The sequence below is a fragment of the Lolium rigidum genome, chromosome 5 (assembly GCF_022539505.1).
Source record: "Lolium rigidum isolate FL_2022 chromosome 5, APGP_CSIRO_Lrig_0.1, whole genome shotgun sequence".
NCBI lineage: Eukaryota > Viridiplantae > Streptophyta > Magnoliopsida > Poales > Poaceae > Lolium > Lolium rigidum.
The window spans coordinates 55641159-55709943 of NC_061512.1; the positions used below are offsets into that span (position 1 = coordinate 55641159).

At 45.6% G+C, this 68785-nt stretch overlaps 1 protein-coding gene across 2 annotated transcripts; it reads left to right on the forward strand.

The window, feature by feature from the left end:
- Positions 1-24418: 24418 nt before the first annotated feature.
- Positions 24419-42766, forward strand: LOC124652909 (vacuolar protein-sorting-associated protein 33 homolog). Of its 2 annotated transcripts, XM_047191954.1 has the most exons (22): positions 24420-24466; positions 25409-25481; positions 25569-25776; positions 25953-26147; positions 27631-27741; positions 27817-27882; positions 28177-28284; positions 28369-28413; positions 28704-28760; positions 30239-30333; positions 33724-33775; positions 33912-33971; positions 34501-34563; positions 34633-34739; positions 38408-38536; positions 39037-39118; positions 39261-39331; positions 39887-39970; positions 41490-41547; positions 41635-41702; positions 42284-42371; positions 42480-42764. In XM_047191954.1, exons 2-22 carry the CDS (start codon positions 25429-25431, stop codon positions 42579-42581), a joined length of 1902 nt encoding a protein of 633 aa, XP_047047910.1. In that variant the 5' UTR covers positions 24420-24466; positions 25409-25428; the 3' UTR covers positions 42582-42764. The 2 variants fall into 2 exon arrangements, with proteins under 2 accessions (XP_047047911.1, XP_047047910.1); XM_047191955.1 differs by lacking the exons at positions 41490-41547; positions 41635-41702 and having other exon boundaries at positions 24419-24466; positions 42480-42766.
- Positions 42767-68785: the final 26019 nt, after the last annotated feature.

The following is a 68785-nucleotide window of genomic DNA, read 5'->3' on the forward strand; positions in this document are numbered from 1 at the left end:
TCTACCTACAAATTCCTTCTCTCTATTGGAATCAAAATGCAAAAAAAAGGTTATTTTGACATTTAGGGGCGGGTTTGGGACCGCAATTGGGCAGCGACGCGTCCCAACCGCGACACAAAGCAGAGGCGTCCCCCAAATGTTCGAATCCGGTGCCGTCTGGGGTCGCTTTGGGGGACAACATTTTGAACACAAAAACATACCGTTTTGGTTCATACGCGGTGGCCGCCTCGATCCATTTGCGCGGCAGTGAGTGGCCCCAACAGCAGACGAAATAAAAACATAATTTACGTAATTGGGCGTCCAAATGGGCACATTTTTATAGCTAAAAATAAGAAAACTGTGCAGATAATGCCGCTGGGAGCTTCTAGTCCTCCTCACCGGCGGTTTCTAGTCCTTCTTGCCGAGGTCGATGAAGACCTGTGGCAGCCACACATTGTCCCCCGAAGGAGGAGGTGACACCTGCTTATCTGTCGGCGATGGCGGCACCTATGCGGCCTCCTGCTGCGAGCTGGATGGTCACGTGGTACCTCGATATCCCTCACCATCCTGGCCTGGTAGTACACCTCTGGCGCCAACGACGATGCGCACGTGAGCGGCTCGGCGTAATTCGTGACGGTCCCGGCCCCCGGGGTACTACGACCAGTCGGGGATGCCAGGCGCTAGTGGGGAAGGTGTATTTGGGCCACTCCTCTAGCTACGCCTCGTAGTCCACGTCCTCGTCGTTGAGGGTTTTGAGGTGCGCCTCGATGCCCGCCCGCCGCTCCTCGCGTTTGGCCTCGAACCAACAAGCCCATAATGGGGAGTCCACGGCGTATGATGGGTCTTGCCTCAGATCTGGCAACATGTACGCGCACTGTCGCGGGATCTCCCATCGGCGAGCAGGCCCACACGCGGGAATGGAGGGCACCGGTACCCGTGCCTGGTTGAGGTGCCACCCATGTGTAGGTGGACGTGGGGCCAGAGCAGATGCGCGCCGGCCTCTGCGAAATGGCAAGCGGTCTTAACCTCCTGATAACCCACAAGTATAGGGGATCGCAACAGTCTTCGAGGGAAGTAAAACCCAAATTTATTGATTCGACACAAGGGGAGGTAAAGAATACTTATAAGCCTTAACAACTGAGTTGTCAATTCAGCTGCACCTGGAAAAGCACTAGTAACGGGGGTGATGTGAAAGCAACGATAATATGAGAGCAGTAGTAACGAGTAACACGGCAGCGATAGCGAGTAATATGAGAGCAATGGCACCGGAAAATAGTTGATACTACTTCCAATGACATGTAGAACGAGTATATGATGATGAGAGATGGACCGGGGTTCCCAGCTATCTACACTAGTGGTAACTCTCCAATAACAAGTGTTGGGTGAACAAATTACAGTTGGGCAATTGATAGGATTGAAATAGCATTAAGACGGAACATCAAGATCATTAATCATGTAGGCATGTTTTCCATATATAGTCATACGTGCTCGCAATGAGAAACTTGTACAACATCTTTTGTCCTACTAGCCGGTGGCAGCCAGGGCCTCTAGGGAATCTACTGGAAATTAAGGCACTCCTTTTAATAGAGCACCGGAGCAAAGCATTAACACTCCGTGAAAACATGTGATCCTCATATCTAAGCCTTCCCCTCCAGTTGTCCCAATTTCCGTCACTTTGGGGCCTTTGGTTCCGGACATAGACATGTGCATACAACTTGTAGATACAATCTAAGCAATAAGTATAGAGCTTAAATCTAAGATCATGCCACTCGGGTCCTAGTGACAAGCATTAAACAGAACAAGATTGCAGCAACAATAACTTCATAAACTTTGTAGATAGACAATCATAATGTAACAATCCATCAGATCCCGACAAACACAACACCGATTACATCAGATGAATCTCAATCATGTAAGGCAGCTCATGAGATCATTGTATTGAAGTACATGGGGGAGAGAGTACCAACTAGCTACATCTAGAACCCGTAGTCCATGGGGAAACTACTCACGGAGCATGATGGAGGCGGTGGCGTTGATGGAGATGGATTCCGGGGGCACTTCCCCGTCCCGGCAGGGTGCCGGAACAGAGACTTCTGTCCCCCGAAACGGAGTTTCGCGATGGTGGCGGCGCCCCTGGAGTCTTTCTGGAGTTTCGTCAATTGGTCTCGATGTTTTAGGTCATCAGGGCTTAAATAGGCGAAGAGTCGGAGTCGGAGGGGCCACAGGGCCTCCTCACACTAGGGCGGCGCGCCCCCTCCTGGGCCGCGCCGACCACACGTGTGTGGTCCTCAGGGCTCCCCTCTGGTCCCCCTCTGACTTTCTGGAAGGTTCCAGGAAAAATAAGATGTTGGGTCTTCGTTTCGTCGAATTCCGAGAATATTGCCCGAACAGCCTTTCTGGAACCAAAAACAACAGAAAACAGCAACTGCCCCTTCGGCATCTCGTTAATAGGTTAGTTCCGAAAAATGCATAAAAACATTATAAAGTGCAAGCAAAACATGTAAGTATTGTCATAAAACAAGCATGGAACATCAGAAATTATAGGTACGTTGGAGACGTATCACCTCCACATACACGTGGCGCTTCGAGCGCGGCAGGGAGGCGGACAAGGTGTCCTATGCGCGGCCTCACGAAAGAGGCCGCAACAGCCTAGGCGAGACCTGCCGGCCTCGTGATCATTGCGGTCAGGCCAGAAGCATCCACCGCTCCCCTCGTGATGGCCTCGAGCTACGGTTTGGGGAGTGGGAGCAACCTAGGGTTCGGGGAGTGAATGCTTTGGGAGTGGGATCTGCGAGTGGCTCCCTCGAGAAAGTCGGGTCTTCATTTAAGAATACAACGTGTGTGCGGCTCCCCGGTCACTGACGAGCGGACCCAACGCAATCTAGCGCAGACACGCGAGGACGTGCATGTTGTCTGCGACCACCGCAACCAAACCCAAATTTCGGTATTCGATGGCCATGCCTAAGAGGAGACAACTTAGATATGATCTGAGCTTAGATGGGATCTATAAGATCATTTTTTCTGAAAACAAAAAACATATTTAAATATTCTAAAAAAATAGAACATACACAACACCAGAAAATTGCTGCGTCAAATTTGGCTTACATTTAGAGAGTCAAAAATAAATAAATTTAGGAGTTAATAGTGTGAAATATTACTCACCAAACCGACACTATTCACGAGAATTTATCTTCTATGTTCCTCTAAATATAGCCCATAGTTGAGCTGACATGCGGGACCCAATCCACATCAGCAAATTGATTGGACTATGTTGCCACCTCAGCCCTGACTAGTGGCTTCCACTTATCATATTCCATGTCAACTGGGCTTCAATTCATGTTTAGTGTTTTTTCTCTTCTAAAAGCTTGATAAATGGGGTGGGTTTTTTGATCCTCAAATGGTGTTTGGTAAATTTAAACTGTAAAATAGTGGTTTTATGCTATTAAATATAATTAAATTAAGAACCAACATGAGATTGGGTGGTTAGGAGGGTGGTTGTACCCCCAGCCCACCAGAGTTCAAACCCCAGGTTTGACATCTGTGTGTCTTATAAAGGCGGAATATTCATTCAGTGGGAGGCGACGTTCCCGTCGACAGCGAGGCGCATGTGGTGACTTCATCAATTTCAAGATCCAATCCGCCGGCTCAGTCTTCCAGAGGTGCTCATAGAAGTAGGGGTGTGCGTGTGTGCGTTCATAGGGATGAGTGTATGCGCGTGTATGTGAGCGTCTGCGTTTGTACTGTGTTTCTCAAAAAAAAAAAAAATTAGATGATTATTTATTTTTTGAACTGAATGAATCAGCTGATCCATGCTGCTACTTGAGCTGAATGAATCTAGACTCTGGAAACTTTCTGCTGTAGCATGCACTGGCGTTCAGAACGCACGCACGGGTCAATTCAGGCAATCTTTTTTTAGTAGAACGGAGAGCTTGAGCTTTGTTGATCAACTAGAAATTCTCAACCAACCTGTGGTTGAATGGTTAGGAGGGTAATGATACCCCTAACCTATCAGAGTTTAAATTTTAGATTTGACACTTTATTGTCTCATAAATGCGGAATATTTTTCAGTGTGGGGCGACGTTCCCATCGATAGCGATGCGTCATTGGTGACTTCGTTAATCTCAAGATCCACCGAATTAGTTTTTTGACGCAGTCTCTTGGAGGTGTTCATAGGGGGAGGGTGTGCGTGCGTGCGTTTATGAGACGTATGTATGAACGTGGCAAAAAAAAAAATCTCCTATCCTCGTCGCGATCTCCTTCTTTTTTTTAGAGCACGTCCCTATATCCTTCGTGAATGCAGTGCTCCTTGCGGCGCTTGCCTCTGTAATTCTTGGACAGCTCCGTATCGCTCACAAAGTATTTTTTTTTCCTCTGTATCTGGTTCAAGTCAGGTAATCAGGCCGTGTTGGATTGGAACTGAATATTCCGAAATGAGTAAAGTCCGAAATAAACCTCGGACTTGTAGAGGGTGTTGAGATCAAACCTTGAACTCTAAATCCCGGAAATCAGCACCTTGAACTCCTCTTTCCCGGCCTAAAGTGGCATTTTGAGGGAACGGTGGGATCTCTCCTTGGTCTCATCTCTCTCCATGACATCTTTGGCCCACATGTCATATCTATCTTCTTCATCTCCTTTCTTTCCGAATCATCTTTCTTTTCCTCTCTGCTTTTCTCTTTAATCCCAAGCAGCATTCGTGCACCCTTCTGCCACCATGTCTCCATCCCCTCCCTCTCTCCATGACAGCTCACCCACGAGGGCACGCGCACCGATTCTGAGTAGCAGCATGGCAGCCCGTGTAGAACAGCGGCGAGGCTTCCGATCTGAGCAATAGTTTAGGCAGCCGTCCATACCGCGCAACGGCAACGGCGCCAGCGTCGAAACCAGCGGCTGCGGTGGCTGTGTCTCCCATCCAGAGTAGAGATGCACACATACTGAAATACTGAATCAAGCACTAGAGATCTCGCTGGCTTGCTTCAGGCGAGTCCTTTTTTTACTTGTTCTTGATGCGAGTCGTTATGTGCAATCTGCTCACTAAGAATGAATTGGTTAAATACTGGATGTGAATCAACTACGGAGTAGTTAGCTTCTTGTCCTTCCAGCAGTTTGCTGCGCGTACGTGTTTCTCGGCCTGGGTTCGCACAACACGTCCGAGCACAGATGCAGGGCCCTCCGCCTCCGCTGGCGTCGTAGTGCACCTCGTCAGCAGCTCCAGGATTCGAAGTTTCTGAGTAGGCACGAGTACCACTGGCAGACTTTGCTTCCAACGCCGGCGGCGTTGAACTGCGAGGAGAACGCGGTGACATCGGCCGCGAGCTCCCCCGACTGTTGGCCTGGATGTGGAGGCAGCGCCCATTTGAGCAGCGAGCTGCGCACGCGGTAGCTGTCCTCCTGTCAGTCACCGAGCTCGCCGAGCACGTCGTCGTTGCCAGGCTCACCAAGCATATCGTCGTCGCCGAGCTCGCCGAACACGTCGTCGTCGCCGAGCTCGCCGAGCAGCCTCCTGCCGCCCTTGATGGAGCTCCTACCGTTGAACTGGAAAGCAGCGAGCTAGTACAACACCTCCTAGTGACCACCAACCGCCATCGTTGAGCCTGTGTTGTGTTTGCTAAAATGCTCGGCCGATGGAGAGAACGGCCGGAGAGTTTCCTCTCAGATTTGTCAAGTCATTAATACTCAGTACCAGCGTTTACCTTGCCACGTCAGCAAATCCCGATGGATACAGCGGTCTCACAAATAATGACCGGGAAAGACAAGTTCGGGGTGTTGATTTCCGAGATTTGAAGTTCAGGGTTTAATTTGCACACCCCCTACAAGTTTAAGGTTTATTACAAACTTTACTCTTCCGAAATTAAGGACACAACCGACTATTGAAAAAGAGAAAAACACAACCGACTCCATATATCAGGCGGTCAGGCCGGAGTACAACGTCAAACCAACTCATCTCAGATCTCCGGCCGCCGTGCCCGTCGATAGGTTATCATGGAGGCTCAGCAGTCCGGCATGGCCGATCTCGCCGCCCGCCTCACGAAGCAACTCGGAGACGCGAACGCCAACCGCAACCTGGTCTTCTCGCCGCTCTCCATCTACGCCGTCCTCGCGCTCCTGGCCGCCGGCGCCGGCGGGGACACCCTGGACGAAATTCTCCGCGTCCTAGGCGCGCGGTCGCGCAAGGAGGTAGAGGACACCGTGGCGCGTCTCCTGGATGGCCCCCTCCGGGACACGTCCAAGTCCGGCGGGCCGAGCGTGGCGTTCGCGTACGGCGTGTGGAGCGACCTGACGATGCCGATGAAGAGGGCCTACCGCGAGGCCGTCGTCGGCACATACAAGGCCGAGGCCAGCGTCGTGAACTTCCTCCATGACCCACACCATGCAGCCGGACAGATCAACGCGTGGGCTGCTGAGGCCACCAGGAACCTCATCACGTCCGTCGTTCCACCGGGATCTCTGCACCCGGACACCAGGCTCGTGCTGGCCAACGCCGTCTACTTCAGCGGCAAGTGGGACCTGCCCTTCTGCGCGAGCGACACCGAGAACAGGCCCTTCTACCGGCTCGATGGCACCGCCGTCGACGTCCCTTTCATGACCAACTCCGACAGGCACTACATCGGCCAGCACGACGGCTTCAAGGTGCTCCAGCTGCTTTACAAGAGTTCGCCGAACACCAGTTCCCATCACTCCATGTGCATCTTCCTCCCGGACGAGCGTGACGGCCTAGGGAACCTGATGAACAAGATCACGTCGTCTCCAGGCTTCCTGCGCCAGCACCTACCACAGTCGACGACGGTGGGGGTCGGCCAGTTCAGGGTGCCCAAGTTCGAGCTCAACTCCTGCAGCAGCGTCACCACCGTGCTAAAAAATCTAGGGCTCCGGTTGCCTTTCGGTCCAGAGGCCAACCTGTCCCAGATGCTGGAGGACGATGGCTCCAACTTGCCGTTGCACCTGCAGGAGGTATTTCAGAAGGCTGTCATCCAGGTCAACGAGGAAGGAACCAGAGCTGCCGCTGTCACCATGGCGTTTTTTCCTAGAACGAAGTGCGGGCAGAGAGTGAATTTCGTCGCCGACCACCCGTTTGCCTACTTCATCATCGAGGAGGGGTCAGATGCAGTCATATTCGCCGGACATGTTGTCGACCCTAGCAACGGTTCCGGGGTAGTGATCCCGTCGTCCCCTGCTCCGGTCCAGGAGTATGCCACAACAGAAACAAAATTTGACGAGTTCACTGATGATTTTAACCGCAGATTCAACAATGCATATAGTCCAGTGTCGCCGGTATACACGCCGACATCTCCTACATCCAGTCCAGTATCACCAGTATACAAGCCGACGTCGTCCCCCGCGTACGCTCCAGAATTTCCAGCATATTGTCCAATGCCGCCGGCGTACAAAAAATTCGGTCCATATAAACTGCAAGAGGTTGAAGAAATGAGCAGCGCTGTCCTGCCCAAGGGGCCTCGAAAGAAGCGGCAGGCTAACCAAGGCATCTAAGACACGTATAAAGCAATATCTTATTTTATTTAAATATTTTGGTATGATTTCAGTAACCGTAAAATAGGATTCAATCAGACAACTCACTTCGAAAAGTACTTTTAAGTCGTTCATTATTTTCTACTAGGTAGGAAAGCGTGGCTTGCTGCGCACTACGGCGAGCAAGCAGCTATAAAAAACGGAATTCTAAGTTTCAGTCACGTGCTCCAGCGTTGGATTTTGTTTTTTACTTGAAGATTTGTATTTACTGTTGTTTGTACTTTGTTTAGACCCGCATTGAAACAAACTGATGTAATTCGACTGAGGCATAAGTTAAGTCTCAGTCGACTGAGCTTTAGAGACACCCTATGAAAAATGGTGAAAATATACAACTGAATTTACCATTAGGTTGGCAAGAGAAATTCAAGTGTTAAGTCCATGAACGTGTAGTATGTACTCCGTATTTAGGAAACGCTATTGTGTTTAAGCTGCTTTTACTTTAGTTTGTCTGTAAAACGGTTGCCAACAAACTATAAATAAATGTTTCGAAAGAAGGATGGTGCAATACAAGCAGTGTTAATTATACGTCGAATGTAGTAGAATAAGGTGTGTGTCCAGATGTTCTAAACAAAATCTGCATAAATAAATAGGTAGAATATATACAGTATGATAGTAGAACAAAAGTGAAAATAAGGTAGCATTATCGCTCTCTGGATGATTTGCAGAACCATTTCCTGGCTAAAAGTTGAATACCAAGAGATGAATGATCTTTAGGTACAGAACCACTACATAACTATATTTATCCAGTGTACTGAGACTTCATGTAGGGCGATGAAGCCATGCTTCTGTTCGGTTGTAACCGCAACTTGCAGGTTACAAAGAGAGTTTCAGTAGTGCTTATATACCATATAAATGTTGTGCGCATGAGGAGTCATAGATTCTAGGTCTATGAGAGGATGAACGTTCTCATTACCTTAAGAGTCTGCAGGAATAATATTATTTTTGAAGAATAGCGGCTTACGGACAGGGTGTTCTGGCTGTGTTTTCCCTGCATGTTCTGTGAGGTGCCGCAGGAGAAACAGTTGATAGGCAAGAAAATAGGGTACAAGAGCGGTGGTCTTTCTAAATAGGAATGAGGATCACATGGTAGGTGTTGATTCACCATCTGGTGTATGAAGTAAACCAACTGATATGAGACACCACAAATTTTATATCGATAATTATATATGTGAAATGATAGTTTTAGATAAATTTCATCGAATTTAATAAACTTTAGACCAAAATGGATAGTTCACCTTTGGCATCCGAGGAATTAGTTATTGTAATAAAATTATATGGTAATGCAAGATTAGATGGGGTGCATGCAGTGGGTGTGTTCCAATTGGGTTGCATCACGCGGCAGTACTCAATTTGATAACATAAGATATAGAAGGCGATCTGAGGCACCTCTAAAATCCACCTAGGGTTTCGTCCCTCTCACCGACGACGATTTTGGTATGCGCCGCCTCCGGTAGCCTTGGAGGCGTGGCAGACCGCGGCCTTTCGCCGATGGGAAGGTTTCAGTTTTTCGTTTAGTTTCTTTTCAGTGTCTTCTTCTTCTGGATGGTGAGGAGGCGGCTACATCTTGGAGTTAGAATAAGGTTCTCTCCCCTTTATCATCGCTCCAGTGGTGCGTCTAGCGCCGGCGGAGGGCGCGTGGGGTCGTGTGTCCGGAGGATCTCCTAGGATCCGGTCTGTTTTCGTGATCGTTGGTGTGGTTTCAGGTTAGTCTCTTCCGATCTACGGTTGTCATCATTGGCGATGATTGTTGCTCTGGTGTGTTGATCCTTTGGAGCCTTAGCACGACGACTTCCTGGTTGTCTACTACAACAAGCTCTACTATGATAAGCTTTGTCCGGCTCTGGTGATGGAGGGGCGAGGACGGTGGCATGCATTCAGCTCGCGCTAGTGTCTATAGTCGTCGCTAGGTGGTCCAGTGATCTATTTGTAATTTTTGTTTACTTCGGATCTCTTTGTACTGCTATTGTTGTTTATTAATAGATATATCGGCGGAATTTTCATAAAAAAATAAACAACGGTATTCAATTCATTTAAATGATGTGGCTGACGTTAGAAGACATATACTTGGTAGGAAAGGAGCAAGTTTCATACAATAAAAGACTAAAGAGATATGCATGGGATATGGTTGTAATAGCATCTTCAATAGATGCCTAAAACACCCTGATGCTAAAACAATTTTACATTGCATGATTTGCCTTTTTTGCGCGGGCTGCAGACGACTGCTTTATCAGATGCTCTCCGAATAGCCCCGCTTCCCTAGACATGCAGAAAATCAGCGCGCGCAAATTTCATTTAAACGTAGATAACACGGATGCAAATGCGACAAACTAAACTAAAACAGGAAAATATGATAATGCAGACTAAAAAATATCTATTCGGAAAACTCGATGCCGAAGTCCGATGAACTCGACGCGGTGGACGAGAACACATCCTCCCACCGAGGATCGTCGTCGACGATGGTGCTCGGGGCTTCCATCTACGCCGAGATGAATGCCTTGCATGCCCGCATGGCTTGCCTCACCACATTGCGCTCCGCCCTCTGCTTCTTGAAGAACTCGTTCTCGTTGATGAGGTCTTGAGGGAAGTTCTCATGCCACCCTGGCATGGCACGCTCTTCCACCGCGGCAATGGCGAGCCGGTGCTGGGGATGGCTATGGCGCTGCCACTCCTCGTTGGCGACAATGTGCGGTGGAGGCGCCAACATCTCCGCTTGGGTGGCAGAGTTAACATCGTGGAAGTTGAGGTCGCGTTGCGGACAGCCAAGCCGGCATGCCAACGCGTCGTAGGTGCGCGCTGCCTCATGTGCGGTATCAAACGTCCCGAGGGTTAGGCGGTAGCCAGCGGCGTGGATCTCTGCGTAGAAGTTGCCCGCCGGCCGGGCGCACACACCACAGTAGCTGGAGGAGCTGCGGTGCGGAGGCATGTTGGAGCTTCGGCGGTGGAGGGGGAGAATTTGGAGTGACGCTTCGACGGTGTGGCTGTTGGAAATCCACTTGCCAAAAAAGTGAGATTAGGTTTGTAAGCACAGTGGCAATATAGAGAACACAATAATAATAGTAAAGAGTGTGTCGTTCGGTGATGTTCGCATGAACCAAAAAAGCACAACGCCACTTGGACTTCGGATCCCGACGACCCAGGGCCACCCCGCCCCTCTCACCCCCTTGCCGCCGCCGAGGGACATGGGCGGGAAAAGAGCTCTCCTTAGTGGTGTTGTGCGTGAGTGCTTCAGTGGGAGTCGATTGTGTCATGCGAGAAGGGTCTGAGGTCAGTCTCATATCAATCGTGGATGGTGTTCCATGCCGCCACCTTGGCAGTCTTTGGTAAGGTGAAGGGTTGATTCTCGATGGGAGAGGCATATGGTGAGTAGCGGGTGGCTAGGGCTGCCGCCCGTGTTACCCAAACAAGACGATACATGAGCCTCTTATATCACCAAAGCTCCTTGTTGAGACTTTTTTACATAAACATTTTTGAGACATTTGAATAATTTTTTTTCACATACAGAAACACTCCTTTTCAAAGCACATGCTATTTTTACAAATGGATGAACATTTCTAGTGCTTGGAGTCTTTGCTATTGGTCAATAACTTTTTTGTAGTTTTTATTACTTTTAATGCTATTCATACTACTGCCAATGACTATTAATATATCGATGGATTTTTATATGTATTTATCAGATTTATTACATGCAACATAACAAAATAATTACACGCTGTAAACAACAAATATGAGCTCCGCAGTGGAGTTTCACTTCGCTGGTCACTTTCCAAAATGAAAAGAGATTTGCCTACAACCCTAAGGGATAGCTCCACGGTGTGTATGTCACACATCCTGATGGCAACGAGTCCGCTCCCCATCGGAGAGTGCCATCTCATCCCCATCCACATTTAGTAATTGGGGAGACTTTGTTTCATTCCCATCCCCACCAGGTTTGGGGCGGGGACCAGGTTCCCCATTAAGAAACCAAATTCAAATGATCTTCTCATAATTTTATGATCTTATATATTGAACACATAGAAGTAAGCAACTTTTTAATACATTTCAAAATAAAATAATAATAAATTAGTATCGTATGTTAAATAATATTGAAATATGCTACACGAGACACAATATTACAACATATTTCATAAAAAATACCAATTTATATGCATATACAACTATAATGGGGGATAGTGGGGAACGGGGATGGGGAGACCTTTTAATCCGCATCCCCATTTTTGACTACGGGGATGAAAGTTGCCCATACCCGTACGCTAATAGATGAATTCCCCACGGGTTTGCGGACCCATTGCCATCCCTAGTCACACATCTACGTTGAAAGCAACACTGACCTTCTCAAGAAAAAAAGGCAAAACCCCCTAAAAAAATAAAAAAGGCAAAACTGACAGCAGACCCAAAAGACATCCTCCCCAAGGCCTGATTTGAAAGCAAAGCGGAGACTCAAACCTAGTGAGGGAGGGAGCGCCTATGCTCCGCCTTTAGCGGGAGCGATGGTACCCTTCGCCTGAAGAGATTCCTCCCGGGCCGCTCCAAATGCGGCCCAACAAAAAGTACTACTTCTCTCTCTTTTTTCTCCTTTCAGTTTATATTTTAAAAATGTTTAAATCTAAAAAAGTTTGGATTACAAAATGTTCAGAACTTCAGATATAACAAATACCCGGATCTAAAAAAGTTTAAATCTCAAAAAATCTAAAATAAAAAATGTTCAAATTAGAATATTTTTCAGATTAAAAATGTTCGAATGTAAAAAAGTTCAAAATTAAAAATGTTCAGATTTTAAAATGTTCGAATCAGAAAAAGTTTGAATATTAAAAAAGTTCAAAATTTTAAAATGTTTGAATATGAAGAATTTCGAATTTTAAAAAGTTCAAAATTCGAAAAAGTTCAGATTTTAAAAAGTACATAAAAACCGAACATAAAAACCAAGAAAAATCGAAGACAAAAACCGTTGAGAAACCAACACACAAACAGACACTTGACTCAATTTGGCAATGGGCCCCCATTCCCCGTTCACCGGTGGTTAATTCACCTATTAGGGGACGGTTTTGGTTAGTACTTTATCTCCATGGGGATCTTATTGGAGTCAAACTCTCCCCATTAGGCAAGGTGGGGATGGGTCCGTGTGTTGGAGATATGCCCAAGAGGCAATAATAAAAGTGGTTATTATATATCTTTATGTTTATGATAAAGGTTTATATACCATGCTATAATTGTATTAACCGAAACATTGATACATGTGTGATATGTAAACAACAAAGAGTCCCTAGTAAGCCTCTTAACTAGCTTATTGATTAATAGATGATTAGTTTCATAATCATGAACACTGGATGTTATTAATAACAAGGTTATATCATTATATGAATGATGTAATGGACACACCCAATTAAGCGTAGCATAAGATCACGTTATTAAGTTATTTGCTATAAGCTTTCGATACATAGTTACCTAATCCTTTCGACCATGAGATCATGTAAATCACTTATACCGGAAAGGTACTTTGATTACATCAAACGCCTCTGCGTAAATGGGTGGTTATAAAGGTGGGATTAAGTATCCGGAAAGTATGAGTTGAGGCATATGGATCAACAGTGGGATTTGTCCATCCCGATGACGGATAGATATACTGAAGGCCCTCTCAGTGGAATGTCGTCTAATGTCTTGCAAGCATATGAATAAGTTCATAAGAGACCACATACCACGGTACGAGTAAAGAGTACTTGTCAGGAGACGAGGTTGAACAAGGTATAGAGTGATACCGATGATCAAACCTCGGACAAGTAAAATATCGCGTGACAAAGGGAATTGGTATCGTATGTGAATGGTTCATTCGATCACTAAGTCATCGTTGAATATGTGGGAACCATTATGAATCTCCAGATCCCGCTATTGGTTATTGGTCGGAGAGAGTTCTCACCCATGTCCACATAGTTCACGAACCGTAGGGTGACACACTTAAGGTTTGATGTTGTAATAGTAGAACTTGAATATGGAATGGAGTTCGAAATATTGTTCGAAGTCTCGGATGGGATCCCGGACATCACGAGGAGTTCCGGAATGGTCCGGAGAATAAGATTCATATATAGGAAGTCATATTCCTAGTTTGGAAATGATCCGGTGTATTTATGGAAGGTTCTATAAGGTTCTAGAAAAGTCCGGAAGAAATCACTAATGTTGTGTTTGGTTGCGTAGAATTGGGGCGTGGAATTGAATTGGACTGAAATTCCAAATCCAAGGTGGAAACGAAACAGCCTCCATTTCAATTCTGTTGTGTGGGTGTACAAGGTATTTGTTGTTGGAATCAAAGGGTGGCACCAAATTCTAATTCATGTTTGGATGCAGCCTCAAATTGGAATTGGAAAGGGGCAGGGAGAGGGGTAGGAAGAGGTCACCGCCTGGGCGCTCTTCACCTACCCGCCAGGGACATGCCACTGCCTGGCGCTGCGCCGTTCCTGTACCGGCCAGGGAGAGCCTATGTCCGCCGCCGTTCTCGTACCGCCTCCGTAATAGGGTTAGGGCGAGCTCACAGAGGGGCCGATGGAGATGCAGATGAGGGGCGAGGAGGGCGGGGAAGGGGAGAGGAAGATGCGGAGCTCGGAGGACGGAGGGGACTCGGAGCTCGGAGGCCACGCAGCGGCGGCGGGGGATGCAGAGCTTGGAGGCCACGCGGCGGCGGGGGATGCGGAGCTCGGAGGCCACGCGGCGGGGGAACGGCGGCGAGCGGCGGGGCCACTCGGCGGGGGAACGGCGGCGGGCGTCGGGGGAACGACGGCGAGGAAGAGGGCTCGATGGGAGAGAGAGACGCGGGGTCGCGGGGATGGTGACGAGCGAAGCGTTACGCTCGTTTCCGAGCTCGCTCGCTCGGAAAGTTTGGCCGGCTATTTGCACAGGAGAATTCAGAGCGCGGAATTTTGTTGGGTTTTCACATGAAGATTCCAAGCGCAAACCAAACGGCCGAATTGGCCCATTTGGCCCAAATTCCAATTCCACGCTCCAATTCTACGCAACCAAACACAACATAAGGAAGGAGGAGTCCCGGAGGGACTCCACCTCCCCATGGCCGGCCAACCCTAGAGGGGGGAGTCCAAGGTGGACTCCACCAAGGGGGCCGACCACCCCCCTCATGGAAGGGTGGGAATCCCACTTTGGTGGGAGTCCAACCTTGGGTAGGTTTCCCTACAACATGGAAGGTTTTGGTTGGGGTCTTATTCGAAGACTTGTAGTCCAACACTTGGGGGTTCCACCTATACAATGAGGGGCATAGGGGAGGGGCCCGGCCACCACAAAGCCACAAGCTGGCCGCACCCCTTGAGGCCGGCCACCCCCTCTCCCAAACCCTAGCCGCCCCTCTCTCCTCCACCTCTCCCGCACGCTTAGCGAAGCTCCGCCGGAGTTCTCCATCGCCACCGCCACCACGCCGTCGTGCTTTGCCGGATTCAAGGAGGAGCTACTACTTCCGCTGTCCGCTGGAACGGGGAGAAGGACGTCGTCTTCATCAACACCGAACGTGTGACCGAGTACGGAGGTGCTGCCCGATCGTGGCGCCGTGATCAAGATCTTCTACGCGCTTTGCAAGCGGCAAGTGATCGTCTACCGCAGCAATAAGAGCCTCATCTTGTAGGCTTTGGAAATCTTCAAGGGTGAGTCTCGATCATCTCCTCATTGCTCCCATCTTCTAGATTGCATCTTGGCTTGGTTTGCGTTCTCGCGGTAGGAATTTTTTTGTTTTCTATGCAACGTATCCCTACAGTGGTATCAGAGCCGTGTCTATGCATAGATGGTTGCACGAGTAGAACACAATGGTTTTATGGGCGTTGATGCTTATGTTGTCTTTAGTTTGAGTACTTTGCATCTTTGTGGCATAGTGGGATGAAGCGGCTCGGGCTAACTTTACATGACCGCGTTCATGAGATTTGCTCCACGCTCGACATGCAACTTGTATTGCATAAGTGGCTTTGCGTGTGTCCTGTCTCTCCTACTATAGTGAAGATTCAATTTACTCTTCTATTGACAACACTAGTATCACCGTTGTGGTTCATGTTCGTAGGTAGATTAGATCTTACTCGAAAACCCTAAACCACGTAAAATATGCAAACCAAATTAGAGACGTCTAACTTGTTTTTGCAGGGTTTGGTGATGTGATATGGCCATAATGTGATGATGAATATGTATGAGATGATCATTATTGTATTGTGGCAACCGGCAGGAGCCTTGTGGTTGTCTTTAAATTTCATGTTGAGTAGTATTTCAAAGAAGTTGTAATAGTTGCTACATGGGAGAACAATCATGAAGACGGCGCCATTGACCTTGACGCTACGCCGACGATGATGGAGATCATGCCCGTTGATGATGGAGATCATGTCCGTGCTTTGGAGATGAAGATCAAAGGCGCAAAGACAAAGGGGCCATATCATATCACATATGAACTGCATGTGATGTTAATCCTTTTATGCATCTTATTTTGCTTAGATCGCGACGGTAGCATTATAAGATGATCCCTCTCACTAAAATATCAAGATAATAAAGTGTTCATCCTTAGTAGCACCGTTGCCAAGACTTGTCGTTTCGAAGCATCTCGTGATGATCGGGTGTGATAGAATCAACAAGTGCATACAACGGGTGCAAGCCGATTTGCACATGCGGATACTAAGGTGGCCTTGACGAGCCTAGCATGTACAGACATGGTCTCGGAACACGTGATACCGAAAGGTAGAGCATGAATCATATGATTGATATGATGAACACTTTGAGTGTTCGCCATTGAAATTACATCTTGTCTCGTGATGATCGGACTTTGATGTAGTGGATTTGGTTCGTGTGATCACTAAGACAATGCGAGGGATATTGTTTTGAGTGGGAGTTCACTTAGATTTTTTGATTATGTTGAATTAAAATTTGAACTCAATTTGTCATAAACATTAGTCTAAACTATTGCAAATATATGTTGTAGATATGGCGTCCCCAATCAATTTTAACCAGTTCCTAGAGAAAGAAAAGTTTAAGAGCAACGGTAGCAACTTCACCGACTGGTTCCGTCATGTGAGGATTTTCCTCAATAGTGGAAGCCTGCAATATGTGCTTGGTGCACCGCTAGGTGACCCTCCTGTGAGACCGAAACCGATGAAGTAAAGAATGTTTACGAGACTCGGAAAACTCGGTACTCTCAAGTTCGGTGTGCCATCCTGTGCGGTCCGGAAGCCGATCTTCAAAAACGTTTTGAGCACCACGATCCTCATGAGTTGGTCAATGAGCTGAAAGCTATCTTTGAAACTCATGCGGCCGTGGAATGATATGAAGCATCGAAACACTTCTTCAGCTGCATGATGGAAGAAGGCAGCTCCGTTAGTGAGCACATGCTCGCCATGACCGGGCATGCGAAGAAACTCGATGATCCGGGAATAGTGATTCCTAACGAGGCGGGGATTAATCGTGTCCTTCAATCACTGCCACCTAGTTACAAGAACTTTGTGATGAACTACAATATGCGAGAACATGAACAAAGAGTTACCCGAACTCTTCGCCATGTTGAAATCTCGCTGAGATTGAGATCAAGAAAGAGCACCAAGTGTTGATGGTCAACAAGACCACCAGTTTCAAGAAACAGGGCAAGTCTAAGGGAAAATTCAAGAAGGGTGGCAAGAAAGCTGCCACGCCTCCTATGAAACCTAAGAATGGCCCTAAGCCTGATGCTGAGTGATATTACTGCAAGGAGAAGGGACACTGGAAGCATAATTGCTCCAAGTATTTGGCGGATCTGAAGAGCGGCCTTGTCAAGAAGAAGAAAGAAGGTATATCTGATATACATGTTATAGATGTTTATCTTACGGTTCTCGTACTAGTACACTGGGTATTTGATACTTGGTTCGGTTGCTCATATTTGTAACTCGAAACAGGAACTAAAGAATAAACGAAGACTACTAAAGGATGAAGTGACGATGCGCGTTGGAAATGGATCCAAAGTCGATGTGATCGCTGTCGGCACACTTCCTCTACATCTACCTTCGGGATTAGTTTTAAGCCTCAATAATTGTTATTTTGTACCCGCGTTGAGCATGAACATTATATCTAGATCTTGTTTAATGCAAGACGGTTATTCATTCAAGTCTGAGAATAATGGTTGTTTTATTTTTATGAATAATATCTTTTATGGTCGAGCACCTGAAAAGAATGGCTTATTTCTGTTAGATCTCGATAGTAGTGATACACATATACATAACATTGATGCTAAGCGAATTAAATTGAATGATAATTCTACTTATATGTGGCACTGTCGTCTTGGTCATATTGGAGTGAAACACATGAAGAAACTCCATACTGATGGATTACTTGAATCACTTGACTTTGAGTCACTTGATAGATGCGAAGCATGTCTAATGGGAAAAATGACTAAGACTCCATTCTCTGGTATTATGGAGCGAGCTACTGACTTATTGGAAATCATACATACCGATGTGTGCGGACCAATGAGTGTAGCATCGCGCGGTGGTTATCGTTATGTTCTAACCTTCACGGATGATCTGAGTAGATATGGGTATATCTATTTCATGAAACATAAATCCGAAACTTTCGAGAAGTTTAAGGAATTCCAAAGTGAAGTAGAAAATCAACGTAACAAGAAGATCAAATTTCTACGATCTGATCGCGGAGGTGAATATCTGAGTTATGAGTTTGGCATGCATTTAAAAAAATGCGGAATACTTTCACAATTGACACCGCCGGGAACACCTCAACGAAACGGTGTGTCCGAACGTCGTAATCGAACTCTCTTAGATATGGTTCGTTCTATGATGTCTCTTACTGATTTACCTTTATCATTTTGGAGTTATGCATTAGAGACAGTCGCATTCACTTTAAATAGAGCACCATCAAAATCCGTTGAAACGACACCGTATGAATTATGGTTTAATAAGAAACCTAAGTTGTCGTTCCTAAAAGTTTGGGGTTGCGAAGCCTATGTAAAAAAGTTACAACCGGACAAGTGATACGTTCAAAACGTATCTACTTTCCCGAACACTTTTGCTATTGTTTTGCCTCTAATTTGTGTGTTTTGGATGCAACTAACACGGACTAACGCTGTTTTCAGCAGAACTGTTCTGGTGTCTCGTTTTTGTGCGGAAATCCAACTTTCGGGAAAAACCTCGGAATTTATACGAAGGTCCTATTTTCCCGAACACTTACGGAGCCAGAAGGGCAAGTCGGTGGAGGCCCGAGGGCCCCACACCCTAGGGCGGCGCGGCCCGGAGAGGGCGCGCGGCCCTAGCGTGTGGCCCCCTCGGCCGGCCTACGACGCCCTCCTTCGGACTACTTATCACCCTCGACCTAAAAACGCACGGAGAGAAGTCGAAGTCGCCAGAAACCCTCCAGAACGCCGCCACATCGCGAAACTCCGTCTCGGGAGCCAGAAGTCTCCGTTCTGGCACTCCGCCGGGACGGGGAATTGGAGGAGATCATCGCCACCATCACCACCGACGCCTCTCCATCGACCAGCCATGTTTCCCCCATCCATGTGTGAGTAATTCCCCCGCTGTAGGCTGAAGGGGATGGTAGGGATTGGATGAGATTGGTCATGTAATAGTGTAAGATTGTTAGGGCATAGTGCCTAGTGTCCGTAATTGGTACTTTGATGATATTGTTGCAACTTGTTATGCTTAATGCTTGTCACTAGGGCCCGAGTGCCATGATCTCAGATCTGAACATGTTATTATTTCATCATGATATTCATTGTTTATGGTCTTACCTGCAAGTTGTATACACATGTCGTTGTCCGGAACCAATGGCCCCGAAGTGACGAAATCGGGACAACCGGAGGGGATGGTAGTGATGTGAGGATCACATGTGTTCACGGAATGTTAATGCTTTGCTCCGGTACTCTATTAAAATGAGTACCTTAATATCCGAGTAGATTCCCTTGAGGTCCAGTTGCCACCGGCTGGTAGGACAAAAGATGTTGTGCAAGTTTCTCATTGCGAGCACGTACGACTATAATTGGAACACATGCCTATTGATTGCTTTGTACTTGGACACCGTTTTATTATTATCTCGCAAATGCCCTGCTTGATTGTTACATGAGTTTCTCTCATCCATGCAACGCCCGTCATCCGTCCCCGTGCCTACGGTATTTTAATCCTGCTTGTTTACTATAATCACTATCGCTGTCTCTTGTTACTCTGCTGCTTGTTATTTCACTACTCGCTATCGCTATAAAACTGTTACTACTTGATAAACTCTTGCGAGCAAGTCCGTTTCCGAGTGCAGCTGAATTGACAACTCCGCTGTTAAGGCTTTCAAGTATTCTTTGTCTCCCCTTGTGTCGAATCAATAAATTGGGTTTTACTACCCGCGAAGACTGCTGCGATCCCCTATACTTGTGGGTTATCAACAAGCTAGAACCCAAAGCGGAGAAATGCGTCTTCATAGGATACCCTAAGAAAACTATAGGGTACACTTTCTATCACAGATCCGAAGGCAAAATCTTTGTTGCTAAGAACGGAACCTTTCTTGAGAAAGAATTTCTCACTAAAGAAGTGACTTGGAAGAAAAGTAGAACTCAATGAGATTGATGAATCTTCACTAGTTGATCGGAGTAGCGCGATGCCGGAAGTTGTTCCCGTGCCGCCTACACCGAGCAACGAGAGGAAGCTAATGATAATGATCATGAAACTTCAAATGAGATAGCTACCGAACCTCGCGGATCGACAAGGGAACGTGCCACTCCTGATTGGTATGATCCTTGTCTAAATGTCATGATTGTGGACAACAATGATGAAGACCCTGCGACGTATGAAGAAGCGATGATGAGCCCGTATTCCAACAAATGGCAAGAAGCCATGAAATCCGAAATGGGATCCATGTATGATAACAAAGTGTGGACTTTGGTAGACTTACCCGATAGCCGCAAGGCTGTCGAGAATAAATGAATCTTCAAGAGAAAAACAGAATGCTGCCGGTAATATTACTATCTATAAAGCTCGACTTGTCGCAAAGGGTTTCCGACAAATTCAAGGTGTTGACTACGATGAGACTTTCTCACCTGTAGCGAAGCTAAAATCTGTGAGGATTTTGTTAGCAATAGCTGCATTTTTCGATTATGAGATTTGGCGAGATGGATGTCAAAACGGCGTTCCTTAATGGAGACATTGAGGAAGAGTTGTATATGGTACAACCCAAAGGTTTTGTCGATCCTAAAAATGCTAACAAAGTATGCAAACTTCGGCGTTCAATTTATGGACTGAAGCAGGCATCGAGAAGTTGGAACCGACGCTTTGATAAGGTGATCAAAGATTTCGGGTTTATACAGTGTCATGGAGAAGCCTGTATTTACAAGAAAGTGAGTGGGAGCTCTGTAGCATTCCTGATATTAAATGTAGATGACATATTATTGATTGGAAATGATATAGAACTATTAAGCAGTGTAAAAGGTTATTTGAATAATAGTTTTTCAATGAAAGACCTTGGTGAAGCATCATATATATTAGGCATCAAGATTTATAGAGATAGATCAAGACGTCTAATAGGGCTATCACAGAGTATATACCTGGACAAGATTCTAAAGAAGTTTAGAATGGACGAAAGTAAGAAAGGATTCTTACCTATGTTACTAGGCAAGGTCTTGAGTAAGACTCAAGGACCAGCTACGGCAGAAGAAAGAGAAAGGATGAGTCAGATCCCCTATGCCTCGGCAGTAGGCTCTATCATATATGCCATGCTATGTACAAGACTGGATATAGCACATGTTGTTAGTTTGACTAGCAGATATCAAAGTGATCCAGGAATGGAACACTGGACAACGGTCAAGAATATCCTGAAGTACTTGAAAAGAACTAAGGATATGTTTCTTTGTTATGGAGGTGACCAAGAGCTCGTTGTAACAAGTTACACCGATGCAAGTTGGAACACCGATCCACGATGACTCTAAGTCACGATCCGGGTACGTGTTTATATTGAATGGTGCTGCGGTAAGGCTGGGCAAGCTCGAAGCGATGCACGGTGGCGAAGTCTTCAACAGAATCGGAGTACATAGCGGCTTCAAAGGCTTCATCAGAAGCGGTATGGATGAAGAGGTTCATTGTAGAGCTCGGTGTGGTTCCTAGTGCATTGGACCCACTAGTCATCTACTGTGACAACATGGGTGCCATCGCCAATGCACAAGAAATAAGGTCACACAAGAGGCTGAAGCATATCAAGCTGCGTTATCATTCGATTCGCGAGTACATCGAAGATGGAGAAGTAAAGATTTGCAAAGTACACACTGATCTGAATGTAGCAGATCCGTTGACTAAAACTCTCCCTAGGGCAAAGCATGACCAACACCAGAATACCATGGGTGTTAGGTACCTTACAATGTAATCTAGATTATTGACTCTAGTGCAAGTGGGAGACTGTTGGAGATATGCCCAAGAGGCAATAATAAAAGTGGTTATTATATATCTTTATGTTTATGATAAATGTTTATATACCATGCTATAATTGTATTAACCGAAACATTGATACATGTGTGATATGTAAACAACAAAGAGTCCCTAGTAAGCCTCTTAACTAACTTGTTGATTAATAGATGATTAGTTTCATAATCATGAACATTGGATGTTATTAATAACAAGGTTATATCATTATATGAATGATGTAATGGACACACCCAATTAAGCGTAGCATAAGATCACGTCATTAAGTTATTTGCTATAAGCTTTCGATACATAGTTACCTAATCCTTTCGACCATGAGATCATGTAAATCACTTATACCGGAAAGGTACTTTGATTACATCAAATGCCACTTTGCGTAAATGGGTGGTTATAAAGGTGGGATTAAGTATCCGGAAAGTATGAGTTGAGGCATATGGATCAACAGTGGGATTTGTCCATCCCGATGACGGATAGATATACTCTGGGTCCTCTCGGTGGAATGTCGTCTAATGTCTTGCAAGCATATGAATAAGTTCATAAGAGACCACATACCACGGTACGAGTAAAAAGTACTTGTCAGGAGACGAGGTTGAACAAGGTATAGAGTGATACCGATGATCAAACCTCGGACAAGTAAAATATCGCGTGACAAAGGGAATTGGTATCGTGAATGGTTCATTCGATCACTAAGTCATCGTTGAATATGTGGGAACCATTATGGATCTCCAGATCCCGCTATTGGTTATTGGTCGGAGAGAGTTCTCACCCATGTCCACATAGTTCACGAACCGTAGGGTGACACACTTAAGGTTTGATGTTGTAATAGTAGAACTTGAATATGGAATGAAGTTCGAAATATTGTTCGAAGTCTCGGATGGGATCCCGGACATCACGAGGAGTTCCGGAATGGTCCGGAGAATAAGATTCATATATAGGAAGTCATATTCCAAGTTTGGAAATGATCCGGTGTATTTATGGAAGGTTCTAGAAGGTTCTAGAAAAGTCGGAAGAAATCACTTAGGAAGGAGGAGTCCCGGAGGGACTCCACCTCCCCATGGCCGGCCAACCCTAGAGGGGGGAGTCCAAGGTGGACTCCACCAAGGGGGCCGGCCACCCCCCCTCATGGAAGGGTGGGAATCCCACTTTGGTGGGAGTCTCACCTTGGGTAGGTTTCCCTACAACATGGAAGGTTTTGGTTGGGGTCTTATTCGAAGACTTGTAGTCCAACACTTGGGGGTTCCACCTATATAATGAGGGGCATAGGGGAGGGGGCCGGCCACCACAAAGCCACAAGCTGGCCGCACCCCTTGAGGCCGGCCACCCCTCTCCCAAACCCTAGCCGCCCCCTCTCTCCTCCACCTCTCCCGCACGCTTAGCGAAGCTCCGCCGGAGTTCTCCATCGCCACCGCCACCACGCCGTCGTGCTGCCGGATTCAAGGAGGAGCTACTACTTCTGCTGCCCGCTGGAACGGGGAGAAGGACGTCGTCTTCATCAACACCGAACGTGTGACCGAGTACGGAGGTGCTTGCCCGATCGTGGCGCCGTGATCAAGATCTTCTACGCGCTTTTGCAAGCGGCAAGTGATCGTCTACCGCAGCAACAAGAGCCTCATCTTGTAGGCTTTGGAAATCTTCAAGGGTGAGTCTCGATCATCTCCTCATTGCTCCCATCTTCTAGATTGCATCTTGGCTTGGTTTGCGTTCTCGCGGTAGGAAATTTTTTGTTTTCTATGCAACGTATCCCTACACCGTGTTACCACTATCCATACCTGATAAGCATGTCCCCGTTAGGCACATGACATGTGGCACTAAGGTACAAGATAGGTATGTATAGATACCAGAAAACCCTAATCCTATTGCGCTCACATTTCCCCCTCTTGCCCCAACCGCCGTAGTTCCCAAATCCCAACTCCCAAACGTTCGTCTCTCCTTCCTAAACTCCTGATCCAGCCAGCCCTGTCATCCTACCGTGTTGTCATTTTATTTTGGGCTCATAGTTACTAGCTAAAGCAAGGATGGTTAACCGATATTTATTTATTTACCCGATGGGGATGAGGATGGTAAAAGAACTGGCCCCATAACAGTTAGTGAAGATGGGGACAGAGAAAAATTTCATGTATGAGGATGGTTCCTTTTTTTTAAAACATGTATGGGGATGGTTCTGGTTGAGCAATAACCAGTTGTTAGTGTCAACGTTCACATATGGACTTACAGCCAAAAACCGGGGAAAAAATCATCACTAGCAGAAGATCGGTATTAATAGGCCGGCCAAAAGCATCGCTCCCTGAATCCGCGAGTCACAGCTGGGCCAGGCGAAGCAAAATTGCCGGGCTGGCTTGTGCTTCTCCACGAAGGCAACCGAAGCCAGCAAACTATATTTTCCGCCGGGCCCACACGCTATGAACGAAAATCGATTGAGCGCCCGACCCCGTTCGTTCACGGCCCGAGCAGAGGAAGACAGCGCGCGGCGGCCGGCGGAAACCCTCACGGCGGCGCTAGCAGCGGAAGACAGGGAGGTTCGCGGCGGGATTCCGGGGACCACGGCGATAACTTCCCCGTGAATCTAGGTACGACCCCCTCCTCATCCCGCCCTCCCCCGCCTGTTCGTACCGCACGAGAGATTGAGCAAAGCTAGCACCGTTTGTTTTGTTCGTGAGGGAAGACATGGAGTCATGGAGTCTCTGTTTCCAAGTTCTATGCGAGTAGAGTAGATGAAAGCCAAACATGCTTCGGAATTGGGTCGCGGTCTCGTTTCCGTATTTCCACATTGAGTTGGGGCTGTCACTCGATTCAGTTCCTTGGGTCCAGTACTGACATCCAAACAAAACACCTAGTAGTCATTTTGGGATGGCCTGTTAGTTGGCTTTCAGGAGGCTATTGACCCTCAATTACTTCACTGAGCATAGCTGTGAAGACCACGTTTACTATGATTTCCAGTTCTATATTCCGCGACACTTTGCTATTGTAGCTTTCTTCTGCTATGCTACCTAGTTATTAGTAATTATTATACTCGCATGTATATCGGAAATTCAATTCGGCTCCCGGGTGCGTATGCTCCCTCTACTAAAAAATTATATTTCGAAATGTCAAAAAATTTGGACAAAAAATTCTACATGTACATCTTCATAATATACGTGCGTTCGTCAAGTTTCACGAAAAATCAATATTTTGTGTGGTCTATATAAAAAAGAGAAAGTTTATCTTGTGAAAAACATTATTTTTAGCACTGAATTTTGTCTTTTTTACACACGCCATATGATAAGTCGATTTTTTATGAAATGACTTTGTGAGCACGTAGCACGTGAATATGTACGTGCGAACTTTTAGTTTCAATTTTTTAAAAAATTTAAAATGTATGTAAGATGCATTTCAAAATATAGAGAGCATATGAACCCATGTTCCAAAACACCGCTCCCTATATCGGAAATTCAATTCGGCTCCCGGGTGCGTATGTATATGCTTCTTTCTGTTAAGTTCGCTAATAGTTTACGCGTTTGTGAAACATGAAGGTGTTGATTGATTGGGGCAAATGGCGCAGATCCCTAACCTCGACAACTCCCCGCTCAATCTCAATGCGCTCAGGTCTCGTATCCTGATCCCACTCGCCTCCCGTCTGTCCCTCTAAACTTTTGACCCGTGCTCAAAATCTGTTTTAACCCTTGCTTGCAGGGAGCAGTCACGGAAGGACCTACTTAACATAGTTGAGAGTGTACGTTGCTCCTCCTGCACTCCCCGTTGCGATCTTCTGTATTCGTGTTGGCACTCTCAAGAGTCTGAATCCCTTCTTGTGTATCAGATTAGAGGGAACAAGTGTCTGGTCATTGATCCCAAGCTCGCGGGTACCCTCTCGCTGGTCCTGCAGACCTCGGTGCTCAAGGTTTGACTGTGGAAGTGCTGCCACCAGCCGATATCATCCCTGTCTCTGTCTAGTAATGTGTTAATACATGACTTTGAACATTGGTGTTGCACCATGATAAAGCCATTGCGTAGTTACCTTCTCTGATTCAACTTTTATCAGCTCGGTCATGGTTTTCTTTTCCTCACATTGATCAGGAATATGGCGCCGAGCTGCGGATTCTCTCTGCTGACCCTCTGCAGACGGGGTGCTCCAAAGTGGTGTATCTTGTTCGCTCGCAACCGAACTACATGAAATTTGTTGCAGATCAAATGAAGAATGATGAAGCCAAAGGGCTACGGAGGGATTATTTTCTGTATTTCGTACCATGCCGTACAATTGCCTGTGAGAAGGTATATCTTAGTTTTTGCACATTTAACTTTTACTCATGTATCTGCATGTTCTATGCTTCTACTATTTTATTTGGAGTGGAATTCAAGTATGTTACAATAGTTTAGGAGACTTATGGCAATTCGATTGTTGTAGATCCCAGTGTAATAAGAATGACGACTCAGACAATCACCAAAGCCCTATGTGGATGTGTAATAGGAATATATTGATACTCATATTTTACTGTAAAAAAGAGCGAACATTCATCTTATATGGATGAAATCTGCATGAGAGTAAACATTGTAAGTATAGCTAAGCTTTGTTTGACTAGATCAGTTCTTTGGCTTCAGTTTATCTCCCTAGTTCTTAGCCCGTTAGGTTACTGTAGACATCAGAGTATGCGTATTTGTGTATTGAAACGTTGATACGTCAGTCATCAAGCCTTGTTTCAAAAATATGTCAGGCATCAACTGTGCATGTGTTCTTTTGTATAATTGCTTATTTTGCTTCCCAAATATTTATGTCAGGTTTAAGAACTAATGTACCTTCTTCTTGAACTAGAATGCGCCTTTCATTCTGCTAGGCTGCTGCATGGTAATTAATGCATACATGCAGCTTTGTCCATACCAATGATATGCGCAATAGTTACCGTAGGTTGGAACTTTTTTTACTGATTATTCATATGAATACTTTCATATCACAGTTCAAATGAGCTTCTCTAAGGTTTCAGCTTGCCTGCCACCTCACTGTTACTTAAAGATGGGTCCCTTTACAGTAATTCGTGCGCCCATTGGCTGTGTGCTGTTTTGACAATTAAAATCAAGAAGCTTGAGCTATGCATTTACAGTTGCTCGTAATGCTGTTTATGATCCTACTATTTCTATCAGATTCTCCTTAATGTTACTGTTATTTCATATGTATAAAGGAGAATATCTGATTTGACAACCAAAAGAAGATCCAGGGATGCTAAGTTGTTAACTATTGTTACTTATTTAAAATAGATAAAGTTAAACTTATATTTTGTGAAATCCCCAGAAATGTCATATATATATATGCAATGCATATCTACCACATATCCAACTTTGAACAGCAAGGACAATCATAAATTCGTAATTTTATAACTCAATGTGGATTTTTTTATATACTCATTGAGGAAGAATTGTTTAGAAATTAGCAAATAGATCATTAATAGCCCATATGAATATATTATACTATGTCATACTTTTAATTGTCAAAAATAGCAGTGTTGTTTGAAGGTATATTAATAATAGTGTGGGGATAGATTATGTGTCAACTTCAGCTGTCTTATTGTTTTAGATAAGCTACATATCTTTTGTCATATTAGTAATATTATTCTGGTGAATTTTGCTTCCCCTTCCCTCATGGATGTTTGAACAAACACTTTGTTATTGCACTCAGAATTTTGTGAGATAGGACTTATAATCAATGAAATCCCTCAAGAAGGCATCTTCAAAAAATATTCATTGTTTGTTTTTGTTCCCACAGATTCTGGAGGAAGAGAAAGTTCATCAAAAGTTAACAATTGGAGAATATCCCTTGTATCTAGTTCCATTGGATGAGGATGTCCTTTCTTTTGAGCTTGAATATTCCTTGCAGGTACTTCTATATATTTGGTGTAGCATTTTTTTTAAAAAGTGTATTGGTTGTCATTGGAGAATTTATGATATCCAGGAATGTCTTATTGAAGGAGATACAAGCTCTGTCTGGCACGTTGCAAAAGCCATTCATAAGTTAGAGGTATGCATGTCTTCCCATCCTGTGTTTGTTAAGTTTTGTACTCGAGATGAGGATTAATACATTCAGGATGCAATCGGTTGTTGCCTGAAGTATTTTAATGGACAGGCTATGTTGTTATTTACAACTACTAATCTTGCATGTATTACTTATCAACTTTACATCTGCAATCTCACAAGTTTCCTTACACAATCTTTCATTAACTAGAAGGTCTAACACCTTATTTTAATGTGGGATACTGATTTCCATAAAATTCTTTAAGTGATGCACTTACAGGTAGTACTCTTTCTTTTCCAGTTTGCCTTTGGAGTTATCCCCAATATTAGGGCCAAGGGTGTAGCATCAACCAAAGCTACAGAGTTGCTGAACAATATGCAACTAGAAGATCCTGTCAACATGGATAATGTAATGCCAATTTATTTCAAGATTTTGTTACTCAGATCTCTAAATTCAGCTGATCGCCTAAAATTTTCTCTGTGTTGCTTTTAGATGGGGATGCCAGAGATTGACACCCTCATTTTGCTAGACAGAGAGGTAATTTTGCTGTTGTACACTACTATGTCATAATTTCTTGCTTTTCTCGGCATGTACTCCCCTCTGTTGTAAAATAAATGTCGCAACTTTATCTAGATACGGCTGTATCTATAACTAAAATGCATCTAGATACATCCGTATCATGTTTTAGAACGGAGGTAGTATGAACTTTTGACTTATGTTTCTTTGAAGTGATAAAATGATAATAACATTATAGCGGTGTTAGATATTAGTGTGTGATACTTTGGTTCTGATGTGTCCTGCTATTGTCTCTTCTTTTAATCATTCAGGTGGATATGGTGACACCAATGTGTTCTCAGTTGACATATGAAGGTCTATTAGACGAGGTAGGCCATGAAGTTCTGAATACTGGCATTACTCAGAAGTCGCAAGTGTTTGATCTGCTAGCTTCCTCTGATGAGCATTAATTGACATTCTAGTATTGTTCATCAACAGTAGAACAAATATCCCAAAAAGTAATAAAAATTACAAATAGGTACTCGGACCACCTAGCGACGACTACAGCCCCTAGCACAAGTCAAAGACCCGCCGCCGTCCTCGCCCGTCCATCACCGGAGCCGGGCAAAACCTTGTTGTAGTAGAGCTTGTTGTAGTAGACAGATATGATGTCGTCGTGCTAAGGCCCGAAAGGGCCAACGCACCAGAGCAGCAACCATCGCTAATGATGACTTGCAGTAGTGTATGCTTGTAATGTGCCACATAAAACTTTGCTTGTGACATCAATGGTGTTGGGTCCTTCAGCCTTCATGTTTACTGCCCCAGTTCGAAATGAGATGTCATTTACAATGCATGCACTCAAACTGCTGTGAATTTGACCGCTAATATAATTATATATACATTGAAGTGTTTAGATTAGCCTTACAAATATAATACTCCCTCCGATCCGAATTAATTTACCCAAGGATGTATCTAGACGTGTTTGTTGACTAGATACATCTGTGTCTAGACAAAATAGAGTCAGTTAATATGAATCGGAGGGAGTAGTGTAGATTTCTATGTCGAAGTTTTTTTTTTTTGGAATATCATGGTCAAAGCTGTATATTGTACTGCCTATGCCTGAAATATTTACCCTGGAATGGATATGGTACAAGTACTGTTTTTACACATCATATTGTTCTAATAAATTACTCCCTCCAATCAATTTAGTCCAAAATTGAACTAAAGCTCCGACACTTAGTATGTATCGGAGGGAGTACTGTTTTTTTATCACTCAAAGGTGATGCATACTGGAGTTGAGCAGTGTGCAGAATGTCGCATGCTGCCTGAACTATCTGTGATAGTATTTAGCTGTTAACTAGTGTGCAACTTGCTTCTGGTTGTTGTCTTGAGTAGGGGATGTGAAATTCTTGTAGATAATTCCCCTATTTAATATCTTATCTGCCTTTGCTAGGTTATATGTGTTGGAAGGATAGCAATGATCTTGTTAGATTTAATTTGTATTACTAAAGAGCAGGGTGTAATGATATTCTGGTGAATGGTGACCTCACTAATCTTAGGCCAACTGGAAATACATATGTTGCCACATACTTACACATGTTCTTTGCAGTAGAGTGTTATTGCTTATGATTTTAGCTATGTGGCTGGGTTGGTCTCCCTTTTTTTTTTCTGTTTCTATTCATTTGATTCTGGGGCATCATTCACTAACCCAGGTGTATCCTCAGTGCATGGATGACTGTGTTGCAATGTTTTCATTTCCTAAATCAATGCAACGGAAATGAACAGAATTTCTACCATTCCAACACTGTATTTCCAGTGCGTAACTAGTAGCTTCAATTGAATAATGCGGTTATGTTTTATTTCACAGTTATTGGAAATTCACAACGGAACTGTGGAAGTTGATGCCAGCATTATGGGGGCCCAACAAGATGGAAAAAAGGTCAAGGTTCCACTCAATTCAAGGTAACTACCACTATCCCGCACAAAAAAAGGCAACTATCTCTAGTAGGAGTATGTGCTATCTGGCAAAGCAAAAAAAAAAAAAAAATCTGCATCCATATTTTGGAAATACATTTCTATTAATATGTTGTGTTCCTGTAGATACGCTGTGTGTGTATACAATTTTGCCTCTGCAAGAATTGTTGCTTTGCTATTTGGAAGCTTCCTGATATACATTTGTATATTGGTATTGTCATCCCACAAGTATTGGTTTCCTTCTTTTTACTGCATCTCTGATGCCCAGATTTTGTATATCTGCTAATACATTTTTTCCACACTTAAGAATGAAGCTTCCCTAATCTGCATCAAACCTCTTAAAAGGTAAGGCCATCGCCCAGCTTTATATATATTATAAGCCAACCAACACATCAAGGTTCTTACAGCGGGTCCTAACCCACCATCATACCGAGTCCGCACAAGTACCAACAGGCAACATAACATAACGTCTCATACAAGTTCAATACACAGAGATACACTGATCAAGGTAGAGGGCGAATGCTTCCGCCACGACGCCGTCACCTTCCGTCCCTTGACCGCACGTAGAGCCTCCGGATATCATCTCTAGCCACGTCTAGAAGAGCCCTGTCCGTCGGTCTGACCAGAACCCTCCATCTCTGCATATACATCGACATTTGAAACAAGGCATCAGCGGGGTTGTTGATTAATTTCCCCTCTATAGCTAGTTTATTCCTAATATTCCAGAGTGCCCAACATTGAGCAGCAAAGGTAAACCAGACTAGCCTACGGAGGGGCCCCGACAGACCCTGAACTAACCCCATGACTGCCCATTTCTGCCGGATACCAGTCGCATTTGAGGAGTTCCCTCACTCCTGCCCACATAAACTTTGCCAAAGGGCAGACAAAGAATATGTGTTTGCAGTCTTCCCATTCCCCGCAAACACTACAGAAACCGTTCGAGGGGCCGTGTCGCTTTACCAGTTGGTTCCCGGCCGGTAAGCGCCCCCGGAGCATCTGCCATAGAAAAATCTTGATCTTTTGTGCGTCATGAGATTCCTTATTCAGAATATTAGGGGCTTTGGAACGCCAGGCTGCGTTACTCAGCTCAAAGATATCCTTCTTAGGGAGAAGGTGGATATCATTGGCCTACAAGAAACGATTAAGCAGGAGTTTTCAAGGGTGGAGCTCCGACGCCTTGAGTTTGGGGGTCATTTTGTCTGGAACTGGCTTCCGGTGTCCGTACACTCCGGGGGGATGCTGTTAGGCTTCAGGGAGAATTGCTTTGAGGTGGAGAACTGGAGGATGGGATCCTTCTACCTCAGCGCAGATATTGAACAAAGGAACGTCAACCTTAGGTGGCGTTTCATCCTTATCTACGGCCCGGCAGATCATGCTAGGACGGAGGAGTTCCTGGGGGAACTTCAGGACGAGGTTGAGGCCTGTCCACTGCCCCTCGTGGTTGGGGGAGATTTCAACCTTGTTCGGTGCCCAGCGGACAAGAGCAATGGGGTCGTCAACTGGCCAAGGGTGCGCCTGTTCAACGATGCTCTGGCCAGACTAGCACTGCGCTAGATTAGTCGAGCCCACCTGGACCAACAACCAGGCGTCCCCTATCCGCTCGGTCCTGGATAGGGTTTTTGTCTCCACGGGATGGGAGGCCTGCTTCCCGCTTTGTACGCTTACAGCCATCACGAGGATTGGATCAGACCATTGCCCTCTGATTTTGGACAATGGGGAGAAAGGGCTGGGGCAAACATTGCGGTTTTTCTTCCAAACTTGGTGGTTTGGAGTTCTTGGCTTTGGGGAGCTAGTGAAGGAAAAGATTGCCTTAGCAATTCAGGCTTCAGGCCCGCACCGATCGAGCATTGACCTCTGGCAAGGCATCTCCAGGGACTGAGGCAGTTCCTCAAGGGATGGGGTGCCAACCTGGGAAAAGAAAAGAGGGCCTTCAGGGAGAGTCTAATGCTACAGGTGGCCAACCTGGACAACTTAGCGGACTCCACGGGTTTGGACGAGGAGGGATGGGCTCTCCGGTACCATCACGCAGGTTGATACCCTGGAGGAGGAGTACTGGCGGCAGAGGATCCGTGTGCAGTGGACGCTCAAAGGGGATGCGTGTACTGCTTTCTTCCATGCCTTTGCGAATGGCCGTAGGAGGAAGTGCTTGATCCCCAGGTTGGTCACGGATAATGGGGAGATATCTGAACAGAGAGAGCTTGTGGATCATATCTACGGGTTTTACCAGGGCTTGATGGGGGCTGAGGGAGAAGAGAGGGTCTTCTCTCTGGCTCCGGACCTGTGGGACACAGGGGCCAGAATCTCGGAGGAGGAAAACCTGGCGCTCACTGAGGCTGAGAAGCAAAGGGTTGCTGACCTCCTGCTGTAAGCTGGGTTCCATGCCTTTCAAGCACCTAGGTCTTCCAGTGTTAGACAAGGCCCTCTCGGTTGCGGATTGGCACTTCCTAACTGAGAAGGTGGGTCATAGGGTTGACCCATGGCAAGGTCTCTTCTTGGGCTCAGGGGGCCGCTTAGAACTGACCAACTCGTGTTTGTCAAGCCTGCCCATGTTTGCAATGGGGCTTTACCTCCTACATGACTCAACGCATGGGGCGATGAATAAATCTAGGTCACACTTATTTTGGGAAGGGGTGGGAGCTAAGCGGAAATACCATATGGTAGACTGGGCCACGGTTTGCAAGCCAAAGGATCTTGGGAGTTTGGAAATCCTCAACACAAAGTTTATGAACATTGCGCTGTTGCTTAAGTGGGTCTGGAAGATCTACCAGGACGCAAATGGGCATTGGGCCGAGTTACTGCGTGCCAAATACTTGGGGGATCGGGATCTCTTCTCCCCGGCAGTGCTGACGCGGGGATCGCAATTCTGGAATTACATACAAAAACTGAAGTGGTATTTCAAACTGGGGGCGAAACATCACGTCCACGACGGTAGGAGGACTTACTTCTGGCTGGACTGGTGGACGGGGCCCTGCCCGCTGCGAGTCAGCTTCCCACGTCTGTTTGACTGCTGTGACAACCCCTTTGCGACGGTGGCAGGGTTAAGGGATGCCGAGGGATGGCATGTGAGATTCCGGAGAACCTTTGGCCTTGCTGAAACGGTGGAATGGGACAATCTTTGTAGGATTTTCGACTTACACCCATTCAGCAATGGCAATGATAAAGTGACGCGGGGAATTCACTACCAAGTCCATTTACTACAGACTGTCCTTGGGAGCGGCAGTCACACACTTCTCCGACATGTGGAAGATTAGGGTGCATCAAACCTCTTTAGATTGCAAGTTATTTGTGTGCAATGTTCTGTAGATAAGCATGCATTTTCTGTGAAATATGTGCTGGATGTAGGGATACAAATTTATGTCGCTGTTCTTCCCTTTTCAGTGATAAGTTGTACAAGGAGATTCGAGACCTCAACTTGCCTGTTGCAGTTCAGGTTCACTCCACTGGCCCCTTGTTCTCTTAATGTGAATGAGCTTTGCACTAACATTGTTGTTATTGTTTTGCTTGCTATGTGCAAGTTTCCATAATTTAAATCATGTTTTGGTCATCAAAAATTGTTTTGACTGCAGGTTGTGCACCAAAAAGCAACATCTATTCAGCAAGATTATGCAGAAGTAAAATCCACAAATGTAAGTAAAATAATTACGTTTTGCACCAAGTTATGTATTCTTCAGAATGTATTGTCCTCTAATACGTACATGTAATGATGTACATATGTCAACTAGGCACATCGAGTATTAGGTTACACCCATGTTATCCATGAATCCTGTATAAATATAACTGCGGTAATAGAATACAATGCATATAGCTGTGATTACTTCTCTTTCCCAAAATCTAGCATGGTATAAACTCAGAGGACATGTCTGACATATACTTGACATAATGTTCTCGTTGGTGGTGGTGTTTGATGTAGAGAGTCTGGTGGTGTTTGATTTTACATTTTTGGGTAAGGAGTGATGACAGAAGTGTTAGGATAAAATTATTTCCTTTCTGAGAACTGACTACTTCGGATCACTCACTAGGGAACTTGGCTGTTTAGCATTTGAAGTATCTGCACGTGTATCCCATTTTTGCATAATGATATGATGTTCATCTTAGCGAAAGTTAGTTATCTTTTTAGATTGTGCGGAAGTTATTTACATATTTTTTCATAAACAGACACAGTCGGTTTCTGAGCTGAAGGATTTTGTGAAGAGGTTAAACTCGCTGCCGGAGATAACTGTGAGTTATTTAAATACCTTCTTTTGTTCCCCCCCGCTTCCACTAACTATGGCACATTCAATGATTCAGCGGCATGTTAATTTGGCACAACATTTGAAATCATCTGCGACAAAACGCTCATTTTTTGCCCTAGTAGAGATTGAACAAATAATACGGGAGGTGGAGAACTATGAAACGTGAGTTTGTCATAGAAACTTCTCCTTCAGTTTTCTTTTAGTTACTTTAGCATGCCTTTATTATAGTTTATTACTCTCTCTCTCTCTCTCTCTCTCAGTTCAATGTCCTTAAGTTGTCTCATTTATTGAAAGCAATACTTTTTGTATGCTTGCTTCTATTGGATAGTACATTTTACATCCTGAACTTTTGTGCTTTAGTCACTTTAACCCTCTTACCTACTTAAGCATGTATTCTACCATCTAAACTCTCGATACCAAATCAAATACCACTGCATTGTCAAATTTTAAGGCCATTCCGTCATGGGGCCTGACATGGATGATTTCTTGCAAATTAGCAAGCTGAACTTGCCAAGTTCCATGATTAAAAAAGGGTGATTCCCTTGCCACCGAGTAAGATTTTGTGTTCCCTGTATGTGATGTGATGGTTAGATCATAACTGAATATCCAATGCCCGGAGTAGCGACTGCCCAGATGGGTTGGGGATGAGTAGAAGACTAGAGGTGAGAGACACAAAAGTTGAGTAAGAAGACTGGATAATCTTATTCCTTGAATAAATAAATACAAATGCCTCCCTTTGGTACAGCTGGCTTGGGATCTAACCTATCTACAACTGATTGATAACTTTCTACAGTTAGTTGATAGTTGCTACTACCCCCCGTGGCGCATCCAACTAGCCAGAAGAGGGCAGATGTACTGTTGCCAACCAGCATTCTCATCTCGAGTGAACTTGCATGTCCAGGTCCCACGAAGGGGTGGAGTGGGTTGGATCACATCCTCTAGAGGCTCGTCACCACCGGGTCAAGGTCTGGGATACCTAGGCCACCAAACTGAAAGTGGATGACACATCTTGATCTAGGTGACAGAAACAGTGGCCGCCCTGTGAGGCGCTCTGCCTGTCCAAAGGAAGCCCTGCAAGATCGCTTCTGACTATATTTTAAAGCCCTGATACCATAAGCGAGGTGCAGTTGCCAAGAACGCTCTACTCATCCAAAGGAAGCCGTGCAAGATCTTGTCAACTTGCTTCTAAATCATCTTGTAAAACCCTGAGACCATAAGCGTGTAGTTGCCCAAACCGACTTGACCAAGCTAAGGTGCCTGACCTTTGATATCATGGATGCTTGCCACATGGGTGGATGATCGGCGATCTTGTCAACGAGAGGTTTATGGCTTCTGAATCGTGAGGGGAACCCCTAGCTACTTGATCATGTAATCTTCTCGCTGTCAACATGACCAAGCTTATGCAGCAGGTTGCGTAGTGCGCGCTGCTTGGAGTTGAGGACTACGTCCTGACTGACTGGTAATGGGGCGACTAAGCCTCGGCTGAAAATCCAACTCCAGTTGACAGAAGCCTCATCAGTTGGATCTGCAGGAGCACTATTCCGCACGGAATTCTCATAGGGTGCTATCTGTACCACCATTTGCATATCAGCCGGCGCAGTCGTCCTGCGCTTAGGTCCTCTCTTGGTTTCTCCTCTTTTCGCCACCTCCTTCGATTTCCCAGGCGGGAAGAGACGTCACCCATGACGATACCTGGTTGTGCAAGACCCCAGCAGGTCCCAAAGAGCGTCGGCGTTTCCACCGGGTCCGGACAGCCGGGAGTTGAACCCGAGCCGCAGCGCGGCCGTACTCTGGGTCATGGATAAGGAGAGCGCAGAGGTGACTCCCAATTCCCGGAGAAACCACCAACGCAAACGGGTACGGCCATTTCTTCCGCCGGTGGCGGCTCATCGGATTCCAGGACATGGATGTCTTTTGGCCGAGTCAACACACACCATGCTGATACCCATGTCGGCCCTACTCCAGGTAAGATGGTTTAACCTCTCTGCCCAGCGCGACGGTGACAGGACCGGCTCTGCTGCATCCCATGTTAGCTGGGAGCCTCTCCATGTTGACGTGGACATGCAGCCTGCTAGCTGTCAAGTGGCTACGGCGCGACCATGGCATGAGCTACAACCTGAAGAACAGCGTTTGCACGAATTCCTGGAGAAGAACACGGTTCCGGACAGCAGGGTCAGAGTAATAGATTAGGAAATCTTCCGGCTGGTTTACGTGCACCTAGAATGTCCCCACCGACAAGGGTTCAATGCTACACACATGCTTTTCTTTTAAAAAAATGGCATCTCTCTCTGTCAGTATGAGGATGTACTTGGTAATTCCCTGCCCTTGGTGAGCTGGCAGAGTTACTCCTCCAGCACCACTCCCTAATATCAACTAGTCCATGCATTTTGCTTTTGCCTCATCTCGGTGCTTATCTTTGCGCAAGTCCTAACCCTCCCTTGTAAGCTTTGTCGCTACCCCGGCGCTGTCAGTTTGTAGCACCACCTGTGACACCTCAACCTCTTGAGCTAAGCACAAAGCCCTTCTGCAGGCCAGCAGCTCTGCACCCTCTGCATCTGAAACTGGGGAAAAAATGGCCCGCTCCGGTGATGAAGCCTCCATGGTGGTCTTTGGGTACCACATCCGCCCCTCCTGTTCCGTCTGCTAGGTTATAGGATCCGTCCGCGTTGGCTTTACACCAATTCATCTCTGGAGGGAGCCAGTGCTCCTTCTGCTTTGTGGACGTCACCGGCGTGATCGCATGGAGATTTTGCCACTCTTCTGTGCCAGCAATTGTTTTCAGAGTCACCGCCTTCGGATCCAGCAGGTTCTTCGACTCTCTTGCGTCATTTCTCATCTGCCACATATTATATAAAACATCGTTAACATCCAGGTTGCCTGGTCCTCTTTACTTTTGCCAATCCAGTCCAGCAGCCAGCTCTTCAATTCAGCATGACACCTTAAAAGCTTCAGTGGAGCCTCCAGATCCTCCTTGATATGATCTTTGAGGTACTGCCACGCCGAGACTGAGTGAGGACATTCCAAAAGCGGTGAACTAAGCTTTCCTCTCTGCCGCACACTAGACAGACAATGCCGCCTTTGACTTTCCGACGATGTAGCTCAGTTCCCACCGCTAGGTCGTTCTCGACCAGTCTCCAGAAATGCACCTTCATCTTATTTGGAGTATTGCCATCCCAGATCCAGAGCCGTCCCTTATGATTATCGGACGACCTGGAAGATTCAGCACGCCCTCTAGCGAGGTTCTTCTGGTTAACAGCCAAATGATATGCAGACCTGACCGAAAACAGTCCGTTCTTTCTGATATTCCATGCCAAAACGTCCTCAGACCCTGCCCTGCACACTAGTGTGCGAAGTATATCCTGTGCATCAGGATCATGGAATTATTGGCGTAGTTTATCTTTATCCCAGGCTCCACCACTTGCCATCAGGAACTCATTGACTGTTCCTGGGCATTCTTCCTCCTGGTGGCCTAATGGACGCTGCACACCAGTTCTTGGAGTCCAATTGGTTTTCCATACTGATATTTTGGAGCCGTCTCCAATGCGCCATATCAGTCCAGTGCTCAATAGATCTTTGCCATGGATGATTCCACGCCATGCATAGGAGGCTCGTTTAGGACATGTGACCTGCAGGAAGTCACTGTTTGCACATCTAGTTTTTAGGAGTGGCACTAATTTTATCTGTATGGTAGAGGGCACTGTTGGTATTTTGTTTACTGAAGTTCATTCTAAGTTTTTTGCTTTTAGATTTTAGGATATCACAAATATGAATCAAGCTTTCAAGTAGTTCTCTTTGATTTTATGTTGAAATATTAACTAAGCTAACCACAGCCCCAGGTGCTTCGAGTACATTGAAGACATAATACAGAAGCAAGAACCTATTGAAACTGTTCTTCGCCTTCTAGTGTTATTTTCCCTTACAAATGCTGGGTTGCCAAAGAAGAATTTTGACTACTTAAGGTATTCTTATATTTCATCATAAACTACTGTATTTCTGAGATTTTCCGTGGTTGCTTTTGTGTTAAAATGCTGTATTAATTTTCAGCTTACAGATTTGCAACATGCAAGACATGTTATAGCTGTATAATTAATGTTGATAGGCTCATGGTTTTCTGCAGTACTTAAGACTTGAGGCCATTGATTGATCATTTTAACATATTGTCCTGGTTAAATTTTGCGGCATTGACCGTAACCTGTTTTAGTTACATTTGAATTTATGAATGCAGAAAAAGAGCTGCCATTTTACAGTACCTACTAGGAAGGTGGAAAAATGCATTTCGGCATTTTATGCTTGTTGCACTAAGTGTTCCCAACACCATATCGATGTTATTTTAATGGATGTATATTAGGAGTTTGTGTTGTGTATTTCGTCAAACATCCCTTTTGCCGCTTCCAGCATGTTGTCGATTTTTCACCTAACCTCTATCCTCATCTTCTATCCATTTTCTGCTATTTGCTAGGCGGGAAATACTGCATAGTTATGGCTTTGAGCATATGCCCTTGTTATACAATCTGGAAAAAGCCGGCCTTGTTAAGAGGCAGGTTAGTCAAAGTAGCTTCTCGATGAACTAGGTTTTCGTTTTCTTTCAGAGCCTTCAGTTGCTCCTCACTAGTGTTTTATCTTGTTTTTTTATTCCAGTTCTTTTCACATCAATTTTTTATAATATAATATCATATTTTTCAGGAATCGAGGAGTAATTGGGTTGGTATTAGCAGAGCTCTGCAGCTTATAATTGATATAAAGGATCCTGAAAAGTATTTACTGACCGCTAAGACTTCATATTTACTTTGATTTTTTTTACTTGCATAATATTATGCTAAATTACTCTCCACAAATTTTTGATCTTTTATGAAGTGTAAGTTTAGTAATGTAATTATGGTTTAATCTCTGTTCATTTTCATAATTGCTAGTTAACTTTTGTTCTTAAAAACTTGGTCGCATTGATCTGGAAGTGACTTTGACTCTTTGATATATACCCAAATTGTTTCTTGGAGTCTTCAATTGTTTTGAGACGCAAAATAATTTCTCATTTTTAGTCGATTCAGTAAAAAACTGGCATAGAAGAAGAAAATTGCTAATTTTCATAATTCCAATGAAAGTTCATTGATATTTTTTTTGTGTGTTTGGATGTTGGAAGCGCGTTTTTCTTCCCCTCATCATGGTATGCATAATATTTAAAGCACTACTGCGAGCATGCATGGTTTTGATTGTTGTGCTTTTGTAACCAAGTTTCCATGCTTACCTGTGATCCCGAGTTGTCTTGGTCATGCTAACAACTACGACTTACATGTTCCTATTTTCAATTTCAGGCCTCCTGATGATATATCGTACATCTTTTCTGGATATGTACCTCTTAGTATTCGCCTTGTTCAGCATGCAGTGAGGTCTGGATGGTAAGTGTATCCCGTCAGTTTATTTTGAAGGCTTTATTCATGTTGTGGCAGGGGCGGAGCCAGGAATTGAACATAGGGGGGTTAGGTTGAAAAGTTTTTAAAAAATCGCAGCATGTTGTACACAGGAAATAGGCCTAACCAAGAAATTTTAAGTAATTTTCATGTGATACATCTTCATTCTATAATCTGGAGGCTAATTGAGCATGAATTGCCACTTGGCAATGATAACATACCCGTACAAAGCAATCAGATGAAAAACACTCATATTTTTTTACCATCAACTGATGAAGAAAAGTGTTTTGCCAACCATTTTAACTGAATCAACAAACAAAGAATTCTACAAAATAGAGGGCTAGCGGTACTTTTTTTTTCTCAAAAACACCTGACTAGTAAATTGATGCATTGACATAGTGCATGCTGGTATACTAATGAACTAGACTGCTAAGGTCGTAATCTGTCCATAAAAAACTAGTTATTAGCAGTAGCCCGTGTATAGCTGCGATCCTTAAAGACTGATCGACCAGGAGCTTGAGTTGATCGGGATCGACATACTTGCTGCCACCACAGCTCCCCGGAAGGATACAAAATTGAGCTGCTACCACGGTGAAAGCGCCTGGCGGCTGTGTCCTGATCGGAGTGACTTTTGGTGGCTGGCGCCCGGTGAGGCAAAACAATGACTCAGTGAGTGGCGGCAGCCAGACCAATCTGATTGACGGGCAAAACCATCGTATGGAGTTATGGAAACAAAAAACTTCTTAGCTTCCTACCCTCACACGATCGATCGTAAACATGGGCAGATGGGCTGTGTGCTGCCTGCTGGGCTTCGGTGTTTATACAAATTGGATCAGTATTAAGGCTTCGCTGAAACATTAACCAGCCATTACTATGTACAGTAGCATAAATATACTACTACAAGCACAGCCACAGTTTGAGGGGAGCGAAACAAAGACTTTTGCTTCGGTGTCCCCCCTCTCCAAAGATTTCGTGATACCCCTTCGTGGGCACTTATTCCTTCAACTTTAGTGGTTGGGAGGGGGCAGGGGGGGGGGGGGGGGGGGGAGGACACCGCAGCACACCTCGGAAACAAAATCTCTATGTTGATACTGAGTTAAGAAAGTAGATGTTAGTTCCATATGATTTTGTTAAAATTTTCCCTTTTCTGCACATATGGTGGTAACAAAATCAGCTCACTGTGGGAAGGGACGGTGTTCCTTTTGTCTTTGCACCCTGTGTCATTCTCGAATGATATTCCGCGCAATAGGAAAGTGACTTCAGTTCCCTTAGAATTGTTTTTGTTCATTCCTAGTTATTTGTTTACTAATATATCTGACCAAAAAAAGTTTGCGGTGTCAGTTGATTTATCTGTGTACCGCTTCTCTTCACAACAAGTCGTGTTTACTTCCTTATCGAGGATGTTATGTTGAGCAAATGGTTTGCTTGAATGTCCTTAATTAAAGGGTTAGAAGGTGTCACATATTTTTATTTTTTTCCTCATATTAACTTGTGCGCCACTGTCCAGGCAACCTATTGAAGAACTGTTAAAGTTATTGCCTGGTCCTCATCTGGATTTGAAAAGAGTGAGTGGATATTGTGTATGTCGAGGTTCAGTTTTTGGGGAAGCAGATTTTTTTTTCTTAAGATATTGATCTAATTTACTCCTATAGGGTGTTTCGACCATTAGTTCTTCATTGGAAGTATTCCCAGGTTCCGTGGGACAACAGAGTCCTGACCGGTAAATTTCCTTGGTATTAACTCTTGTTGCCACATTTTTGGAATGCTAGAAGTGGAGAAGGATCTGGTTACCCCAATCATGTTTGCTTCATGAACTTGCTCGGAGAATAGGTGGTGTTGTTGTTTGTTGAATTGAATATCATATATAGATAGCAGATGTTTGTGCTGTGCGGAAAGGCAGGCTGTCAAAATTGTGGACCACATGGTTTGACCCCAAGCTATATGATTTTCCTGAAATGCACGAGTTTAGTTCAACCATTTTGGACCATTAGACCTTGTGGTTGTGAGGATTGAAAGTAACCGTGAGCAATGCGATAATTGGTAGAGCACACGAAAGAACATGAGATGTAAAACTTGTGAGATAAGACAAAGGGGAAGTATCATTTGAGATTGTATCGCCTATGACTAATGTTCCATGTAGGAGCCAAGAATCACAGTATTTTCGTTAGTTAATGTACTCTAGTTAGTTTCTGCGAGAATGGCATGACTGGTTTGTTTTGATGTTTTTCCCCTTTAAAACTGATAGCAGTGACTTTTGAGTTTTCTTCACCTGCGTTTATTATAAATGTCTGTTTGTTCTAGGGGTGGTCTTCGCTCCCTTGTTCTGGTTGTATTTATTGGTGGCGTAACATCTGCTGAGATTGCTGCACTTCGATTCCTTAGTGCACAGGTACTCATTTCTATTTTTTCAGATGTTAATAGAAAATGGACTCCAAGGTGTTATAAATTTGGAACATTTTGGACCATGGAAGTTATTTGCGATATCATGTCTCTGCAGGAAGGAATGGGCTACGACTTCCTGGTTGCAACTACAAAGGTTATCACTGGCAACACATTGCTGAGACCAATTATAGCCAGCAGCAAAGAGGGGACGATTTAATTGTCTCTGCTGCGCACTTCCTTTTGTGATTGTATAAAGCAAAGAACATTGACCCAAGAGGGATTTCCTTCTTTGATTCTGAGACTGGAAATGTTAAGGCTCGTGCTCTTCTGTTCATCAGACGACTCTTGTTTTTTCTGATACGTGTATATATATCAGTATCTTCTGTAGGAATACAGCTACATTAGCTACTGCCTTGGTGCTAGCTGCAAGTGCTGCATTCTCGTCTTCATGCATATACTATATATTTTCATTAAGAGAAAATATCTACCGTATCATATTGAAACTACACAACCAAAAAACAACCTGCAGTAGCGGAAGGAAATAGGGTCATGACAAATAGCGCGGAAAGAAAGTGAGGGTGAGAGGGGGTATGCGTAGCTTCCATATTTTTATTTTCCGTTACAAGCGGAAAACATATTCGCATATTTTATCCTTTAGTACTAGTACAGATGAGCAGTACTATGTGACATAACACCGCTATAAAAGACTGACTAGGCCTGAATTAGCTTTGTGTCGTTTAGCCTTGTTGCTCAGCACAGGCCCAGAAAGTCCGGCCCATCTCTCTGTGTATAAAAGCAGCTTACACTCTCTTTTTTAAGGAAACAACAGGACTCTGGTGTGGGCATTTATTAATTTCAAACTCAAGTTACATCGTCTATCAGTTTAGCAAGAATAAAGCTAGGTGGGTCATCAGCCCAATTACAAGAAAGATTATCACTAAACCAAGCCTTTAGCTAATTCAGGGCATGAGCAATGGTGGCATACACAACTAGTTGCTCCATGTAAAAAAGTTGTTAGAAGCAACATGTTAAATTTTATCTCTCCAATGGAAGCTACAACTTTAGTTAGAAAAAAGAGAGAAAGGACCCTACAAATATGACACTATGTATCTCTTTTTCTCTTAAAAAAGCATGATTTTAAGGCTTAAGATCCCACTTCCTGAATAGGAGCTGCCTCCTCATCCGAACCTACTTTGGACCACCCGAATCTAGATAAAGGTGTGAGGCAGTACCTCTAGGGCAGTGCATTAGGCATGCCCTCATGCGCCACTCCGTTTGCTTCCCTCGAACAGTGTTGAGAATTGACCCTTCCAACCATCGTTGCTATATCGATACAATCCGCAAACACCATAGAAGATTCACCCCACCACGACTCTTCTCCTGTACAAGCTTGAATAGTTTCAATCGAGTCGGATTCCGTCAGAACATTGTTGCACACGAGCCTGTTAGCGAGGGCCAATCCCTCTCTCATCGCGATGACCTCGACATCAACCGCCGATGCAATATTTGGCAAAAAGAGTGTAGCCGAGCCAATAAAGCGCGATTCGAAGTCTCGCACGACCGCCCCTGCAGAACCTGCATGGGAATCAAGATGAAAGGAACCGTCGACATTAAGCTTGACTTGTCTAGGTTCAGGTCTTCTCTACTTCTGTAATGGAGCATTTGGTTTCGTCATTGCCTTGGCATCATTAGTGGTAATCATCAGTACTGAAATTTTGCACTGGCACATCGTAGGCATGTTCTCGTTATGAGTTCGTCTTCACCGTATCCACCAGAGATACCAAGACGCCACAACTACCGTCTCACTAACACCGATGTTAAATCCTGGAGAGTGCTTGCTTTCCTCCTGAAAATAGATTCCAGGATCGCGTATCCAACTCGGTCTTTTGCCATTGCATCTTCCACTAATGAATTCAATCCCTGAGATTCCCACATAGATTTAGCAGTTAGGGCAACTGAATAAACGTTGTCGAATATCTTCAGCCTCCAGGCCACATATCGGGCATCATCCACTTGTTCCTATATATCTATTCACCATGATGGACTTAAGGGGAAGAATATCATGTAAAGCCCGCCACACAAATATTTTTCCTTTGCTAGGAACCTTCAACTTCCAGATAGCTTTCCAAATCGGGTTATTTACTGATGATCCGGACAAAGCTAACTGCGATGCTTTAGTACCAAATTGGAATCTCCACTAGATATGATAGCCGGATTTAACTGTGTACCTCCCATGCTTAGTCAAGTTCCAAGCAATAAAATCCTCAAACCCATTGTTTTGGATTAGTATCTCTAAGATCCGGTTAACATCAACACAGAAGAAAAGTTTATTAAGGGCATGTACAATGGTGATATCTTAGCGGTGCCACGTAGGATAAACGCTGAGGTGGAGGAAAGAGAAAGATGAAAAAAGACTTTGCCTTCTCTTAGCTAAGAGATGATCTCTTAGCACAATCTCTCTCACCACAAATTTAGGATGTCTCATTGCTAAAGATAAGACTAAAAAATAATCTATTGTACATCATGTTTTATTGTTATATCTAGATTACGTGGCGGGATTAAGATAAGATAGTCTTATCAACCATTGCACATGCCCTAAGAAGTACCTTGTCCCATCTTCCTGTAACCGGGCTAATCAATTCTGAAACTTTTGTGTAGACTACATCACCTCTTGGTGCGATAATTTTTCTATCAGGGGTAGAAGGAATCCATGGATCGGTATAAATATTTATATTTTCACCCTTGCCAACCCTCCAAATGTAACCTCTTTAAAAAGTTGTCAATCCAGCCACTACACCTTGCCATGTGAAGGAAGAGCCCGCTTCTGGTCCAGCCTTTAAGATATCTCCATGTGGGCAACATTTTGCACGTAGAACCTTTGCACATAAACACTCTGGCTCATTAGTAAGTCTCCAAACCTATTTTGCAAGCATAGCCAAGTTAAAGAAGTGGAAATCTCTAAAACCAATACCTCCCTCTCTCTTAGGATAGCAAAGTTTCCACAACACCAATCAGTGCATCTTTTTACTATTCTCATAATCTCTCCACCAGAATTGTGATATAGCATCACTCATTCTTTTGCAGACCCCTATGGGTATTTGGAATACAGACATGGCATACACTGGAATGGCTTGAGCCACTGCTTTTAGAAGAATTTCCTTTCCTCCTAATAGAGAGTTGTTTTTTTTTTCCTTCCATCTATTAATCCTTTGAATAATTCTCTCAAAAAAGTGAACAAAGCAATCACTCCTATCAGTCTCCACAATTGCAGGCAATCCCAAATATTTATCAGATAGCGCTTATGTATCAATATGAAGAGCTTCACATATTTCGAAGCAGCTTACACTCTTTAGGCTACTAAGAAAAAAGAGTAGCTCGTGCTCCGGGACTCCCTGTTAGATGCCTAGAGCAACTCTAGCAGGTACCAGATATCCAAAATCAGATATCTGGGATCACGTACCCTAGTACGCGTTTAGGGTTTGGAAAATCCACGGCCCATAACATATACCTAAAATAGAATTGGATAATTTTGAAAACCTTGATATCTTTTCCACACTGAACTGGGATTGGGTACCCCCTGATACGCGTTCAGGATTAGATCGATCCAACCATGATGAACATGCATGTGTCGTGAACGTTGGTGGCCACATCAGGCAACAATTTTGGTCACATTATGCACTAGGGGCAAAAGCATTTTTGTGGGTTCTCAATTAACACCGTTAGTTCCCCAAATGAACCAGAATGTCATAAAATGCAAGGTTTAAAATAGCGCTATTCTTCGCTAATAACATAGCGCTAAATGTTATTAATTTTGCTCGCTATCACACTATTTATAAAATATCATGCTATATCGTGCTAAAACATCATAGCATTATCACGCTTTTTCCCCATCCTATTGGCCCAAAGGTCTGAGCTTTCTTCCTTCAGAAAAGACTAGCAAAAGTGCCCGTGCGTTGCAACGGGTTTAAAATATAACCTAATTTTGTGCCATGTGTTGATTTTCTCCTAATTATCAATTCCTGATTCCCGTGTACACAAATCCAGATAAAAGTAATAAAAGACGAATTCACCACGTACTTAAGTTAAGTGTAATGACAATAAATTAATTAGGTTTTGTTAGATTGCTAAACAAAATAATTCTGAATCTATGGCTTATAGGCAATCTACTGAAAGGTATCTAGACCTCTTCTAATGCAACTCCACCGATATTTGATCATCATGGAAAGAAATTTATCGAAAACTTAAGATTCTATACTTCGTTTGATTATTACAATGTAATTCGCAAGCCCTCGTGATCTTTTGGCAAAAAAAGAAACTTACGAAAGCTAGGCAATCTTATGAAAGCAGAACAATAGCACCGAACATCAGTGACAACACCTCTGTATTTTTCTCAAGTGCACACAAATTCAATGCAGCAACACCAAATTGATGCAACACCGCGAGGAAAGTATGCCTCGTGGGTTGAGGTTGGTGCTCGTCAATGTCTTCTTTCGCTGACTGCAAGTTGCGTGGGCTCCGGCTTAATTAGACGCTGATTAGCTCTAGCGTAATTTGCTATGTTCCCCCTGCTCCCGTATTGAGGTACTGCATGTCTGCATCGATTTCTCTCTGATGTTTGCCTCATCACCGGTGTCGGCCTTCCACCAGTACTGGGTTATTGGATCGATCACCTAATCCTCCTACCGCGCGGTGTGGCCTCCCGTTCTCTGGAAACTGCCCGCTCTGAGATGTCTCCGCCGATTGCGCCATAAGTTGGGCTGGACGCGATGGATCTAAGCAGGGGGCCAACGGCGATGCAGTGGTGGTAGGCATCGCAAGTCCCGTTGCCGAAAGAACTCGCCGCGCGTTTCCAATCGTTCCGTCGGGAGTTTGTCGTCTGCTATCTTGGTCTGGCACGGTGGCTATACCTCTCTCCGTCTAGGTACTCCGCACGTTTGCCCCCTCCCATGTGCCTTGCGTCCTGTTTATATCAAGTAAGAAAGGCTAAGCTAAGGTGGTGGACGACGCGTGCGTGGCCGTCTTGGACTCCTCAATCTGTTAAGATCTAAACTTATCTCTTTCCTGTCGTGAGCTACTCGCACAAATATGTGTGCGTACCTACGTACATCAGCCGTGCTGCAAGAATGGATCGATCGATTCAAAGGCACATCCACTTACGAAGGCAAAACTAATGAACGCTATTTATTAATTAGGGCCGTGCTTGGCGTCGGTCGCCCGATTTTGGAACGAAAATCGGTCGTGGGCCCCACATTACTGTTGCATGCTGCTGTTGAGTAAGACGCGTCGCGTCTTCACTTCCCGCGTCCCGCGCTGCACGCTTCAAAGAGGCATGTCGACTCCAGCCTCACGTCAAGCCTGCTAGACTAGCTAGTAGCTAGTAGCTAGCTGTTGGGCTACATCACGTCTCGTGAATGCTGATATGTAGTGTTTGCTTTCACACTTCCTCTCCCTAACACGTGACAGCTTTTCATAGGTCGCTTACGTGTGTTGTTCTTTGATGTTTGTACAACAAAAGTAATCTAGCTGAGGTATTTACAACAAAAGTAATCCTGTTGAGGTGTTTACAACAATTGTTAACAATAATTTTAACAAAAAATAACACTTTTAGCACTAATAATCCAGTAATGATTTCCCTAACAAAAATCTATTCTCAATAAATCAGTAAAGTTTACAACAATAATTATCAGCAAATTTAACCAACAAATTGTATATTCACAATAAATTAGTAAAGTATTTACAACAAATGTTTATTAGCATTTACAACAAATAATTATCAGCAAATTTACAAAAAAAGTATTTACAACAAATCAGTAAATTATTTTCATCAATAATTATCAGCAAAATTAAGAACAATTAAGTATTTACAACAAATTAGTAACAACAAATCAACAACATATTTACAACAATAATTAACAACAAAATAAACAAATAACTTAGGTGTTTACAACAAATAGCTAGCAACAGTTTTGACAAAAAAAACTCCCATGCCAAAATTTTCTTTACAACAAATTGCCAATATATTTACAATAAAAATTAGCAAGAAAAACAACAAAAAATATTACCGTACCAGCCCCACACCTCCTTAGCCAGCTAACTCCACAAAATCTAGCATTTGTGACTTGGAACGACCTTAGCTGCATGCGTGCTAGTCTAGAAAGCTGGTCCATATTTCTTGCTACATATCAGCCAAGTATGCATGGTTTGGACCGGAGCGAGCTGATACATGTAGCTAGCCAAAGTCAGCTGACGAGACTGGCACGTCGTAGGGTTAACACATGTCATCTCGTAGGTACTACATGCAAGCCACATACACACAGTCGGGACGAGCTACACGCTAGCTGCAAGAACCGAGAGTTGTATGCAAAGAGAGAGAGACAGCTGAAGCTAGCTAGCTGCACGGTGCAAGCTACGTGTGTAGGATTTGAGGGGAGCAAGAAAGCTGGGAGGAGGCACGTGCGAAGAAACCGTGCGGGAGCAGGGTGGGGCCGGCCCTGTCGCGCGGGAGAAGAAGGACGCACACGCAGTCGGGACGACCGATCGGCGCGCGAGATCGGTCGCCTGATTTTAAGCGTTTTCCTATTAATTAAGCTAACAAATGATTGGTCATTAGCCCACACATGGATTAGCCCGTGCATATACCTAAGCGTTCGGTGAGCTAATCCTATGCAAAAAAAAATACATAAGTCGGAGCTGGGGCATTTTTTTTGACAAACAGCTAGCGGGCAGGAGAATGCAGGAAGCCCAAGAACAGGTCAGCGCTGCTGCTCTGCTTGGTCTCTTCGTGCAGGCGCCTACCGCCGGCGTGATTGCGGGCCGTGCAGACGCTGATTACCTGGATCCTGGCGACCACGGCATCGCGGAGGTACCGGAGGGCGCCTAGATCTTGGAGTCCACGGCGTCGCGGAGGTAGCGGAGCGCGTTTCAGGATGCGAGGGACGTGCATGGGAGGATGCCTGGATCCTGTCGTCTCGGCCAGTGGCGAAGGACGAAAAAAATTTGAGGTCGGGCAAACTCTAGACCATATAAAAAGATTTATTTAAAAACCAAAATTATCAAGACAAATTAATAGTTTATATGATCTTACACATAATCACTTAGCACAACAATAATCACTTAGTATTTAAACAGAAGTAGAACCTACAAACATATCGATAATTAAGCTTTAATGTCATCTAGAGATCCCAAACAACGCTAAATATTTCTTAATTTCACCAAGATTAGGGGTTTTGAAAATTCCCCTCTCGGTGTAGCACGCCATCAAGTCACTAAAAAGTGACACAGAGAACTTTGTTAAATCTCCAATTCAGTAATTCATCAAATAAATCAATTGTATCAGGAAGATCAGGGACTTCCGTCCTCTGGTTTCTCTGGTGCGGTTAGATGGAGCGACGAAGTGGAGCTGTTTGAGGCTAGTACGACAGACTCATTTGGCAGTAGGCCCAAAGACTATACGGCCGGACGCCCGGACGTGCCAATAGTAAAATCCATGATACGTACACTAATTCGTTTCTTTCCCCTATTTTTTCTCTGCCCAGTGCCCCCAATCAATCGATACGTACGATGCACCTATGTAGAAAATGTTTCGTCGCGACCCAAGGTAGGGCGGGCGCCCGACCTCGCCCTACCGGGAGCCTCGCCACTGGTCTCGGCCATGGTGCCGTGCGAGGCGTCCGCCTCCGTCGTTGCTCCGCAATGGATTCTGCTCCCTTTCACCCTCGCCGTTTCAGGAGACCGTCACTGGTGATGCTGGCGGCGGGGGCCTGTACGACGGCGGTCTTTGAGGGCCTGCCCGGCGGCGGGAGGCACGCAAGAAGGGCGCTGGCGACGGCTGCCCGTCTGGAAGGGCTCTTGCGGTCGGCGAGGGCCGACGGCGCGATGCGCGATGTGTGATCTTCCAGCCAGAGCAGTAACGAACCGGTACAGGGCAATTTCATGTATTATGCGATTTGGTGGGAGGGTAAAACCGTCTAAATAAAAGTTGGACGAAAAATCTGGCAGAAACCTTAGCTCCTTTATTAGTATGTATAGAAAAGGTTTCTTTCTTTTTGTTGTGTTGGTGAACAATAATATGTTGGTTACTCTTCTAAATCGGAAGATAATATCTCTAATAATGATAAATTTTAATAAATAATATATGCCATGTTGTTGCCTCGTGGAATGTTGACGTTCGGCTTCAAAAAATTGTAAACTTTTGCTTGTATATGGTTATGTATGTATGGTCCTGTCACTTTGGACTATATCATTTATTTTTTCTGAAATCCTTTATTTGTAGGCTATATCTATTATATTTTTCCAAAATTCTATTTAAAATATTGCACGCTATGAGCACGATATATCGTGCAGCATTTGGGAGAGACCACCGCTATTTCATTTAGCACACTATTTTAAGGCATGATAAATATCAAAACTTACACCTATGTCAAATAGGGAAGTGCAAAAGTTTTAAGGCTAAATATGGAATCATATTTGGAAGTAGTGTTAAATAAGGAATTCTCGCATAAAAATTATCTAGGCAGGTGTTGGCGTCAGAAACCCACTGGCGGGCAGCGACGGGCAACACAGTAGAGCCGGGAACAACTAGGGCTGCGGCTGGCCCCAGTCCCTCAGAGCGACGGCCCGCAAAGCCTCCTGGTCACACGCCCGATGCTATCGCAAGGGCGTGCCACCTGACCTATACCGATCGGGAAGGTGTTGGATGATGCCTCGCTTAGTTTCCTGCATGGCATACACGTAAACATTAAATACGAGCCTCGATCGGCTCTCGGGTTATCTCGTGAATCGGCTCAAAGAGCCGATCCACCCATGATTCGTACAAGGTGTCCGAATATATGGTGGTCCTGCTTGATCAAGATAAAACTAATGAGATCTACGACGATTTAGGGTTTTCACCGCATAATCGGATCATCCTACTCACGATTGGGCCTCGCGCTCGCGCACGGTGACCGTAAGCCGATCCTAGACAGGGCCAAAAAACCAACACGAGGTTGATCCCCGGAACATCCTTTCTAGGGCTAGCAATCTTCACCCTACACGCCGCTGGATCCTCCAACCCTTTGTAGGGCCTAACTAATGCGGATGTTAAACTAATCCTTGCAGAACAAGGAACAACCGTAACGGATCAGATCTACTAAACTATGATCAAGCGGGGTGCCGCCCCTACACCTGAGATGGGTGTAAGGGCGGCTAGATGCATAAGGGTCGCACTACGACAGCATATGATACGAAGAACAATGCTAACCCTAACACATCTAAGATAACTACGTTGCTCGCCATCAAAAAGGCTTCGAGCACGAGCAACGCATGAACAACGTAGGTAGGCTTGTGCTGCCTAGATCGCAAGATGCGATCTAGGCAGCATGGTGCTTACCGGAGAAACCCTCGAGACGAAGGAGTTGGCGATGCGCCGAGATTTGTTTGTGTTGAACGTTGGTTGTTGTTTATTCCATAAACCCTAGATACATATTTATAGTCCAGGGGACTTTCTAATTCGGGTGTGCACCTAACCGTGCACGAGTAAAACTCCAACTCCTAATCGATACGTAACCTAATATGTTACAGATACAAAGGCAAACTAGCCCAAACTTTGCATGTAAGGCCGATCCACGTATTTCTTCTATATATATATTCTTCGAGTCCATCCTGATCACGGCCCACCTCTGACTCGGTCAAATTCTGGTGATAACACATGCCCCCCTGGTTTTGGAAATGACATTTCCAAAATCATTACGTTTTTCTTTCGTCGGGTCATGTCGTGGCAGAGCGAAGCTGCCGCGAGAATCTTCCATCATTACGCCTCGCCTCCTGGGCTTCTCTGTACGAATTGACAAATTCGGCATCACATCCTCGAGAACCGTCATGGCATTAAATCTCCACTACACTCCTTTTATTTATATGTGCCAAACGGTTCACCACTTCATCCCCTTGCTCTGCTCTGTCCACCAACGCCAAAAAACCCTCTTCCCCTGCAGACATGTCTTCCTCTTCCTCCTCTGCTTCAGGCCTCTCTCTCCAATCGTCGCCGAAGAACAAGGAAGAGGACGACCCCCGCTCCGGGGCGAACCCCATCTCCTCTGACAAGGAGAAGAAAGAAGGAGAAGCAGAGAAGACCAAGGCCTCCCCCTCCGCCAGGCTCCCGTCGAAGAAGCGCTCCCGCATGTGGGCGGACAGCGAGGACGACGATGACGACGAGGAAGGAGAAGATGAGGAGGAGGAAGATGATTCCTCCTCCTCCGCTGGGTATCCTCCAACGAAGCGCTTCCGCAGCTGGGCGGATAGCGAGGATGATGATGATGACGAGGAGGAGGAGGAAGCCCCAGCCGACGGCTGGGACAGCAGCGGCGAGGACTTCTCCGGCAGTAGCGCCGATGGCGACGCCGACGACGACGCTAGCGAGGAGTAGTTATGTAGGACCAGTAGCCCCTTGAGCAATCGGCTCTTCTTTTGTTCTTCTTTTGAGCAATCGGCTCTTCATTGTAAGAAATCCCAATATTAATGAAGAATTCCCTTTTAACTTGATTTCGCCGATTTCTTTCATGCTGATTTAGCCGATTTTTTCCCCATCTGACCTTGTCGACTGTTGGCCTAATCCATGCTTAATGACTGATGGCAACGCATCAGTTTCTTACGATAATCTGCGAGACAGGCCAATTCAGTCATCCATCCAAGCTAGCCAACTCTGCCGATGACGATGGCACGGCCGATCTTAGTAGGTCGGCGATTTGATCTTGAGCAGGCGTCTTTAAGAGAGCCCTGGAACTGTTTTGGATGCTCAAACTGATGACTCCGTAACAAAAAACACCACTCTCCAGACCAGTTGCGATGTAGGGCTAGCCGATTCCAACCAAATCGGCTCCCCAGAGCAAGGACCTTTAGGGCGAGCTGCCCCCCGAGCCTTAATCAAGGCGAATCAGCCAAATGCGCCGCCATTAGCCTCAAATCATGACGTAGCCAGCCGATTTTAACAACATCGGCTCCTCAGAGCAGAGAACCTTCAGGGTGAGCTGCCCCCCGAGCTTCTTCAGTCCACTTCTTTGTCTGAGGCAAACCACCCTTAGCCTGATCTGCACATCCCTGCTGCCCTTGGCATTGTTTTTGCAGAGAGGATCTGAGCCATTAAACCACTCCATTGAGGAGTTCTTCCATTAGAGTCTCCCTTCGTGCTCCATTGACCCTCTGATTGTAACAGTTATACCTCTCGAGTCGATGGCCATGCATCGGCTTTATATCCTTAAGTCGATGTCCGCTGCATCGGCTGTGCTTAAATTTTTTTTGAATTTTTACGGCCGATTTATGTATCGGCCCCCATACCTCAATATCCATCATCAAAGAATATCTTGGGCTGCTGGGCACTTGCAAGACATTCCTACTGCATATCCTCGTGTTTCATCCACCTAGGTGCCCCCCCGAGCCGATTCTGTCAAGAGAATTGATGGTATCGGCTCTTCAGGTACCCCCTGTTGGATTACATGCTGAACCCAGGCAGAATGGCTGGTGAGGATAATTTTGGCCGATTGCTGGAATCGGCCTCCACGTTGCTTGCTCGATGAGGGTTTTGTAATGTTCCTCCATAAATTTTTTGGGGCCGATCACAAGGATCAGCCTCGCCACGTTTGCTCATTGATTTGCTCCGGCTACACGGTTAGGCCGATGGATAAAACCAGCCCAATCTCCGACTTTATCATGTTGGTGCGCTTGCTGTCGTCCACCTCGAGTGCATCGTGTAATCGTGGAGCACTAAGCTTCGTCGGAAGGACGAGCACCATGTTTGTGCCGGCCGATGTTTCATCATCGGCTTTCCTTTGCTTGGGGCGCCACTCCATTTTCCCTGGACGACCCTCTTCATCCAGGGTTCGTTGGACTTTCGCGGCCAGATCAGGTCGTGCCTTCCTCAGTGTATGCAAGTATAGCCTTTCAGCTTCCTCCAGGCCGCGCAATCGCTGAACCCTGCGCTTTTGGGAACGGCTGAGTCCATCGGGGCACCACCTTGGCCGGTGGTACTGTCTTCTTCTTCTCCTCGTCTTCGAATCTTCGAGATCTTTCAACCGAGGGGACTCAGCGCGTTTGCTTTGTGGAGGGAGAGGCCCTAGGCGCTTGAATACGGACACGTTGGCTGCCTCCTTTTTCTTCGGTTGCATTCGGGCAATTGCCGATTGTGGGCAATCGGCTCATTCCTGAATCCCAGCGAGTGTCGAAGAAGGGGCAGTCCCGGTGCCTATCCTCGTCGACTCGCTCCCCCAACTTTTCCTTGGCACGGCGCTCGTGCTCCTCCTCCTCGCGATCATGCCGACGACGTCTCCTCGTCGTCCCTAGCTAGACGATCTTCTTCATCATCGTCGTTGTATCGCCGGCGTTGGTCATACTGACTCACATACTTGTTGAGGAGGTGATCAGAGAGAGGTCGTTGATACCTTATGTTTTTCACTTCTCCCTCTGTGACGTAGCGCTTCTGTCGTACTTGTGCTAGATCGGCAATACCAACCTCGGAAGCCTCTGAGTGATACTGCTCATGGAACTGCTCTTCCAACTGCTTCCAAGTCCGGATGGAGTTCGGTGGCAGCGAAGTGTACCACCCGAAAGCCGATCCTGTGAGGGACTGTGCGAAGAACCTCACACGCAACTCGTCTGATGCTGAGATCGTGCCCAGCTGTGCCAAATATCGGCTCACATGCTCGATGGAGCTAGAACCATCCGATCCACTAAACTTTGTGAAGTCCGGGAGCCGATATTTGGGTGGTAGCGGGATCAGTTCGTAGTCGTTGGGGTACGGCTTGGTATAGCCGAACGTCTTCCTTTTCGGCATCATGCCGAACTGCTCTTTTAGAATTGTACAAATCTGATCCGCGGTGATGGCTGACGGTGTCGAACCCTGAAGATTCGCCGGGGTGGCATACTTAACCAGCCATGCTTGCTTTTCCGGTTCTAAGCCAACTGCAGGAGCTGGGCTCTGGAGGTTTGTCGGGGTGGCGTACTTAGCTAGCCACGTTTGCTTCTCAAGATCTGCTCCCGACGTTCCTCCTGCCGTTCCAGAGGCCCCTGGCTGTCGCAACTCTGGTTCGAGAGTGCCCGTGTATTGCGGTCCAGTACGTATGCGCACGCGTACCCGTGCGGGATCTCCTTGGGTGCCTCAAGTAGGAATTGGTAGTCACTAGGATCACCACCAATCTTGTAGACGACGTATGCCGATGAGTTCGGCGGTTCCGGTGCTGCCCATGCGAACGGCAGCGGAGGATGGGACTGGAGTGGCATCTCTCCTTTGAAAGTCCCCGAGCTGGTCCCGACGGAGAATACCGGTGGCTCATGATTTCCTGGACCACGCGCGAGCGACACGCTCCAAAGTGTTCACCGAGGCTCTCGAGTGGCGGTGCAGCGAATGAGCCACCATGTAGTTGATTTCTCGACGCAGCGACCTGGTGCGTTCTTCCGACGGGGTGGACAGGTCCACTCCATCGAGTGCGCCTTCGGGTGTGAACCCCTTCCACCCGACGCCATGGGAGCGGGTTACGTGGAAAGAGCCGATGAGTTCGGCTTCGAGGGTTGCCTTGATCTCGTCATGTTTCTTCTTGAGCTCATCAGGCAGATCCTCGTACTTGACCGGAGTGCCTTCCGCCATCTCGGATGTAGATGGCGATGTGGTGGATGTCGAAGGGTGTCCCACCGGGCGTGCCAGAATGTGTTGGCGTCAGAAACCCACTGGCGGGCAGCGACGGGCAACACAGTAGAGCCGGGAACAACTAGGGCTGCGGCTGGCCCCAGTCCCTCAGAGCGACGGCCCGCAAAGCCTCCTGGTCACACGCCCGATGCTATCGCAAGGGCGTGCCACCTGACCTATACCTGGTCAGGAAGGTGTTGGATGATGCCTCGCTTAGTTTCCTGCATGGCATACACGTAAACATTAAATACGAGCCTCGATCGGCTCTCGGGTTATCTCGTGAATCGGCTCAAAGAGCCGATCCACCCATGATTCGTACAAGGTGTCCGAATATATGGTGGTCCTGCTTGATCAAGATAAAGCTAATGAGATCTACGACGATTTAGGGTTTTCACCGCATAATCAGATCATCCTACTCACGATTGGGCCTCGCGCTCGCGCACGGTGACCGTAAGCCGATCCTAGACAGGGCCAAAAAACCAACACGAGGTTGATCCCCGGAACATCCTTTCTAGGGCTAGCAAACTTCACCCTACACGCCGCTGGATCCTCCAACCCTTTGTAGGGCCTAACTAATGCGGATGTTAAACTAATCCTTGCAGAACAAGGAACAACCGTAACGGATCAGATCTACTAAACTATGATCAAGCGGGGTGCCGCCCCTACACCGAGATGGGTGTAAGGGCGGCTAGATGCATAAGGGTCGCACTACGACGGCATATGATACGAAGAACAATGCTAACCCTAACACATCTAAGATAACTACGTTGCTCGCCATCAAAAAGGCTTCGGCACGAGCAACGCATGAACAACGTAGGTAGGCTTGTGCTGCCTAGATCGCAAGATGCGATCTAGGCAGCATGGTGCTTACCGGAGAAACCCTCGAGACGAAGGAGTTGGCGATGCGCCGAGATTTGTTTGTGTTGAACATTGGTTGTTGTTTATTCCATAAACCCTAGATACATATTTATAGTCCAGGGGACTTTCTAATTCGGGTGTGCACCTAACCGTGCACGAGTAAAACTCCAACTCCTAATCGATACGTAACCTAATATGTTACAGATACAAAGGCAAACTAGCCCAAACTTTTCATGTAAGGCCGATCCACGTATTTCTTCTATATATATATATTCTTCGAGTCCATCCTGATCACGGCCCACCTCTGACTCGGTCAAATTCTGGTGATAACAGCAGGGCCCTCATCGGGTATCTGCTCGGGTCACGAAACAAGCTGATCTCGGAAATCGGCCGGAGTTATCCGGTTCTGGTCCGTTTCAGGCTGCTAGAGTTGCTCTTATCCATTCATCACAAATGCCAATTTCCACTCATCCTCCGCTGCCCCACCACGATTTCACTTCGTCCTTCTCCTTGTTCCTTGAGATCTTTTTGAGCCCCGGCCTTGGCCTCTATATTTTTCAAGGTTCGCCGGCGGTGGCACGAAGAGGAGGCAACAACCATCGTCACCCACAATGGGGTGCTCCACACGCATGGAGGAGAAGGAGTGGGTAGATGAAGGTTGCCCGGTGCAGCTGTCATGTTCTGAACATTCTCCCGAGGGCGTCGCTAGCGGGGCGGCGCCCTTGGTCTCTCTGGCGTGGCGAAGGCTCCGGGGAGAGGCAGATGGTGCCGGCGAAAAGCGTAATGAGGGATGAGGGGGAGCAATTGTCAACACCAGGATTTTTAAGTCCAGATGCCTATTATGTCATTCATCGCAATCCCAGGAATATTGTTGTTGCGAGACATAACAGTTGATATCATAAGTCATCATTCATTACAAACCATAATCGTCTTACAAAAGTAGATCACATGATCCCATATTACACAAATAGTTGATCTAATGATCAACACACATATTACAAAGCGGAAGCGTAGTAGTAGTAGTGGACTATCTAATTCCACAGGCCAAGGCTTGACGTCAGAAGAACTCCTAGTTGTTGTAGACGTCCTGCTGGCCGTCATCTTCATACTGCTGCTCCTCTTCATAGTCTGGTCATTTGAATAGCCAGGGACACAGCCGTGAGTACTTTTAAAGTACTTGCAAACTAATACTAGTGTAAGTACCATCAATTTTATTAAGGGTTACTAAGCTCTAGGTTTATTTGCATAAAGCCAATTTTAGTTCACAAATATTTAGTAAAATACTCCTCATTGGCTAACTAACTCAAGTGGGAACATTAGTGTCATTCCCACAACTCAGTTGTGATTCAATTCAAGTTCATCATCCATGTCACCATTCATTTCAGAAAACATCTGACGACGGAACAGTATGGCCTTTCCAATCGTCCGTAACCGTGGACACGGCTATTCGAATAGTTTTACACTCTGCAGAGGTTGCACACTTGTGCCACAACATTTGATTACATCCGTCAAGGATAACCCTGAATAATCGTAACTCAGTATGCGGATCATCAACCCTAACCTTTCACTTACATATCCTAGTATAGGCACCTCTCCCCATGAGCTTGGCCTCCCAGTGAAGACAAACCGTCAGCCTGGGAACTGCACAAGGCTTGGACCGGTCATTCACCTCATTTCACGTCATTTCACATCATTTCACTTACAACGGAGGCAGCCTCGGCATAACCCCTATGACGCTTGTTTAGAGGGAACCCATACTAAGACACATAAACTTCCAGTTAAGCCCTACCCATAATCAGGTATTGTGGGGGTACTTGTAAATTGGAATGGTATCGCATCCGAACCCAATCATCAGTTTTTATCAAGTTCATCAAGTCATTCAAGTCACATTCACCTTCAAAATCATTCAATGTCATTTCATTTCACCATGTTCCCATCTAGAGTAGTCAATTTTATTTGTTAGCACTAGCAACTAGTCATGAGGGGTGCTATCTAGCTTTCATTGCTCTAGGCTAATTTTGATGATCTTGTCTACTCTAGACCAAGTGAATCATGAATCAAAAAGTAAACTTTGATAAACCAAAATCAGTAAAGCTTGTAAAGTAAAACTTGGGATGGAATCATTAAGCATAAGGTAAAATGTGGTGGTGCCTTGCTCTTGTAGAGCCTTGCACTCAGCAAGAATATTAGCTTGCCTTGGTTGGTGTATTGATCAAAGTGGTCTTCTTCTCCTTGGAAGTAGATCACCTCCTCCTCGTGGTACTCTTTGGTACTAGCGTCTAAAAACGAATACGATACATACCATCACCAAACAAACTTAAATACTAGACTAAGCACACACATGAGTCACACAAGCTAGGCTAGCATCACAACATTACCATTATGTTGGTTGACTTTGTTTTCTTCTTTAAGAAAAATAATTTCCTCTCATTATAAATACTAATTAAGGTTTTTATTTTAATTCCTTAGAGAAATAATTTCCTCTCATTGAATCTTGTTAAAATTTAATTTCCTTAATTAATAATATATGACCTAGGTTGACCAAGGTCAACCTTTTCATAATCATCATTTAGGAAAATGATTTAAATGAGGTGATGCACCTCATGCAATTTAATACCAACATAGTAGTGATTTAATATCCTCAAATAATTCCATATGAGATGTAATAGACCATGTTCTCTACCTCATTGTTGAGTTATTTTAGACAAGATTTTAATGAGAGAGTAGCTCTCATGCTATTTCATAAATAATTTTGCACCATTTAAATGGACTAGAAATAGCCATAGAGCCATTTTTAAAACTAGACCATGATCATACAAACAACTATGTCATATTTCTACATATTCTTATAGACAATATGAAATATGATTTTTGAGAGTTGGAATCAACTCAAAAGCATTTTTGGTTGATTTTTAATAATTGTTTGAAGTTGCAAAAGGCCCTGCCTTGTTATTTTTGTCACATTAATTCTACAAATAATCTAGGGTTGGCACCAGTGTAGTTGTGTAGATAATTTGATAAGCTTTCCAAATATATAAAATTTGTCAAATTTGGTTTGGTGGATTTTATTCTATTCAAATTTGAAAACAGCATCTGTGAGCAATTTGTATAATTCGAAAATTCGAATTTGAATAAAACGGCCCTGGCGGGAAACGTTACTGGGCTAATAGACGAAAAACTAAATGGGCCGGCCCAACTAGAGTGTCTCGCACGCCGCGGGCCTCCTGGCAGTGGGAGCCACATGTCAGTGGCGTTTAAAACGCCGAACCGGTACGCTCTATCTGCGCCGCAGGATTAGAAGAGGATCCAACGGCGATGGTGCATCGTCGACGGCGACGAGAGGCGCGGCTACTGGCGGCGACGGTGGGGGGTGGGAGGCTCACCGGCGGCGCGGCGATGGTCGGCGACGTGCTGCGGCGAGGTTGTCGATGACGGGGAAGCAGCTGGTATCGGAGGCGTCTCCAACGGTGGCCGAAATCGTCGGCGGGCTTCTCAGCACCTCCGCGGGCTCCGGCGACTAAATTGGATGGCTACGGTGGTGAATCGAGCGAGAGAGGTGGTCGAGGAGACTGAGAAGAGAGAGGGACAGCTGGTTGTGTGAAGGTTTGGGCGCGGGGGTGGCTCCTTATATAGCGGCGGAAGGTGGCCGTGGTCTGGCGATGATGTCAAGGGTGGCGACGTGGCTACAGGGGGTTTGGAGCACTGGCGCTGACGCTCCTGGCTCAGCGACGTCACGGCGAGGACGTAGGGCTTGACGGCGGTGAAGACGAGGCTCTGGCGAGGACGGGCGCGTGACCGAAGCTCGCAGTACTGCGGCGGACGTCGGTGATGGCGTCGTCGCGTACGGGGTTCCCGCGGGCCAATGGGCTTGTCCAGACGGTGGCTGGTGACGTTGCGGAGTTGGTGGCGCAGAAGGAGGTGCGGGGGTCAACGGAGTTGGCCGGGCGACGTCGTGGCCGTGCGCGTGTGTGGCGCTCACCATGCGCGCTCTGGCGTGCGTGAGCATCTCTGGGCGTGCACGTCCTGGCACGTGTGGTGCACCGTTTGGTCGTCAAGCGTGTCTAGCAGGCTCAGGTGAGTGTGAGGAAGCGAATTGACATGGTTGTGCACGTTGGAGTGCACCAGAGAGAGATGGCATGATGGTGTCCATGCCATGCCACGGCATGGATTATTTTGATCAAATGGTGACGACCCTGTGTACCAATTCTTGTCTCTTATGTTTGGCAATGTTCAGAGAGGTCAGAGAGGTACAGAGGATGACCTAGGGTTGATGAGAGAGGCAAGGAACCACTGGGTTTTGCAATGTCTAGGGTTGGCAGATCAGTGCCTACCAAGTGTTTGATGAAATGGCCGCAAGAAAACTATTTTCGAATTTTTGAATGAATTTTGGTGGGTTGCAATCATATATTATTTGAAGTCTACTGGTGGTGGTGGTGGTCAAATTGAAGTTGGTTTGCAAAATCTCAAAATGCACATAATCTTGATTCTACTTTAATGTCTCCACTTTGCTTGATCCTCATTTGAATTTGAGCAAGAATTGGCAGGGGCTGTTTCGGGCAAAGTTGTTCACCTTGATGTTGTCTTGGATGAGGTGCAAAGAGTTGGCATAGTTTAGTTTGAAAATCTTTCAAACCATAGGCTCAAAGAGGGCATCAGGCTAAGATTGTCAATTTTGACCATTAGTGCATGTGAGCTCATTTTGATTTCAAATTTGATTTGATTTGAGTTTCTTTGATTCCAAAAGTGTTTATAAGTGTTTAGTAACCATATCCAACTAATGGTGCAAGCCAAAATGGTCTAGGTTAAAGATTTGCAAAAATGGCATAAACCATATGTGAGTGTTGGTTTGGTTTTCTCATTTCTTTTCTTCTTTTATTTTTCCTTCTTCTTTGTTGATCATGAGTTCATAGATTAGGGTTTTAGAACAATTGCAATCACACAAGCAATCATCATGGAAAATGCACACTAACACAATAATTAAAGGTGAGTTATATGCATAGCACTTGTAGTATTAAAAAGTTTTTGTTGGTTCTCAATTTTGCATTTTGGAAACTCTCTTTCTTTCTTTATTGAAAATTTGGGATGTTACAAACCCGTCCCCCTTACAAAAGATCTCGTCCCGAGATCTTAAAGAAAATTAGGTACTAAAGAGATCTGGGTATTCCTTCTTCATATCTTCTTCTCGCTCCCAGGTGGCTTCTTCTTCGGTGTGGTTGCTCCATTGAATTTTCAGGAACTTGATACTCCTGGTGCGGGTGGTTCTGAAAGCTTCTTCCAGGATGCGGATAGGTACTTCGCGGTATGTCAAGTCCTGGTTGATATCCACCGAGCGGTGATCGATGTTCTTGAACACTTCGGTCTTCTCCGGCACTTCCAAGCACTTCCGGAGTAGTGAGATGTGAAACACGTCGTGCACCGCCGACATTTCTTCCGGAAGTTCCAGTTGATAAGATACTTCTACTCGGCGACTCAGAACTTTGAAGGGTCTCTGCATTCCTTTGAGGGGGGATACTTTAAGATAGACAAAATCTCCGATCTCGAAGGTCATCTCTCGGCGTCTCTTGTCGGCGTAACTCTTCTGTCTTGATTGAGCAGTCTTGAGGTATTCGCGGATCTTTTGCACCTTCTCTTCAGCTTCTCGGAGAACATCTGGTCCAAAGACTTGGCTTTCTCCGACTTCCGACCAATTCAGAGGGGTACGGCACCTCCTTCCGTACAGGGCTTCAAAGGGGGCCATTTGTAAGATGGCTTGATAACTGTTGTTATACGAGAATTCTGCGTAAGGCAGGCAATCTTCCCACTTTGATCCATATTCTAGTACACAAGCTCTCAACATGTCTTCGAGTATCTGGTTGACCCTTTCAGTCTGTCCATCAGTCTGCGGGTGATACGCTGTGCTGAAATTCAGTCGGGTTCCTAGTCCTTCATGTACTTTCTGCCAGAATCTTGAGGTGAATTGGGATCCTCTATCTGACACAATTGACTTCGGGGTTCCGTGCAGGGCGACTATTCTGGAGATATATAACTCAGCTAACTTGGGGCCTTGATAGGTGGTCTTGACAGGGATAAAATGGGCTACCTTGGTCAATCTGTCGACCACTACCCAGATAGAATCATTTCCTTTGCTTGATTTGGGCAGTCCAGTGATGAAGTCCATTCCTACAGAATCCCACTTCCATTCCGGAATCTGCAATGGTTGTAGCAGTCCTGCGGGTCGCTGATGTTCTGCCTTGACTCTCTGACATATATCACACTTAGCGATGTAGCTTCCGATCTCTCGCTTCATTCCATGCCACCAAAATTGTTCCTTCAAATCTTGGTACATCTTGGTACCTCCGGGGTGAATGGAATACAGGGTATCATGAGCTTCCTTCAGAATGACTTGCTTCAACTCTGAATCTGATGGCACACATAGGCGTCCGTTGTACCAAAGCACTCCTTCTTCATCTTCGGTGAATCCTGGTGCCTTTCCTGCAGCTATTTGGCTTTTGATTCCGTCAATGCTGGCATTTCCTTTCTGTGCTTCTTTGATCTGACTAATCAAGGTGGGCTGAAGCTCTATGCTGGCTAGGAATCCTTCACTAACTAGTTCCATTCTAAACTGCTCAAACTCTTGGTATAGGCTAGGTTGTTCTTCTGCTATCATGGAGTTCAACTGACACGGCAGTCTACACAGGGCATCCGCTGCCACATTGGCCTTGCCGGGGTGATAGTGAATTTCCATATCGTAGTCCTTGATTAACTCTAATCATCTTCTCTGCCTCATATTCAGCTCCTTCTGTGTGAAAATGTACTTCAGGCTCTTGTGATCTGAATAGATCTCGCATCGATTACCCATGAGGTAATGACGCCATACTTTCATGGCTAAGACTACTACTACTAGCTCTAGGTCATGGGTTGGATAATTCTGCTCATGTTGCTTCAGTTGTCTTGACAGGTATGATATCACCTTGCCTTCTTGCATCAACACACATCCGAGACCAATCTTGGATGCATCACAATAGACGTCAAATGGCTTGGTGATGTCCGGCATGATCAAAATTGGGGCTGAGGTCAATCTGCTCTTGAGCTGCTGGAAACTCTCTTCACATTTATCAGTCCATTCAAACTTCTTATCCTTCTTCAACAGTTGAGTCATGGGTCGGGCTATGCTTGAAAATCCTTCAACAAATCTGCGGTAATATCCCGCTAATCCAAGAAATGCGCGGACCTCGGTCTGAGTGGTTGGGGCTTTCCATTCTGCAACGGTCTTGATCTTGGCGGGATCTAGGAAATTCCTCCTGCAGACAATATATGTCCCAGGAATCCTACTTCCTTCAACCAAAACTCGCACTTGCTGAACTTGGCATACAACTTGTGCTGTCTAAGGGTTTCTAGGATAACTTCCAGGTGTTGCTCATGTTCCTCTTCGGATTTGGAGTAGATAAGGATGTCATCGATGAATACAACGACAAACTTATCCGAAAAGTTCATGAAGATCTTATTCATGAGGTTCATGAAGTAAGCGGGGGCATTGGTTAATCCGAATGACATGACATTGTACTCATACAATCCATATCGGGTGGTGAAGGCAGTTTTGGGGATATCCGTTGCACGAATCTTCAGTTGATGATAACCAGTCCTAAGATCAATCTTAGAGAATATGGTGGCACCGGTCAGCTGGTCAAACAGGTCTTATATCTTTGGCAAGGTGTATTTGTTTTTGATGGTGACATCATTAAGTTTACGATAATCCGTACATAACCGATTGGCACCATCCTTCTTATCCACAAACAAAATTGGTGATCTCCAAGGCGACGCACTTGGTCGAATCAGACCTTTGTACAACATATCATCCAGTTGCTTCTTCAGCTCCACTAATTCTGCCGGGTTCATGCTATAGGCTCTCTGGGCTATAGGTCCTGTTCCAGGAATTAACTCGATGATAAACTCGATATCCCAATCTGGGGGCATACCGGGTAGATCATCAGGAAACACATCAGGGTATCGACAGACGACCCTGATCTGATCCAAAGTTGGCTTGGCTACACGTTGGTTGCAGGTGAACTTTCTGGGCAGTCTTTCAGACACATGTTCTACTACCACTCCGGTGCTACTAGTCATGGTGATGACCTTCTTGGCACAATCAATCAATCAATCCATGATGTTTCGACATCCAGTCCATACCCAGTACTACTTCCAAACCTTTTGCTCCCAGTACAATCAAATTTGCGTAAAAATCTATTTCATGAATTCTGATGGGTACACCTTTGCAAATTTTCCTAGCTTTTGTTGTTGATCCAGGTATTTGAACTATCATGACATGCTTCAAACTGATTGGTTGAATTTTACTAGTGCATGCAAAATCTTCAGTAACAAACGAATGCGATGCTCCAGAATCAAACAACACTCTTGCAGGTACTGAGTTAACAGAAAACATACCCAACACGACATCTGGTACTTCATGGGCTTCTTCGGCGTTCATGTGAAAGAGGCGGCCGTTGCGGTTGTTGGGGTTGTTGGGGGTGCACTTCTTGCCGGTGGAGACACAGCGTTGCTGCTGAGCAGGTGCAGCGGTGTTAGCGGCAATCTTGGCTAACCTTTTGGGGCACTCATTTGAGTAGTGTCCCACAACTCCACATTCATAGCAGGTGATTGTGGCCTTGTCCTTGGGGGTGACGGGGATAGCATTGCTCCCAGTCCTCGGAGCAGTGTTGGTGTTATTGGGGTTGTTGTTGCCGGGGGCTCTCATCGGGGCGCGGTTGAAGTTGTTGTTGTTGGCATGGTGGTTGTTGTTGCTGTTGTTGTGGCCTCCTGGCCTAGGGTTTCCTCCACTCCGGTTCTGAAAACCCGGACGTGACATCTGCATCTGCGGCTTATTGTTTCTTGGGGCAAAACCTCCGCTTGAGATGGGGCGATACCTTGGGGTATTGCTGGGCCCACTTTGGTGCATCATGCGGCGTTTGTGGTTCTCATTTGCTTGGTGAAGTTTGCCCTCCATCTGGATGGCGGAATCCACCAGGGCTTCAAGGTAGGCAAAGGGGATGTTGACTAAGACTGTCTGCATCTCATCGTGCAGACCATTCAGGAATCTCTCCTTTCTTTTCTCGGTAGTGTCAGTTTCATCGGGGGCATACCTTGACAGGGTGAGGAACCTGTCGCGGTATTCTACCACCGACATCCGGCCTTGCTTGAGTTCACGGAACTCGTCCCTCATTTTCTTGATCAAACCCGGGGGCACGTGATACTTGCTGAACTTGAGCTTGAAATCCGCCCAAGTCATGATCTGTCTAGCATTCATGGCACGGGTGCTGGTCCACCAGGCTCTTGCAGGTCCGGCTAGATAATGAGTGGCGAACAGGACCTTCGCGTTGGCATCAACTCCAGCTACTTCTAGATTGTTCTCCATGGTTTGGAGCCAATCATCCGCATCGAGGGGTTCCTCGGTCTTGCTGAACACAAGAGGGTTGGTGTTTTGGAAATTCTTAAGCTTTGATCCCGGGTGATCATGGTTCCCGTGACCTTGGTTGTTATTGGCTATCTGTTGCAGTGCTGCTATGTTGGCTTGGCGTTCAGCTCTTTCATCCTCTCGATCTGCCATCAAAGTCTGCAGCAGTTGCATCATGGCATCTTGGCTGCTGTTACGAGTTGGAGGGGCCATCTGAACATGGAGATAGATCATGAGATGAGAGAGAAATTTCTATGGCTTATTTTGAGTAAGTTCAAAAATTTAAATCTTGAATTCTTTTGATGTTAACACAAACACACATTCATTCATTCATTCAAGCATCATATATTACAAGCTAACACATCCATGGTTTTAAGAACCATTACTCGCGCTACGATACAAGGGACGGGATACAACTCACACCTACATAAGTGATCAAGTGCAACTACTCATCATCCACATCGATCGGGATGAAGTCATCTTCTCCGGCCTCCAGGAACTCGTAGTCTTCCACATCAGTGTACTCGTCCTCCTCGAAGTCATCGTCATCACTCAGGAAGGCTTCTCCTCCCTGAATGTCTTCACCGTCCTCTTCCATCTCATTCAGCTGGTCCTCTTGGGCCTTGATAGTGGCCTCCAAGGATAGAATCTTTGCGCGGAGGCGCGCAATGGTAGCGTCCTTCTTGGCACGCTGCTGGCGGAGTGTCTTGCGGTCCTTCGCAAGCATCTTGATGGCATCGGCATGCTGTGCCAGTGCAAGGTGGGTCTGGTTGGCGTAGCCACGTGCGTTGTCCAGCTCCTTCTGGGTATCGTACGGCATAAAGTCCAGATGCTCCACGTGGTGCCTCAGCTGGGGGTGGGACTGCATGTCCATGGGTTCTCCCGCGGAGTTACGCCTTGCGAGATGCGCAAAGCGACCCCCGCCACATTCTGTCCGCACAGACGGGCAAGTGCTTCTTGAAGAGCACGAGCGAGTCCGTCCAGCCAGTTGCTTTCCCTGAAGGAAAAGAGGATTCTCTCAGAGGTAGGAGGCTCCATCTTGCCCCTCAGATCAGCGGTGATAACCCACTGAAGCTCCCCTCCGGGCTGGTCGTTGACTTTGAATCCGTGGAACTCTGGGTGCGGGCGTCCAAGGAACTCAGAGAGGGCATCTAGGTCCCTTTCGAAGATCAGACTCTCGCCATTCCCCAGCTGGTAAAACTTGGTGTTGGCTGGCTCCATCTGAAATTGAATTGGATGAGTAAGTTAGAGATGTGAACAAGTGTGGCAAAATTTTATGTAGATTCATAAGGAAGAGCATGGCTTCTTATTTCAACAAGATCTCAAGGAGAAGAAAATGACTAAGTTTTTCAGAAATATTCACTTCATTTGTTTTTTGAACTTAAGTTTTTCAGAACGTCCATTCTAACTAGGGTCTCCTAAGGTCAAACAATGGCTCTGATACCAACTTGTCAACACCAGGATTTTTAAGTCGAGATGCCTATTATGTCATTCATCGCAATCCCAGGAATATTGTTGTTGCGAGACATAACAGTTGATATCATAAGTCATCATTCATTACAAACCATAATCGTCTTACAAAAGTAGATCACATGATCCCATATTACACAAATAGTTGATCTAATGATCAACACACATATTACAAAGCGGAAGCGTAGTAGTAGTAGTGGACTATCTAATTCCACAGGCCAACACTTGACGTCAGAAGAACTCCTAGTTGTTGTAGACATCCTGCTGGCCGTCATCTTCATACTACTGCTCCTCTTCATAGTCTGGCCATTTGAATAGCCAGGGACACAGCTGTGAGTACTTTTAAAGTACTCGCAAACTAATACTAGTGTAAGTACCATCAATTTTATTAAGGGTTACTAAGCTCTAGGTTTATTTGCATAAAGCCAATTTTAGTTCACAAACATTTAGTAAAAGACTCCTCATTGGCTAACTAACTCAAGTGGGAACATTAGTGTCATTCCTACAACTCAGTTGTGATTCAATTCAAGTTCATCATCCATGTCACCATTCATTTCAGAAAACATCTGACAACGGAACAGTATGGCCTTTCCAATTGTCAGTAACCGTGGACACGGCTATTCGAATAGTTTTACACTTTGCAGAGGTTGCACACTTGTGCCACAACATTTGATTACATCCGTCAGAGATAACCCTGAATAATCGTAACTCAGTACGCGGATCATCAACCCTAACCTTTCACTTACATATCCTAGTATAGGCACCTCTCCCCATGAGCTTGGCCTCCCTGTGAATACAAACCGTCAGCCTGGGAACTGCACATGGCTTGGGCCGGACATTCACCTCATTTCACGTCATTTCACATCATTTCACTTACAACGGAGGCAGCCTCGACATAACCCCTATGACGCTTGTTTAGAGGCAACCCATACTAAGACACATAAACTTCCAGTTAAGCCCTACCCATAATCGGAGTATTGTGGGGGTACTTGTAAATTGGAATGATATCGCATCAGAA

Bases quoted from the DNA above. Each gene is read 5' to 3' on its own strand.
- LOC124652909 (XM_047191954.1), top strand. From the start codon at position 25,429: ATGGCGCAGATCCCTAACCTCGACAACTCCCCGCTCAATCTCAATGCG. The intron at 28,761-30,238 runs GTAGGCCATGAA...TTTATTTCACAG, and splicing joins ATGAAGGTCTATTAGACGAG to TTATTGGAAATTCACAACGG. The intron at 33,776-33,911 runs GTTCACTCCACT...TTTTGACTGCAG, and splicing joins ACTTGCCTGTTGCAGTTCAG to GTTGTGCACCAAAAAGCAAC.